Raw genomic sequence first — 72,089 nt, 5'->3', positions numbered from 1 at the left:
ACTCTCCAAATAAGCTCATGAGAGATGCCGGACATTTTTTAATAATTACAACATTTTACATTTGACCCGAAACATAGCGTAGTTGGCTTTGTGTTGGTTTATTTTTCTTAACCCATTGTACTTCCCTCGGACCCGCTTTTTCATAAACGTACTGTCTGTATCTGCCTTTCCATGCTTAAAACATTTTCCTGCCATATGTGGTTACAAGGCTTTGCAAAACGAGCTGAACAAGTGAACAGAGTATATCAAAATTTCCCTCAAAAAAAGGCAACTTTTTTGCATAGTCTATTTCCGAGCTGTGTGTGTAGGGTATGTTGTCGATAGGCACACTCTTGCCTATTCTACCGAAACTTCCGGTGAACCACCCTGCAGCATTCCATCTCCTTACTAGTGAAATGGGTGGGATTGGGGGGTGCGTTGGTGCACTTTGCAGAGAACTGCACCCCCTTGTTCCAATCCCTACTAAACTTTCCTGAAGTTTTTAAAGCATTTGTCGTGCCTTGGGACACAAAGTGACCGCAAGCATCTCCATTGGGAAGGTCACATTTATGTTCCAGAAAAGGAAGTACCCATATTTGCATGCACTGCGACAGTAGGTTACATTTGCTGGACTTAAAATGGGATATATTGAATATAGAGATATCGATTTATTAATGGAATCCAAAATCTGTTGATAATTATTTACTGTAATTAAATTACCCCTAATGTTGGGCAGATCTTGTCATTAGAAAACAAGCATATACAGTATATGAGAACCAATTTGCACCGGATATCATTGTATATACTTGTCATTAAAAAAGCCTGTAAGGCGAGGCCATATTAGCCCATGGAAGGGCCCCTAGGATTGCAGGTGTTTGGGATTCCCTCCGGGACATCAATCTTCCACCCCACTGGTGGGAAACAGAACTTATGCCATCCTTAAACGGTCAGTAGTCACTGACATCTTCTAGCAATCACGGTGCAGATTGCAAAGAGTCTTTACCCGTTGGAGCCCCTAAGGGCGGTTTCCAATTAGCGGATTGGCAGATTTTTTTGATTATATTTTTTATTCAGGAAACGTGTGTATTCGTGGCCGCAGCGGCAGATGAAATAAAATCCCTGAGAAGCCATGGCACACACCCTCTTTTCAGGGGCCAATGGAATAGCCCCAGGTAATACAATTTCCTGTAACTGGATACCTAAATATTATTATATTTGTTGTTTCTATAGCATTATATAATGTTATTTGTAGTCCAGTGTGTTACATTTGGCTTTGAAACATGAAATACAGAACAAGCTTATCAAGAGAGATTAGTGAAATGCGTGAGCAAACAGTTGTTTTTTCCTTCTTTCTAAGACATTAGTCCCATCATGCCTTGGTACAGTTTTGCTACTAGGGAATGCTAAAACTGTGGCAAGGCATGCTGGGATGTGTAGTTTCACAACAGCTGATGGGCCGCAGGTTGGACAGCCCTGATTTTTATAATCAGTCAAACTATGGCCCTCCAGCTGTTGTGAAACTAAAAGTACCATCATGCCTTGCCACAGTTTTGCTGTTAGAGAATGCTAAAACTATGGCAAGGCATGCCGGGATGTGTAGTTTCACAACAGCTGGAGGGCCATAGTTTGGACATGCCTGATCTAGGCCGATGCTCCTGGGCAAGGAGGAGATAACCCACTTCTATCGCTGCACTTCAGAATCCATCTAGTCAGCCGATGGGTTAACGGACGCGATACACTCAGGATGTGTTACTTTTACAGGCACGGCGTGGTATTTCCCAGGTCAGGTTTACACCTGGCGGGTCTCCAAATACTCAAGAGCAGACGCATTGCGAGGGGGAATTATTGCATTGCAGGGATCGAAATGTATTTTTGTTGGAATGGGTTAACCCTCAAAGGATCTCTGCACCGTTAAATCATTAAATAAACAGTCCCAACGTTTCAAGGTTACTGGAGGGACAATAAAGCTGAAGACGGTAATGAAATAATTTAATCTGTGCGCCTTTCAACGTTTATTTAGCAACAGGAACAAGCTGCATTGCTAGCGTCATCTGAGCCCTGTCAGCTATACACAACTACATGAACTGTGTATAGGAGCGAGAAAACAAAATCTGAACGACTTAGATCATAGGAGCTGGACTCAGAAGGTTCAGAGTCCGAATGTCGGCATGGACGTTATGTTGATATGTAACATGTCGACACCCTTTTAAAATGGGCTTTTTGAGCCTGAAACATGTTGGTGAGTGGAGAGGCACCCTAGCTGGTTGAGAACCTACCTTTTTCCATCTGGTACCACGTCTGTCCAGGTCTGGATTCAGGGAAGAGCTTTGTTAAAAGTGTATTTTTATATTGTATATTTCCTGATTCTTGGTATTTTTTTTCATGTTACCGGAAATAAACCATTTTTATGGATGGACTTTTGATGAATGTGTGTCCAACCTGGGAGAAACCTTAAAGAAACCGTTTCAGTTACTGTTTCAGAAGGGTTGCAGTAAATGGTGTATCTGGTTCCATAGTGAAAATGAAGAGGGAAAAGATCCAATACCCCGGAAAAGAAACCTTGATATGAAAATAGGGCCTTGTTAAGAGGTCAGTATTTGTGAAAAAGAGAAGGTGTGACAGAGGGGGTTATTCTGATTTACTCTGAATGGCACAATCACTCTCTAATGGACAAAACCATATGCACTGCAGATGGGGCTGATGCATCATGTGCAGAGAGAGAGTTATATTTGGGTGTTTTATTGTTTCTGTGCAGGGTAAATATTGGCTGCTTTATTTTTACACTGCAATATAGATATCAGTTTGAAGTACACCCCCCATCCAAATCTAACTCTCTCTGCATATGTTACATCAGCCCCACCTGCAGTGCATATGGTTTTGTCCATTAGAGAGTGATTGTGCCTTTCCGAGTGAATAAGAATAACCCCCAGAATTTTGAAGTGGTCAAAAGACAGAATGTGTATCCAATAAAGAAACCTTTAGAGGAAAATAGTGCCCATTTCTGAGGTCAGTATCCATAGGAAATGAAGGTGTTACGTTGGAGTTCGGAGCTGGAGAAAGATACAGTGTGTATTCGCCAAAGAAACCCCTGATGTTCACATAGAGCTTGGCCATAAGGCCAGTACGGCAATGTAGGGAGCTGTACTGGCATCTCTGGAGACACTTGTACATTCAACCGAAACTTAGAAAGTTGGGGGTTAAAATCCTTTGTGATTTTCAGACAGCACCGTGCGGTGTTCTCCAATATTGTGTTGAATGTTGATATGGTCATAATGTTGATCCTACTAACATTTGCATAAATTGACCTTTTCCAAGTCAACCTTTTCTTGTGACGACTTTTTGTCAATGCCAACTCTGTGAATGTCAACCAATTGATGGTCGATCTGTGGACTGGATACCTATCTTGACAAAATGAGACCTACAGGGTATGCATCAATCCATTGAAGGATGGGTTATTATTAAATATCTAGGTGGCCCACGAAGATTGCGAAAATTTTGCATGCGGAATAAAATACGATTCATTTTATAGCAAGGTTGGTGGTTTGTAGCGGGATGAAAGACGAACCTTAAACTCGTAAAATGTGACAATATCGTGTAGAGAAAGGTTTTCCCAGAGCCTCCTGATCCGTCAATGAAATAAAAATTGGGAAGTCTATTCCTTACAGAATGTAAGACCTTATCTGTTATTGCCTTCTGTTCTTGGTTTAGTCTATTGTTAGCTTCGTGTCTGTGTTGGCGTTCCTCTTCCACGTTGTAAGACTCCTTTGGCTGTTCTACCACAACAGGTTCTGGTAAATGGAAGTTCTGCTATGTTCCGTTCTGCTATGTTTTTAAAAAATGTGTTGCAATTCTTGCGATGCGAGATTGTAGGATTCCTGGGGTTGGTGTGGTCTTCGAAAATCTTCCCATAACGCGTCCCAAAATGTTTCCCACAACTCAGGTGCATTGGTAGGTGAACAGGTGCAGATGATCACAAAAAAGCCATCTCAACTGCGCTTTTCTAAGTTTGATTTTGAAACAAACAATACAAAGTGCAATATTAAATTAACAATTCCCCAGAAGCGGAGAACTTAATCTTTAAAATGGTTCCTCAGTTATCGATTTTGGTGAAGTACGAAGGGAGAAAAAGGGATTGTCACCAAAAATCACTTTCTACAAATATATATATATGATAATAATAGTTATTTTTATTTTTAAATGAACTGTACCAGTTTGTTTTAGCTTTAAGTGGAGCCAATATACCTGCTCCAATTGGGAAAATGAACAGTATAAACAATAAATTATTGTATATCTGCCCGGTTCCGCATGATTGACGTAGACCTATTACAGCATAAATATACTGTGCTTATTTGCATATATCAGCCAGCAGCAATATACTGCAAATATGTCTATTTAATAGACATCTCCAGTAACAACAAAAACAGCGCCCAGGTGCATAAAGCTGATTTTATGGCAATTGTAGTGATTACATGTCTGAGGCCAGGTGTTCCATTCCCTACGTGATAAATGAGCAGTCCTACACTACTGATATACAGTACAAAGTACTACAGACTACAAACAAAGTACCCCCCAAACAGCCAGGCCATTCTGGTCTGCTTCCTATTGATATTCAATAGTCCCCAATGGCGACTGTTATTGGGGATAGTTTTTTCGGTAAAAAACACATAGGAACTTAGTGAGGTGTGGATCATTAAGTTAACAGTTCAATGAGGTCAATCAGAAAAGGTTGATATGCACAAGGTCGATGCTGGTAAAGGGTCGACCCAATCAAAATGTCACACGGAAAAGGTCAACACATGAAAAGTTACTTGTACGCAATTAGAGTAGTGCCGCTGGGGGTGCAGGGAAACCATGTGATGCTCCCCCAGCAGCAGTACGCTGAATTACGCCCAGGACGCATCTCCCCCCAGCCGGGAGCCCAGGACGCGTCTCCCCCTCCACGGGTGCTGCTGTCCGCAGGGTGCTGGCGGTATCTCCCTCCGCCTGGACGCCACTCAAGCCCCGCCGCCCGCCCTTCAGCCCTCCATAAGTATAAAGGCACATATTAGCAGGGCGCCCGGCTACGCTACGCTGACAAGGTAGCCTAAGGTACGTTGTCAGCATAGCATAGCCAGGCACCCTGCTAATATATAAGTATCAAAATTTTGTGTAAAAAAAGATGATAACATTATACAGGTCGAGTCTCCCGTCCCCGTAGATCTCTTATCCGAAATATTCCAAAAACTGTGTTTTTTTTAGAATATTTCAGATTTTTTTTCCTGCCCCTTTTTTCATACTTACCAAGTCCCCCCCCCCCCCCCCCCCCGATGTCCACAGCAGCCTTCGAGTGTGCCGGTGATGTCACTGGCGCGTCCACGAACTTGCGCAATGCACTCCTGGGACCATTGAAGAGAATCCTGAAGGCCTCCGTGGAAGCTGGGGGCACTGTGGACGTCCTGGGACCATTGGGGTACCACCAGGTGACCAGGTAAGTATTAAAAAACAAAATTCCAAAAAACTTAAATATCCCTTATCCAAAATTCTCGTGGTCCCAAGCATATCGGATAAGGGATACTCGACCTGTATAACAAATGTGAGCAATGCTGTCATTTTTAGCCGATTTTTCGCACATCTCTTACAAAGATGTTGGCACTCAAAGGGTTAAATTAAACTGAACTGGGTGCAGTTACTAATGAAAAAACCTTTGAATTATAGTCTTTTGATCCATATTTGTAAAAAAAAATATATATTTTTTGTTTTGCTTTTGCAATATGCACATATCACTCGTAAAACTAAACATTTTGCGAAAATCCAAAAGAATGCGGAGAAAAATATAAATTCCTCAAATTAAAAAAAATAAATAAATAAATAAAAGTACGGTAACTAAAAAGAAAATATATGTGGGTGTGTGTGGGTGTAATTTATAACATGCTACAATACAATTAATACTTGATGTCCTGAATAGATTTATACCATTAGAATAATCAATTTTGGTTTGCTTTTACTTACAAATGTTGACAATTTATAAATGTATAGAACAAAACTATTATCTTTAATATAAAAAAGCACTTGCTATTTAAGCCTTCTTGCCAGATTTTGACATCATATCTAATTTGTTTTGTTAATGTAGAAATAAATCTTTAGTTTTTGTAAAAGAAATGGCATTTTTTAAAATTTATTGACTTTAAGTCAGTTCTGATGGTACAGACGGTAACATTTTTAAAATCCCAAGAGCACATTTTAGATATACATCTAACAGAAAGACAAAACACGCTTCCATACCAACAAGCCAACCAGTCATTTGTGGGGTCTGTACGAAACTATGAAATCCATTGGCAAAGGATACAGACATTTTGTAGGAATATTAATGTTAATTTTCCAAAAATGTGACATTTTTTAATGACATGAAAACATTATTGCTCTGTCCTACAATAGAATAATTATAGATATAAATCTGAATAATAGATTTTACTTTTCTGTTTGTTTTAACAGGACGTCTGGTTTGTTATCTGAAATGTTAGACATGCATCAACTAGATAACATTAGTGGTAGGTCTGCCGTAGTTACACTTTTTTATGAAAATCTGACATTTTTGTAAAGACAATTTTAGCTTTTCGTTAAATTCAAGCCAAGAAATGTTTACTTTTTCCCTGTTTTGACCAAGGCGGAACAGTCCAACTCATCACTCTATGGTGATCATTGATGCTAGCAAAAGACTGTATTTAGAGAGTGGATGGTTGGACGAACTAAGTGTAACCATTCAGTTAATAAAAAATAATAATTATGTAAACAACACGATGGACTTTTTCTACAGAGCATCAATTTTAAATTATTTGGTTAATTCAAAAAAGTCAAACATTTCTCATCATTTAAAGCCACTGGGATATTTTTTGGGGGTGCGTTAAACCATGTCGGCAAATCTTATAAGCAAGGGCGCTGTTGGTCCAGGAATCATTGTCCAGGTGCAGAAAAATTGCCCATTGCACACACATATTTTACATGCTTATGTTGCTGGAGGCCTCTCACAAATACTGATAACTTGATTGGCGTGACTATGAAGGGGTGGGATTGTTTTTGAAGATTAAGGCCTGTAATCAGGATAATTGAATAATAGAGTCCCTTTTTTCACATCTATGGTCTCTTCCCTAGGTGTCTATTTGACCTTCCAACACCACACCTATGACCAGAATCCTTTTCCCACCAGATTTGAAGCGGTCAACAGCAGTGTCGCACCACTGCTCTCTGCACTTACTTCGTCTGTCCTCCTTGTCCTTGTTTTATGCTGGGAAACATTGTGACGTGTGACATATCAACAATGACCATATTTTTCAGATGGAAACAGCTTGTACATCGACCTTTGTCTGTGTCCTTTACTGTAATCCTTAAAAAGTGGTGATTTTAATTTTTGACAATAAGAATATCTAAAAGTGTAGTCAACATCTTCTTTCAATCGCTTCCATCCAGCCTGACCACTTATCCCAGATTTCTGTCCATTTATATATTACATCAGGGCTTTGATGGTGGGTGTTCCAGTGTCATTAAAATGCAATAAATATAGATTTAGATAACTAATACACGGCTTGCAGTTCTTGTATGAACATTCATTTCCTCTATTGTAGGCCTAAAGATTAAGGCCTGGAAATATTCATTCAGTCAGAAAACCCCATAAAAATAGAGGAGATTAAATTATAACACACTTGCCTTGATCTATCTCATATGATGACCCCCTCGGCAATGAACGCTTTGTGCTGGAATCTAGAGTGGATGAAACCTAGACGTAAGAGTAGGTATTGTACTTGTCCTGATTATCATCTGTGGAGAGCCGCCAGCACATCCAGTGAGTTCAGAAATACAAAGGAGACCCGGCATCGCGGAAAGATATCGAGGATTAAGCATTAAGATGCAAGATCCATCACTACAGCTGTTAAAATTACATTTACTAATCTCACTCATGCTTGAGCAGTCCGGGAAGGAACACAAATCCCCAGGAGGAGAATGAAGCCTTTAACTGCCCCGTCATATGAGACAAAATAATACGCACCAGAAAATACCGTAAGAAAGCCAAGCAGCAGATGTTTTAGACTGTGTCCATGGTGGAGATGAGTGACCCAGACTGTAGAGTAGCTAGATTAGCTAATTAAACTCAGATTAGAATAATTGATAAAATGACAGACGTCCACTTTTATTTAGCTGAATGCATAGATAGGATTTACCAACTGAACAAATAATGGACATTACCAGGATGAGAACGGGGATTTAAGACAGAACGATGATCAGCCTTGGTCGGATGCATGCTGTCGATAGGATTCACCAACTGAGCAAATAATGGACAATACCAGGATGAGAACGGGGATTAAAGACAGAACGATGATCAGCCTTGGCCAGATGCATGCTGTTCATAGGATTCACCAACTGAGCAAATAATGGACACTACCAGGATGAGAATGGGGATTAAAGACAGAACGATGACCAGCACTTGGCTGGATGCATGCTGTCGATAGGATTTACCAACTGAGCAAACACTGGGCATTACCATATAAGAGAACGGGGATTAAAGACAGAACAATGACCAGCACTTGGCTGGATGCATGCTGTCGATAGGATTTACCAACTGAGCAAACACTGGGCATTACCATATAAGAGAACGGGGGTTAAAGACAGAACGATGACCAGCACTTGCTTGGATGCATGCTTTAGATAGGATTAACCAACTGAGCAAATACTAGACACTACCAGGAGGAGAACAGTGGACTAAAGATGGAACGATGACCAGCACTTGGCTGGATGCATGCTGTAGATAAGATTCACCAACTGAGCAAATACTGGACACTACCAGGACAAGAACAGCGGACTAAAGACGGAACGATGAACAGCACTTGGCTGGATGCATGCTGTAGATAGGATTCACCAACTGAGCAAATACTGGACACTACCAGGACAAGAACATGGGATTAAAGTCCAGGTTTTAAGGAATTAAGGATTTAACCATCTGTATTCAAGCCTGTATATCACTAAACCTGGAATGTTGGCTTGCCTTGATGTCCGAGTTTGGGAATCATTCAGCTGTCTACTCAAACAGTGGCAGACACTTCAGAGGATATTGCATGCCATAGGACCCTCAGGCAATGGACCGCACTGCAGAATTGGCAGGTATTCCAGTGGGCCAAACAGACAATGCACAGTAAGACCTTAACAGTAATTTCTGTTGCGGGCAATGCAACGAATGTGTCAGACTACTGTTGTATTTCTATCACGAATTTCAGTATCAAAAATCAAAAGTGTTAAAAATTGTGATTTTTGGAATTTCATTTTTTTTTTTAAAGAAAAACTTATTGTATAAAACATTCTATTTAAAAAAAGAAAAATTTACTGTGAAAAAGTACAAATATGTAAATCAACGTAACCTGCCTTAAAAAAAATAATTCCTAAACATTTTTGAAATTGGGTTTAATACCCAGTCCAAATTATTGTTTCCTGTTTAATCTATATTTTAAATTTATGAGTTTTTTTTTTTTTTTTACTGTGAGACCTATTTTGACAGACCGGCTGAACGGAAAAATAAGTTTGGAGTATCAAACTAAAGATCTTACCATGTAGATGTGATGGTTGTAGAGAAAAATTACATTGGGACAACGGTTTGGGCATTACGGAGCAGCAAAGTTCCCATGTAAGGTCTATGTGAGAAGCGTGGGCAAGCATTGTAAACCACTATAATCAAACTATCCACTTGATATGTTTACATTGTTAAGAGGATCATTGCCGTTAATAACATAAGGTGCTCAGTTGATTGTCAAACTTGTGTGTGCGTGTTCTCTGATAAGTCCTAAAGTAAGTAAATGCTTTTATTGCATAGTTACCCTTAGCAAAATATCTCCCCCAAAACCAAAAAATAAAATGCAAGAGCCTTACTGGAAGGCATGAGCGATCAATCGGTCACAACTAACTGAGACAAGAGAGAATGAAGAGTATTCGGAACGCAAATCTGATTCCACCAATATTTACAACCAAACCAAGAGATGTGGCCTACCCAGCCCTGAGCCATCGACCTTTTGGACAGCCAACCAAAATGGAGGCATCGATGGCAAACCTTAAAATCCCCGATTTGTCGATTTCTCTTTGTCAGATACCTCAGATGAAGACGCAGAATTGATTCCTCTCTCGATGCCAACTATTAAAAGACGTAAACCGCACCATTGCATCCTGATCTTTCTTTGCATTCTAACATTTGTGCTCTGTCCTTCTAATGTTCAGTTTGCAGAGTTTTACATTTCGATTGTAAAAATGCTTTGGATGTAAGATGTCGTTGCTAAAATGCGCGATTGTTCAAAAAACATCAGGAAAAGCAACAGCGCAATGTCATTCGTTCCCACTAGTATATTCTCTCTTTGTCATTTTCATGGGCTAAATAATTATTAGGCCCAGAATTATCAAGCTGCTCTTTTCAACCCAGCACACGCTGCTGTGTGCTGGGCTGCAGGGTGGCACTTAAAGTACTATTTTTTCAGTATTTTATTATAAAAGGTACATGGTCAAGCCTCCAGCGATAAGGCCACACCCCCAGAGAAATAGCTGGGCCTGTCCAGGCTCTCTACTGCCCTGCCTTACACCTTACCACATCTCAGAGTCAGATAAAGCAAAGAGACACTAATCAGTTCTAACTGACATTTTTGAAACACTCCCTGTGAAATTAAGAAGCTGATTGGTTGGTTCTTTATCGCTCTCTCTCCACTATCTTTCTACACGCTTTGATAAATCTATGCCGCGGCGGTCTGTACAAATGAATTTTCCTGGACACCTTGTCTATAATACATCCCACGCTGCGTATAGAGGCAACGCCCCCTCTCCGAGCCGTTGTAGCGTGACCACGAGCCCCGGAGGTTGGCAGGCGCGCTAGCTGAAAGAAAGCTCGAGTCACAGGTTAAAAAGTTTGTTCTAGTCTAAGAGTGTTCCTTATATAGCCCCACGTTAAGTAAATGTAGAGTTTTGAGTTACTACCCTTGGCAGACATGTTTTAAGGATTGCTTAAATAAGCAGTACTGAAACCAGATGTCATTTGGTAAGAATATTTGACCAAAAAATTTGCTGTCGGAGTGTTTTTTTTTTCTCTCTCTCTTTTCAGTTTATAAAAACATGAGAAATTATTTGGATTTATATCATATTAAACAGCTGTGAAACACTGCAAACATCTGTTTGTACCTATAGGGAGCTGACCCAGGGCTTCGTTCTCCCTTAATCACCCAGCAACCAGTCCGTCTCTCCTGCATATTTTATTGTTTTTCTTTGAATTTCTGCTGCACTTCAAAGCGTCTGCACTCTTGTAAGCTATTAGGGCTACAGAGCAAATAAGTCATTCGTTACAGAACCAGATTATTGGAATTTTTTTTCAGTACAGGAACATAAAAATACTATCAGTTCCCTGACACCCTGAGAAAAAGTTATTCTCCCCTGTCCAGTCCTTAGGCCATAACTTCATTTTGAGGGATTTTTTTTTTTTAAACCAAAAGAAAACTTGACAGGGGATGGTGCGTGAGACACAGGGGATGGTGCGTGAGACACAGGGGATGGTGCGTGAGACACAAAGGATGGTGCGTGAGACACAGGGGAATGGTGCGTGAGACACAAAGGATGGTGCGTGAGACACAGGGGATGGTGCGTGAGACACAGGGGATGGTGCGTGAGACACAGAGGATGGTGCGTGAGACACAGGGGATGGTGCGTGAGACACAGGGGATGGTGCGTGAGACACAGGGGATGGTGCGTGAGACACAGGGGATGGTGCGTGAGACACAGGGGATGGTGCGTGAGACATGGCCGACATACCGTGGGGCTTACGCTGCCTGAAATAGTTTGCAATGCACCAATAATACTTTGATAGGATGAAACCATTTGATTTACTGGACCGGATGGGGAAAATATATTCACACATCCGTCACCAGCTGAAAACTCTGGGTAACAGTCGGACCTTCGTACCATAGCCGGGAATTTTTGAAATATGGAATATCTTCTGTTCTGCAGCCAATAAGTGATGGGTAATAATCATAGGGTATGGGTCATAGGGTCAACACTATGCAGGTTGACACAATGGGAAAATCGACATGAGTTTTTCATGTCCCCTTGCATGGCTCGCTGCACTCCCTCCATGCTCCATTTGAAAGCATGTTTTCAAATGTGACAGTTAGTAATGACTGCACCTGTGCACCAGCTAGGTAACCTGGAAAACGTGGACCGTTGGTAGATCTCGAGGACCGGTTTGGCCACCCCTGCACTAGTGGATTGTAGGGTATGAAACAATCCAACGCCTGTTTTGGAAAAAAAAGTGAAAAACTCATGTCGACCGTTTGACTGTTTATCTTCTTATTGCTGAACTAATGGTCGTGTTGATATTCTGGCACTGTCGACCTTAGCCATGTTGACCCATTTCATGTGTCGATCTAAGCCCTGACGACCTTTACTGGCCGACCTTTATAGGAGTTGACCCAGCAACTGTATGCCCAATCAGAAATCTAGGTTTAAGAGCTAGGGAAGACCTAGGCTTAGGGTTGGGGAAAGGCTGGGATGGAGGGTTAAGGTGGCTATACACTAGTGCGCATTGGGCCCTTTTTATCCGATTATGATACTTTGTCAGGTGGCGGGGCTTCGCATCTTACCAAGTCAACCAGAATCAGGGCCCATATGCAAAAATACTGCAAACGGCATATGTGATCCTGCCACCTGAGCGGTCAATGGAGATTGTATGCGACTCCTCCCCTCTGAAAAGTGGATGGGGGCTTTATGGTTAGGCACTATAAAAGGGAGGTTTGGTGTTAGACTGTTGGGGGAGTGGTTAGGGTGCCGGCACGGAAGGGTGGGGTTCTTGGGATACTCTGCATTAGGATGCCAGTGTGTCTTGGCTGGCAGCATCCGGGAACAAATATACACTGCTCAAAAAAATGAAGGGAACACTAACAGAACGCATCCTAGATCTGAATGAATGAAATATTCTTATTCAATTCTTTGTTCTATAAATAGTTGAATGTGCTCACAACAAAATCACACAAAAATGATCAATGGAAAACAAATTTATTAACCTTTGGAGGTCTGGATTTGGAGTCACAATCAAAATTAAGGGCCTTATTTTGGTTCATTCTTTCTGACAAAATCCTTCTTAGATGGACAAAACCATGTGCACTGCAGGGGGGGCAGATGTAACATGTGCAGAGAGAATTAGATTTGGGTGAGTAATTTTGTTTCTGTGCAGGTAAAATACTGACTGATTTATTTTTACACTGCAATATAGATCTCACTTTGAAGTAAAACCCCACCCAAATCTAATTCTCTCTGCACATGTTACATCTGCCCCACCTGCAGTGCACATGGTTTTGCCCATCTAAGAAGGATTTTGTCAGAAAGAATGAACCAAAATAAGGCCCATAGTGTAAAAACACACTGCAGGCTGATCCGACTTTGATGTAATGTCCTTAAAATAAGTCAAAATGAGGCTCAGTAGTGTGTGTGTGACCTCCACGTGCCTGTATGACCTCCCTACAACGCCTGGGCATGCTCCTGATGAGGTGGCGGATGGTCTCCTGAGGAAACTCCTCCCAGACCTGGACTAAAGCATCCGGCAAATCCTGGACAGTCTGCGGTGCAACGTGGCATTGGTGGATGGAGCTAGACATGATGGGGGAAATTTACTAAAGGAAATTTGTAAAACATAGGTGTATTTGTATTTAGAAATACACTTATTTTTGACATTTACTATCCCGAAAATACGGCAATTCATATTCATATTGATAGCACATCAATACGAATACGAATTGCCATATTTTCGGGATAGTAAATGTCAAAAATAAGTGTATTTCTAAATACAAATACACCTATGTTTTACAAATTTCCTTTAGTAAATTTCCCCCGATGTCCCAGATGTGCTCACTTGGATTCAGGGCTGTGGAACGGGCAGGCCAGTCCATAGCATCAATGCCTTCGTCTTGCAGGAACTGCTGACACACTCCAGCCACATAAGTTCTAGCATTGTCTTGCATTAGGAGGAACCCAGGGCCAAATGCACCAGCATATGGTCTCACAAGGGGTCTGAGGATCTCATCTTGGTACCTAATGGCAGTCAGGCTACCTCTGGCGTGCACCTAAAGTGCAGCCCCCCCAAAGAAATGCCACCCCACACCATTACTGACCCACTGCCAAACCGGTCATGTTGGAGGATGTACAATTCTGGGCCCCACACTATAACAAGGACATCAAAGAATTAGAAAAAATCCAAAGAAGAGCAACAAAGCTTATTAGGGGAATGGAAAATTTAACCTATGAGGAGAGATTATCCAATTTGGGACTATTTACATTAGAAAAGAGACGTCTAAGGGGAGACATGCTCAACATGTACAAATATTTTAGGGGCCAATATAAGGAACTGTCAAACACCCTGTTTTCTACTAGAAAGGAAGCAAGGACGCGGGGGCATGAGTACAGATTAGAAGAAACAAGATTTCGTACAGTTAGAAGGAAACATTTCTTTACAGTAAGAGCATTCAAACTCTGGAACTCTCTCCCCGGAGAGGTGGTGTCGGCTCCCACAATAAATACGTTCAAAACAATGTTGGACAAACACTTATTGGCTAAAAACATCCAGGGGTATAAATAAGAAACATAATATGTAATACAAAAACATAATATACGCATAAATAGGTTGAACTTGATGGACGCAAGTCTTTATTTAGCCTCACCTACCATGTAACTATGTTGCAGGCAGCAGAACATTCTCCTTGGCGTGTCCAGACTCTGTCATGTCTTTTACATGCTCAGTGTGAACCTGCTTTTATCTGTGAAAAGCCAGTGGCGAATTTGCCAATCTTGGTGTTCTCTGGCAAATGCCAAACGTCCTCCATGGTGATGGGCTGTAAGCCCAACCCCACCTGTGGACGTCGGGCCCTCATGGAGTCCTGTTTCTGACCATTTGAGTAGACACATGCACATTTGTGGCCTGCTGGAGGTCATTTTGCAAGGCTCCGGCAGTGCTCTTCCGGTTCCTCCTTCCACAGAGGCGGAGGTAACGGTCCTGCTGCTGGGATGTTGGCCTCCTACGGCCTCCTCCACGTCTCCTGATGTACTGGCCTGTCTCCTGTTAGCGCCTCCATGCTCTGGACACTACGCTGACAGACACAGCAAACCTTCTTGCCACAGCTCGCATTGATGTGCCATTCTGGATGAGCTGCACTACCTGAACCACTTTAGTGGTAGCATGAGACGGAGTCTACAACCCACACGAGTGAAAGCACTGCCAGCTTCCAAAGGTGACCAAAACATCAGCCAGAAAGCATAGGAGCTGAGAAGTGGTCTGTGGTCACCACCTGCAGAACAACTCCTTTATTGGGGGTGTCTTGCTAATTGCCTATAATTCCACATGTTGTCTATTCCATTTGCACAACAGCATGAGAAATTGATTGTCAATCAGTGTTGCTTCCTAAGTGGACAGTTTGATTTCACAGCAGTGTGATTGACTTGGAGTTACATTGTGTTGTTTAAGTGTTCCCTTAATTTTTTTGAGCAGTGTATTTATTTGTAACATTGGTTACAATTGTAAAGTGCAACAAAATCTGCTGCGCTATATAAGAGACTATGGGGGAAATTTACTAAAGGAAATTTGTAAAAAAATAGGTGTATTTGTATCCAGAAATACACTTATTTTTGACATTTACTATCCCGAAAATATGGCAATTCGAAGTAGTATTGATGTGCTATCAATACGAATACGATTTGCCATATTTTCGGGATAGTAAATGTAAATAATAAGTGTATTTCTGGATACAAATACACCTATTTTTTTTACAAATTTCCTTTAGTAAATGTCCCTATATATATATATATATATATATATATATATATATATATATATATATATATATATATATATATACACATACACAAACACACACACACATATATATATACATACACACACACACATACATATATATATATTATATATATTATATATATACATATACACACACACACACATATATATATATATATATACATATATACACACACACACACACATATACACATTATATATATATATATATATATATATATATATATACACACACACACACACACACACACACACACACACACATATATACTGTGTATAGTGTATTTGTAAAAATCCAGCAGATCATTTTCTTAGATAAACGACCCATTCTTTCCCACAATTTCAATAACAAACTTTCCAAGGGCCAACAGATAGGGCGAAACACAAAACTACATTAAAAAATCATATTTCATACATAAGTCAACAAACGGTAACGTATACAGCAATGTGTGATTTATTGCACGGCTCCACATTACTTACGACTTATGGGAATGCATTCAATGAACCATACATAGAAATCTCTAGTCTTTAAATAAAACTATTTTTCAGTCCCTTTGAAGCGTATTACCTTGTACCGAGAACACTTTGTTATACGCAGAAGTGTGCAATGTACAAATCACCTCTCCAACAAGACGTCTCAGAACAAGACGCATTACCGCCACTCCGATACAATCTATATGCGTCCAGCAGATGATGTCAGTCATTACATCATGCACAGCCCTGCTTGTAGATTACTTTAAAGGTCCCAGAGAGAATACATGATGTTTCTCCTTCGGTGGCGGCTATGCCAGAGATCACAAACATGCAGCTGTGTTCTGGTTCTTTAGGTGAGACGATGGAAAGTCTCCCGAGAGCCAAGTGGTACCATGAATAAGAGTCTTCCGTTTATATGGGAGGACATTGCTCTAACACTAACCGCCCGTATGAGCCTCTAACATGAACTAATTGAGCAAGAATTAAGATGGTAACAAGAGTTTAAAAAAATATTGTGTGTTTTTACTTTGCTCCTTTTTTCGGAAGCAGTGGCGGATCCAGGGGGGGGGGGCAGCACAGTTCGGAATTCAAATAGGGGAGCCGCCACAACTCCAGTGAGTCAGTTTGTAATGGCAGTGGGTGTGCCACCCCTATTTGAATTTTGAACTGTGCTGCAGCCACTCACCCCTGGATTCGACCACTGTTCGGAAACAATAACGGGCAATGATAAGCAAACAGAAGACATCTCCACCTGAGACTATAAATGGCCAGTAATAGTGCCCTCCCAGGCAAGCCAAGGATAGGGAGGGAGTTCCACTGGCAGTAGGAATTGTGCACTCGCGTAAATACACCGATTTTATACAGATTTCCCGTTCCTAGTACAGGGATGGGGAGTAGCTATCTTTCTTAAAGTTTCTTTATCTGATGCTCACTCTAAATGTTGCCCCCATATATTAGGCAAGTTGGACCTAATTTCCCCTGAGCTCCCCCGGCAGAGCTCACTACAATTTGGCACTTGATGTGCCAATTTTTGCATGCGATTTATGCCATTTAAAATTCCCGGGGAGCTTCTGGGGCAGGAGAAAAAAAAAACTTTTGTAGTGACTAACAATCCTCGATATATGGGTTGACAGTGTGATATCTCAACAGTGTAACGCTTCGCTCGCCGTGCTTCAGGCACGATGCCTCCACACGCTCGGCACACTATGAAAAATAGAGAACGTTTGCTCAGTTGTTATATGAAGGCGCTTTGCAGCAACCAAGAAGGAGTCCCCGAGGTCCAGAGGCACCCGATGACAACTAGCGATGCCCAGACTCCCACAAAATCCTCCAAATCTGGTTCCGGTCATCGTGCAATGGGTCTATAGGGTCAAAAGGTTAACAGGAAAAAGTTAGAGACATGACAAGGTCAACTTGAGCCTTTAATGATATTTTTCAACTGGCTGGTTCTTACTTCCTCCAAGTCAGCATAGAGGGAGAATATCATAGTGTGCCGAGCATACGGAGGCACTGAGCGTACTGAGGCACCGAGCCTGAAGCACGGGGAGCGAAGCGTTACACTAGCAGAGCTCCAGGTCAACATTGACGCCTGTTCTACTGACTGTCTATCTAGACACTATTTAATAATCCGCACCCCTCCAAGTCACTCCCAGAGCAGTGGTCAGACCTACACTTATGGGGACAGGTCCAGCTTCTGAAGTGTTTCGGTATAGATGATAAACAATGTCTAGTTTGACAGCCACTAATGGTCGCAATTGACTAGGTCGACACCTAAGAATGGTCGACATATCCTAGGTCAACACTGACAGAAGGTCAACACACGCTTTAGGATGGCATGGGCATATCAACCTATGTCGACATTGACACCGTATAGGTGTACCGCGTATACCATAATCCTGGAGAGGTGCCGCCAATCCCAGGATTCTAATCCTGTTTTTTTTGTATCCCAAATCCGGAGATTCTGCCGATCCTGATCCTGGGATTGACCTCCCTAGCTGTTTCTAACATAATTCATAACATTTGTGTTGTTGAAATCGGGAAATTTTGGGGCGTGGGCTACCGATTAGGGGTGTGGTCATGCCACACCCCCAGCCCCTCTGTCTCTGGTAATGCGTCTATTGTTCACACTCACAGCTGCTCAGAGCAGTGGGTAGCAGGGGGGGCTCCCAACTGCCCCACCACCATCGGCCCAGGGCCTATCCCAAAAACTCAGGACGGTCCCGCAATAATCTGGACAGTTGGGAGGTATTCTTAATTGATTGTTACTCTGCCTTAACCCAACTCTAGTGGCATGCAGCGTTATTTCCTACCTGTGGATATTACGTCTTACACGTCGGATAGCCCGAGGTCTGGGATCTACAATACAAGATGAATGAAATAGTCCCAAGGCGCAAAGCCTGAATCCTGCTGCCTCACAAAGGAAAATGAGGATCACCAAAGTCCTCCAGTTGGGGATATGTTGCAAAAGAAACCAAATGTGAAAAGGGCGCTGGATTCCGGTTTCTCCACTCAGAGTACCCTCAGAAGTAGTCTGTGGGAGTTATGTAGGCAACAAAGAAGAAAGCAAAAAGACGTATATCATTAGGAAGTCAAATTGCTATATTGTTAATGTGATGGGGAAACGTATACAGTGAATAGGTTCCCAGGTAGATTGCTCGTACCGTTACTCACTCGAAAGTGATATGTGTACCAACATATAAAGGTATCTTTAGTTGGGTCACCTCCGTGTAGATATATGACAGAAAGCCAAAAAAAAAAAAAGATGCGTACCGTACTTACATGTACGTACGTAGTGTTCCTCCTATAAAGGTATCTTTATGGTCCAATTTGTAATGGGCCAGACACTTTAGATATTTTCTCCAATCCAACCCGGTATACAAAGAAAGAGGGGAATAAGGATTGGTCTCAGTAGGAGTTTTTATTAAAGTGAAGGATAAGTGCAAATTAAATAGCCTGTATCACAATGTTGAAAAAAGGAGGGAGCGATGTATGGCCACCCACCGCTGACCAGGTAGTCCATTTCTGTTGTTGAAATTGGGAAATTTTGGGGCGTGGACTACCGATTAGGGATGTGGTCATGCCACACCCCCAGCCCCTCTGTCTCTGGGAATATGTCTATTGTTCACAATCACAGCTGCTCAGAGCAGTGGGTAGCAGGGGGGGCTGCCCCACCACCCTCGGCCCAGGGCCTATCCCAAAAACTCGGGACGGTCCCGCAATAATCTGGACAGTTGGGAGGTATTCTTAATTGATTGTTACTCTGCCTTAACCCAACTCTAGTGGCATGCAGCGTTATTTCCTACCTGTGGATATTACGTCTTACACGTCGGATAGCCCGAGGTCCGGGATCTGCACAAGCTGCTCTGAAACACTTCATATATACAGAACAGAAACATTCAGACTTTGCTAATTCATTCTAAAAACCATATGGCCCCGCGTAATAACACTTAATGAAACCATAACTCTCCTGCGACTGCTCTTATAGTCTCTGCAGCCTTAAGTTTGAGTTGGTTTAGACCGCTAAGCAAAAGCAACCCAGGAGGTGGTAATGGTATCAGAGCTGCTGCGGTCAGAAAGCCCACAGGGCATTCCCGCATTCCTGGCCCTGTCCAAACTCCGCAGGTCCCTCTAATAGCCAAGAAGAAGAAGAAGAAAAAAAAAGTAGTTCGGTAAAAACACGTTTATTTATTTAGAGGAATTGTTTGTTTTACTGCCATGGAAAATGGTATAAAGTGCGCGGGAGGTTTATTTTCACATGGTGTAAGATAGCGCGGGGAGAAGTCAGTCTAATCCTGCTCAATGTAAGGTTCTGCAGAATGGGCAACGCTGAGAATTTATTATTTACTTTTTGGGGTCTGGTTTTGTTATGTTAGCTGGGAATTACAGCTGCCCCGGGAAAGCTGGTATATATAACAACAACAAAAAAAGCCAATTTTTCTCTTAATTAATTTGAAAAATATATCATTTTTGGATTTAAAAACGTTACATCCTTTGAAACACAATGTCGGGGTACTGCCATGCCTAATACCAGAAAATACAAGAAGGTTTATGTTTGAACAATTAAGGGGGGGGGGGGGTAAGGGGGGCTCTCATTGCGTTTTTGCCGAGCCCAGGGAGGATAAGAAGTGCTTAGACTGCCCCTCCTACTATGACATCATTAACCATCTGCACTAGGTCAGGTGGTTAATGATGTCACCAGCATTAGGTAATGTTGGCTCACAACTCTCTAATTTTCCACTGCAATAAACTCGTTACACCTTGTTCTACTAACAAACCACAGTCACATCAGAGACGTGTCATTCGCTAATCCGTATTTAAAGAGAATCGTGTTTTTCCGCAGATATTTAAAAAGAAAAATTTCAAATCACAAAATTGTGACACATTGTTTTGCAATTTTTCTATGCATGATGCCTCACCTTGGGGAAAGCACAGCCTCATAGTCAGATACATATTAGATACACAGTACCAGGGGGTGTATCTAACCCATCATTGTACGTTACTGATTGTATCAGCCATTATTATACAGTCCATCATGGGTCTGATTCAGACATGATCGCTCGGATGTGAATACGCAGCATGAGGGATTAACAAATGAGCATGCATGCGCAAGGTCCACAGTGCGCATGCGCGTCTGTGCGATCACAGCCGGCGCTGGCCGTTCGCAGGTCGAGTGACTGACACTTGGCATTTGGTGGCGGCACGTCAGCATTTTCTGGGATAGCCCCATAAAGTGCAGACATTGCCTGGTCGTGGGGAGGCAAGGACGCTGATGTCATCAGTGGGGTGGGATCGTAGGGTCGACCACATGAAGGTTGACAATAATTACCGTATCGGTGCACCGCTGCGCTCGCCATGCTTTGGAAACCATTTTATTCTCCCCCTACACCCTAGTGGATGGTAGGGCATGAAATACCGCCTGTCGGCGCATGTCGGCTCAAAAAAAACTGAAAAAACCATGTCGACCTAGGTCCAGGTTGACCTTTTGAGGGTGTCGACCTAAGACCTCAGTGGTCGACCTAGTGACCGTATACCATCAGCAGCAGCCTCATTCTCCTTATTATTCCATGGTGATGGTGCACAGGGGCAGGGAATACTGTGGTAGGGTGGTGATCAGTTCTGAATCAGGTCCCCAAATACTGTATATAGGGCTGGAAGAGATGAAGTAGGAAGTACACCCCAATACCTTGTGCCTAAAAGGCTTTATTGTGGCACCCACCATCGCAAGGCAGAACCCTAGCAACATATTGTCCACATGGTCAAAAGGTTGACACAAACAAAAGTTCAAAAAGGTCAACGCATAAAACGGTTTACTTTTTTTTTTTTTTTTTACACTTTACCATCCATGTAGGCCAGACATTCCCAACCACGGACCTCAAGGCACACTAACAGTGCAGGTTTTAGGGCTATCCATGCATGAGCACAGGTGGCTTCATTAGTACTTCAGCTATTTTGATTCAACCACCTGTGCTAAAGCCTGTATATCGCTCAAAGCAGCCCTGTCACTGTGCCTTGAGGACAGAGGTTGTTGGGAATGCCTATGATTGGGAATGGTAAAGTGGTACAGTCCAAGTGCTCAGGTGTCGACATTGACACCAGTGCTCTAAGTGGAAATTTAGAAGTGGGGGTATGCAAAAAATAAGGATGTAATTATTCACGCGCCGAAGGCGCGCGCGCTCGGGGCAAGGGGGCGTGGCTACTTTTAAAAGGGGCGTGGTCCTGGGTAAAGTGGGCGTGGTCATGTCCCCAGGCACCCTGACCCCGGCCCAGCACCCGATGCAGCTCATCTCACATGGTGGCTTGGCAGGCTGCTGGCATATAAATAAGTATATTTAATAAATAAATAAATGGTTGTCTCTTTGCTGCAGGGATAGGGAGACAGGGGTTGGCTGGGGTTCACAGATCTACGCCGGTGCTGTGTACCCTCCAGGGAACGCTAGTGTGGGACCCAGCTACACAGGATGGCCGGCAAGTACTGGGTCCCACGGCTGCTGGGCTCTGTAGTGCTGGACTCGGCAGTGCTCCACTCTGTAGCGCTGGACTCTGTAGTGCCCCACTCTGTAACACTGGGCTCTGTGAGGGGCTGTACTTACAGCCCCTCACAGAGCCCAGTGTTACAGAGTGGGGCACTACAGAGCCCAGCCCTACAGAGTCCTACAGCCCCTCACAGAGCCCAGTGTTACAGAGTGGGGCACTACAGAGCCCAGCCCTACAGAATCCAGCGCTACAAAGTGGAGCACTACAGAGCCCAGCACTGCCGAGTCCAGCACTACAGAGAGAGCCAGCCATGTGTGCAGGCGCTCTCTCTCTCTGCTTGACAGGCGCTGCTGCACTGCGCCTCCCCGCTCCCGACGCCCGCTGTGTGTAGAGGTCAGCGGGGGTCACAGCCTCCTGTGCACACGGCAGGTCGGGCGATGCTGCACTGCGCCTCCCGTCTGACTCACCCGGCTGGAGGTCGGCGGGGGTCACGGTGACGCGCGGCCTTCTTCCTCTTCGCTCCCGTGCCGTCACTCACCGCTCTCTCTTCTCCGGCTGGCTGCGGGGTTCCAATCAAGGTGGCTGGACCCATGCTTCTCCTCTTCACCTTCCTGCCGCACGCTGCCCTCTTCCCCTCACGTGAGTCCTAAGCTTCCTCCTTCTTTTGCCTCCCCCAATCGTTGGCAGCTCTGGGCTGTCAATTAATGCTCGCCCCTGCCTCCGGCCCCATTAACCCGGTCAGGGCTGGGCCTGCTGTGCTATGCATATAGTAATAGCAGTGTGCAGACGCTAGTCTGCACACTCCTATTACTTTAAAAAAAAAAAAAATGACTGACAGTGGAGAAGTGGCGGTATGGTATACCGTTGTATACCGCCCCACTTCGACCACTGATTGACACACAAAACCCCCTTAACCTTTTGCAGTCCAAATTTTTTTTTGCAATTCAAAACCGTCTGTTTTATAGTTTCAATTAATTGTAATATATTTTAATAAAAAAATGGCCTACATTGAATGTTGAACGATGTTAATGGTCTTATTTTAAAGTGGCTCACCACTGGATCTGCTACTAGCGCTAGGGCTGTTGAGCCTGACTAGACGATAGACTTGAAAGCATTTTTCAGGTCACCATTTTCCTGTCAACCTTTTGTCGCTGTTGACCTTGTGCATGCCGACTTTTTGGTGTCGACACAATTTTCAATAACCAAATGAAATGCTTTGTCACCAAATGTGTAGAGAACTGTCGGCACTTTGGGGCCATTTCAAACCTGATCGCTGGTCTGCAGGTGTTTGGAGACCAACAAACAGGTTAACACCCCCCCCCCTGCTTTTCAAACCCCTGTGCAGGGGTACACATCCATTCAATAGCGCCCACACAGAGGACAAAGCCGAATATGCTGCGCTATATAAGAGACTGTAAATAATAAATAATAATATGGTTCAGACCCTGCAGTGTGGTATCAGTGACATAATGAAGAGTGGGTGCAAATAGCACAAGTGATTATAAACTTCTAGGTTATGGGGTTGTGTGAGCTTTGCATAGTTCAGTTAGGTAGTGAAACAGTTAACAGGCTAGACATGTAGGTAATTTAAGTAAGGGGAGTGTCAGGGAGGGGTTAATCGGACATTTTGTGAGATGCACTAGAATATTCCATCTCTTTCTCTGGAATTTTGCCCACCCTCCCTCCCCAAGTCACCTTTTTGTCCCCACCCGTTTTTTCTTTGTCTTTGCCGGTTGGGGTTTGTCAACCTATATTTGTGGCGGGAAAGAACGGCAGTAACAGTGGCTATTGCACTGCTGTTTTAGGGTGTGCTCTTTTCCCAATACATTGTACAAAGTGGCTTTCCTACCGGGGGTCATTGGTGTTTGGCTGTCTGGCCGGCTCTATTATGGTGTATTGGGGAGAGAGTTGGAAACCCGGCATTTGTTGGCGTTGCCAATAAATTAAAGAATACCATGTCATTGACATGAGTGTCGGCGTTAAGTTGTAGTGTCACTGTGGGTCTGGCCATTCTTTCTTATTGCCACCATATTTAGTTTAAAGATTTAAATAAATTCTGGTTGACCAATTTTAAAAGCCACTTCAGTTGTCCGTGTGGTTATTTCTAGTTATAATAGCTAATTAGTGATAAGATTATTATGCAATGATGTCACACAACACACATCTACCAATAGAAAGTTTATTACAAATGTGTGACTCCCCCCTAATCAATACCTAGCCCAGGACCTCAGAGTCTTGGCCGGTATTGGAAAATAGAGCAAAATATGGTGTGGGGGTTCCTTTATTTTCCAATAATCAGAAGTGGGTGGAAACCTAAGATAGCGTTCCTCCGCCATATTGTTCACCAACCCCAAACAGGTCACCCCAGGGCTTGGTTCCACCTGCACAAATGGGAACTACCCATTGATGAAAGAAGTGGCAGTGGGGCCGGATTAATGGTTAGCAAATTAAAGAGTTAAATAATACTACAGTACTCACTACAGTACTGCCATCTTAGTTAATTTACCCGTTAGTAAGTCATGACCTAATGGTGGTGTTTGAACGTGAGTAAAACGTTCTATTACATAAACAGGGAGTGTGAACATTCAGGACCGTAATGTTCCCATGTTAAAAAAAAAATAAAGTGAAATCATTGATCTCGCACACAATGCGCGGCCCCATTAAGCCGTCTGTACATTTACTTTTGCGGTCGTGCCAAATCCGTCCAAGCTGTATGATTCCATACTTCATTACCCATTTATGTTTTACTACTTGCTTTGGGTATTATCCTTTCCCAGATCTTCATAAGGACCCTTTCATATTTGTGCAACCTTTGATCTCTCCTTAATTACCTTCGCTTTTTTCCTCCTTATTGTCAAATCTGTTCCATGCCCTAAAGGGGAAAAACTCAAAACTCTTTTTTTTTCTTCTTTAGATAAAGGGCTGTAAGGATCCCGGTGTCCATCACAGTGTTCAGGAACCCAGTGGAGTAAGGAATCTTTCCAATTTTGGATCTGAGAAGGTCACAGAGACATGCAGACCTGACTCTCCCACAACCTTTAACCTCCTCTTAGTGTCTGCCAACGCTGCGGCACTTTCCTGCGCTGTGAAATTTTAATAAACTAAAAAAGACCTCTGTTACAAAACTCCATGATATTCCCTGTGATGTCATCTCTTGCAGGCTGCTTGCAGTGACTGAGTGCCTTATTCTGACCAACCTGCAGGTGGCCTCAAGGTGAACGCCGATATGTTCTGTACCTCATGGTGTGACAGAGTTCCGCCGCACATAGCGATGCTATGATCATTTTCTTATAGTGTAACAAGTATTTTATTTAGGATTAGGAGCTTTTATTACATAGGAACCAGATCATAGGTAATGGGCAACGTGTTGTCCATGGGTTCGTTCTAGCACCTTGCATCTGTCAGGTCCCTTGCAGTTCTTCATTCCCACCCGGGGTGCCGCTCTCTGTTCTGTTTCTTCTAGCACACTCTGGTCTAGACCTCAGAGCTGAGATATAGTGCAAAATGTGCTAGAAGCACCAGAGCAGAGCGCGCTAGAAGCCCAAGAGCAGAGCGCGCTAGAAGCACCAGAGCAGAGCGCGCTAGAAGCACCAGAGCAAAAAGCAGCACCGCAGGCTGGAAAGAGGAACAGCATGGGATATGATAGGTAATAAGCACCAGAGCAGAGAGTGCTAGAAGCACCAGAGCAGAGAGTGCTAGAAGCACCAGAGCAGAGAGCGCTAGAAGCACCAGAGCAAAAAGCAGCACCACAGGCTGGAAAGAGGAACAGCATGGGATATGATAGATAATAAGCACCAGAGCAGAGAGCGCTAGAAGCACCAGAGCAGAGAGCGCTAGAAGCACCAGAGCAGAGCGCGCTAGAAGCACCAGAGCAGAGCGCGCTAGAAGCACCAGAGCAGAGCGCGCTAGAAGCACCAGAGCAGAGCGCGCTAGAGGCACCTGAACAGAGAGCGCTAGAGGCACCTGAACAGAGCGCGCTAGAGGCACCAGAGCAGAGCGCGCTAGAAGCACCAGAGCAGAGTGCGCTAGAAGCACCAGAGCAGAGTGCGCTAGAAGCACCAGAACAGAGTGCGCTAGAAGCACCAGAGCAGAGTGCGCTAGAAGCACCAGAGCAGAGTGCGCTAGAAGCACCAGAGCAGAGTGCGCTAGAAGCACCAGAACAGAGTGCGCTAGAAGCAACAGAGCAGAGTGCGCTAGAAGCACCAGAGCAGAGTGCGCTATAAGCACCAGAGCAGAGTGCGCTAGAAGCACCAGAACAGAGTGCGCTAGAAGCAACAGAGCAGAGTGCGCTAGAAGCACCAGAGCAGAGTGCGCTAGAAGCACCAGAGCAGAGTGCGCTAGAAGCACCAGAACAGAGTGCGCTAGAAGCACCAGAGCAGAGTGCGCTAGAAGCACCAGAACAGAGTGCGCTAGAAGCACCAGAGCAGAGTGCGCTAGAAGCACCAGAGCAGAGTGCGCTAGAAGCACCAGAGCAGAGTGCGCTAGAAGCACCAGAACAGAGTGCGCTAGAAGCAACAGAGCAGAGTGCGCTAGAAGCACCAGAGCAGAGTGCGCTATAAGCACCAGAGCAGAGTGCGCTAGAAGCACCAGAACAGAGTGCGCTAGAAGCAACAGAGCAGTGTGCGCTAGAAGCACCAGAGCAGAAAGCAGCACCCCAGGCTGGGAATGGGAACAGCATGCGATTTGATAGGTGCAGGACATACGAGTTTTTCCTGTTTTTTGGGTGTCTGTCGACATGGACACCATATAAGTACATCACGTCTTCTCACATGGCTTCAGGCACACTTATAATCTGACTCTGTGCCCACTTGGCTGATAAAGTAATAAAGTATAAACCAGGTCTGTCAAAGAAAAAAAAATACAAACATAAAAAACTCATGTCGACCTTTTCAGTGATGAACATGTCAAAACTCGTGTTGACCTTTTGCTTATGTCGACCTTCTTTTAATGTCGACCTAGGGTACGTCCACCATTTATAGGTGTCAACCATTTGTGGTTGACCTAGACATTGTCCAGCCAGGGACCGGATACCGTATCCTATAACTGAAGCAGCCTCCGGTAGACAGTAACACTGCTTTCATGGCGTTCATCTCGCGCGCCGGAGAGCACAGGAGCAGCAGCGGACGCAGGAAGTGTCTGATTATGCAGTTTCCCAATGTGCCAGCCAAAACAGAACAGCTCATGAAGCCTGGGTTATGTGAGAGAGAGAGCGAAAGAGGGTGAATTCTTGTGATCATAAATGGGTAATTAATCACAAATTCTGTTTACGGGCTGCTGGCTTGTACATTTCCTCTTCACTGAGAACTTGGATACAGAACAAATCAGATGCCAGGAGAAAATGGATTGTTCCTGGATGCCGCTAGTACAGCCGTACGCGGATGGGATTATCGATTGCAGACTGAGGCATGCTGTGCTGCTCGTGTTATGTTATAGGGGATAAGGAACAGCAGATTTAAGGAGTGAATGAGAGACTTTTACTGATCAAACCACTAGAGACAAATTCTTCATTCAGACCTGATCACACAGCTTTAAATTTGCAGACTGGGCGATTATCGATCAATATACTGCGCATGGGTAAGGCCTGTAGTACGCATGCCCGAGGCCGTCCTTAGATAAGATCCTGCTACTTTTTTCGATCACTAGCCAATCACAAGGTGATCGACAGGAAGCCGGTGTTTGTGGGCGGTAACCGGGAGTTTTCTGGGAGTGTCAAAGAAGACTTGTCCAGGCATTTAAAGGGAAAGTCATGTGATGCCAGCTCTGGCCTCGATCAGCCGGTCTCTATCACAGCCGCAGAGTAATAAACTCCACACAGGCATATGGATTCATCCGCACTCACACCACTTATCTAAGAAATGAAGACTCAGACAACTGAGTTGGGCTTAAAGGGGACGGCGTATTTATTTGAGCAGGGCGGCCTATTTGAATCTGTCTACAAATTTACTTCCCTGCTCTAACTAAGGTGGCGGTACATAAAAATCACATTACATTTGCTAATAAAAATAACAAACTAATGAAAATAATAAAATTTGAATCTAAGGGCCTATTGCCCTGTTGCCGAGCACCGGCCAACTGCCAGCGTCCTTGGCAACAGAAAAAATATGCGGACTCCCAAGGGGCCATCTGCCCCTAAGGTCAGGAGTTGACCATCTGACCTCGCATACAACACTAATGCTGGGTAGACACCAGGGCGATGTGCATCGTGAGCAGGTCATCAGTGTTTCTTCTGACCCGCTCACGATGACGCGGGGGCACGACCCGCTCATGATGTGCACCGTGAGCAGGTCCGATCCAATGGCGACCCGCACCCGGGAGTATGGTCGTTCTTCAGATCCTACCTGCAGCAGGCAGGATCTGAAGAATGACCGACCGCATCGGACCGCCTGTCAGGAGGCACTGTGTGCATTGTGGGCCGGGTTGTGCAGGAGACAGGCAGCAGAGCTCGGCTGTCAGGAGGCAGAGCTCAGCTGCCGGGGGTGTCGCTGTCTGCTGGAGTGCTTCTAGCACAGTGTGGTCTGCATATCAACACTGATATGCACACCAGACCTGTGCTAGAAACACCACAGCAGACAGCGACACCCCAGGCAGGGAACAGGAACTGCATGGGTTTTCAAAGACAGTGGGTGCTAAAATGAACACTATCCCACATACTGAAATGTATACCTCTACATATATCTCCCACATACTGAAATGTACACCTCTACATACATGTTCCACATCATTACACCTCTACATATATGTCCCATGACATTTACACCTCTACATACATGTACCACAGAAGAGGAACTACAATTGGTGAGGACCCCTGAAGACTAATTGTCCCCTGTCACCCCCTGCCTCTCCGCATCACCCCCTTGCCTCTCCCCGCCACCTCATGACATAGGCCCTTATTCTGATCGGTGCGGCCCGATCAGAATATGCGGCCACGACCGTGCAGGCGAATCCCCGCCTTCCATACGGATCGCCACCTGCCGTCCGTACGCGGATATGTGGCGATCCGCATGAAATTGGACGGGGATACGCCTCCTCCATGGTGGGAGCAGCCCCTGCATTCGATGGTCGCCGAACATCGAATGCAGGGCCGCACGCTCCACCAGGTCCCGCAACACAAGACCACACGGACACTTGTCCGTGTGAAATCTTGTATGGGGGCGGGCAGCTGACATCCGGCGATGTCAGATGCCCGCCCCGTACCCACGCGTCACGGCCTCATTACCATGCATACGCCCCGCGTTTGCATGGGAACGCCCATGAAACGCGGGGCGTATGCATAGGGTAATGAGGATAAGTAGCCCCTCACGCCCCTCTACGCCCCCTGTGCGGCGTATAGAGAATCCTTGCGGCGAAATCGCCTGCACATGCGCAGAGTGACCTCTGCACATGCGCAGAAGATAAACATCGGCGGCCGGTACGCAAGCGGGAATATCCGCATCGATCAGAATAAGGGCCATAGTGTGGACTTGGGTTAGGTTGGAGGAGGGAGGCTCAAATTATATAATCAGTACATCTCTATATGTATGTACCACATCATTACATCTCTATATACATGTGCCACATCATTACATCTCTATATACATGTGCCACATCATTACATCTCTATATACATGTGCCACATCATTACATCTCTATATACACATGTACCACATCATTACATCTCTACATACATGTACCACATCATTACATCTCTACATACATGTACCACATCCTTACATCTCTATATGTATGTACCACATCATTACATCTCTATATACATGTGCCACATCATTACATCTCTATATACATGTGCCACATCATTACATCTCTACATACATGTACCACATCATTACATCTCTACATACATGTACCACATCATTACATCTCTATATACATGTACCACATCATTACATCTCTATATACATGTACCACATCATTACATCTCTATATGTATGTACCACATCATTACATCTCTATATGTATGTACCACATCATTACATCTCTATATGTATGTACCACATAATTACATCTCTTTATACATGTACCACATCATTACATCTCTATATGTATGTACCACATCATTACATCTCTATATACATGTAACACATCATTACATCTCTATATGTATGTACCACATCATTACATCTCTTTATACATGTAACACATCATTACATCTCTATATACATGTACCACATCATTACATCTCTACATACATGTACCACATCATTACATCTCTACATCTCTACATACATGTACCACATCCTTACATCTCTACATCTCTACATACATGTACCACATCCTTACATCTCTATAGGTATGTACCACATCATTACATCTCTATATACATGTGCCACATCATTACATCTCTACATACATGTACCACATCATTACATCTCTACATACATGTGCCACATCATTACATCTCTATATACATGTACCACATCATTACATCTCTATATACATGTACCACATCATTACATCTCTATATACATGTACCACATCATTACATCTCTATATACATGTACCACATCATTACATCTCTACATACATGTACCACATCATTACATCTCTACATCTCTACATACATGTACCACATCCTTACATCTCTATATGTATGTACCACATCATTACATCTCTATATACATGTGCCACATCATTACATCTCTACATACATGTACCACATCATTACATCTCTACATACATGTGCCACATCATTACATCTCTATATACATGTACCACATCATTACATCTCTATATACATGTACCACATCATTACATCTCTATATACATGTACCACATCATTACATCTCTATATACATGTACCACATCATTACATCTCTATATACATGTGCCACATCATTACATCTCTATATACACATGTACCACATCATTACATCTCTACATCTCTATATACATGTACCACATCATTACATCTCTATATACATGTACCACATCATTACATCTCTATATGTATGTACCACATCATTACATCTCTATATGTATGTACCACATCATTACATCTCTATATGTATGTACCACATAATTACATCTCTTTATACATGTACCACATCATTACATCTCTATATGTATGTACCACATCATTACATCTCTATATACATGTAACACATCATTACATCTCTATATGTATGTACCACATCATTACATCTCTTTATACATGTACCACATCATTACATCTCTATATACATGTACCACATCATTACATCTCTACATCTCTACATACATGTACCACATCCTTACATCTCTATATGTATGTACCACATCATTACATCTCTATATACATGTGCCACATCATTACATCTCTACATACATGTACCACATCATTACATCTCTACATACATGTACCACATCATTACATCTCTATATACATGTGCCACATCATTACATCTCTATATACATGTACCACATCATTACATCTCTATATACATGAAGCACATCATTACATCTCTATATACATGTACCACATCATTACATCTCTATATACATGTACCACATCATTACATCTCTATATACATGTACCACATCATTACATCTCTATATGTATGTACCACATCATTACATCTCTATATGTATGTACCACATAATTACATCTCTATATGTATGTACCACATAATTACATCTCTATATGTATGTACCACATAATTACATCTCTTAATACATGTACCACATCATTACATCTCTATATGTATGTACCACATCATTACATCTCTATATACATGTGCCACATCATTACATCTCTATATACATGTGCCACATCATTACATCTCTATATACATGTGCCACATCATTACATCTCTATATACATGTGCCACATCATTACATCTCTATATACATGTGCCACATCATTACATCTCTATATACACATGTACCACATCATTACATCTCTACATACATGTACCACATCATTACATCTCTACATCTCTACATACATGTACCACATCCTTACATCTCTATATGTATGTACCACATCATTACATCTCTATATACATGTGCCACATCATTACATCTCTACATACATGTACCACATCATTACATCTCTACATACATGTACCACATCATTACATATCTATATAAATGTGCCACATCATTACATTTCTATATACATGTACCACATCATTACATCTCTACATACATGTACCACATCATTACATCTCTATATACATGTGCCACATCATTACATCTCTATATACATGTGCCACATCATTACATCTCTATATACATGTGCCACATCATTACATCTCTATATACATGTACCACATAATTACATCTCTTTATACATGTACCACATCATTACATCTCTATATGTATGTACCACATCATTACATCTCTATATACATGTGCCACATCATTACATCTCTATATACATGTGCCACATCATTACATCTCTATATATATGTGCCACATCATTACATCTCTATATACATGTGCCACATCATTACATCTCTATATACATGTAACACATCATTACATCTCTATATGTATGTACCACATCATTACATCTCTTTATACATGTACCACATCATTACATCTCTATATACATGTACCACATCATTACATCTCTACATACATGTACCACATCATTACATCTCTACATCTCTACATACATGTACCACATCCTTACATCTCTATATGTATGTACCACATCATTACATCTCTATATACATGTGCCACATCATTACATCTCTATATACATGTAACACATCATTACATCTCTATATGTATGTACCACATCATTACATCTCTTTATACATGTAGCACATCATTACATCTCTATATACATGTACCACATCATTACATCTCTACATACATGTACCACATCATTACATCTCTACATCTCTACATACATGTACCACATCCTTACATCTCTATATGTATGTACCACATCATTACATCTCTATATACATGTGCCACATCATTACATCTCTATATACATGTACCACATCATTACATCTCTATATACATGTACCACATCATTACATCTCTATATGTATGTACCACATAATTACATCTCTTTATACATGTGCCACATCATTACATCTCTATATGTATGTACCACATCATTACATCTCTATATACACATGTACCACATCATTACATCTCTATATACACATGTACCACATCATTACATCTCTACATACATGTACCACATCATTACATCTCTACATACATGTACCACATCATTACATCTCTACATACATGTACCACATCATTACATCTCTATATGTATGTACCACATCATTACATCTCTATATGTATGTACCACATCATTACATCTCTATATGTATGTACCACATAATTACATCTCTTTATACATGTACCACATCATTACATCTCTATATGTATGTACCACATTATTACATCTCTATATACATGTAACACATCATTACATCTCTATATGTATGTACCACATCATTACATCTCTTTATACATGTACCACATCATTACATCTCTATATACATGTACCACATCATTACATCTCTACATACATGTACCACATCATTACATCTCTACATACATGTACCACATCCTTACATCTCTATATGTATGTACCACATCATTACATCTCTACATACATGTACCACATCATTACATCTTTATATGTATGTACCACATTATTACATCTCTATATACATGTAACACATCATTACATCTCTATATGTATGTACCACATCATTACATCTCTTTATACATGTACCACATCATTACATCTCTATATACATGTACCACATCATTACATCTCTACATACATGTACCACATCATTACATCTCTACATACATGTACCACATCCTTACATCTCTATATGTATGTACCACATCATTACATCTCTACATAAATGTACCACATCATTACATCTCTACATACATGTACCACATCCTTACATCTCTATATGTATGTACCACATCATTACATCTCTATATACATGTGCCACATCATTACATCTCTACATACATGTACCACATCATTACATCTCTACATACATGTACCACATTACATCTCTATATACATGTGCCACATCATTACATCTCTATATACATGTACCACATCATTACATCTCTATATACATGTACCACATCATTACATCTCTATATACATGTACCACATCATTACATCTCTATATACACGTACCACATCATTACATCTCTATATGTATGTACCACATCATTACATCTCTATATGTATGTACCACATAATTACATCTCTTTATACATGTACCACATCATTACATATCTATATGTATGTACCACATCATTACATCTCTATATACATGTGCCACATCATTACATCTCTATATACATGTGCCACATCATTACATCTCTATATACATGTACCACATCATTACATCTCTATATACATGTACCACATCATTACATCTCTATATACATGTACCACATCATTACATCTCTATATACACGTACCACATCATTACATCTCTATATGTATGTACCACATCATTACATCTCTATATGTATGTACCACATAATTACATCTCTTTATACATGTACCACATCATTACATATCTATATGTATGTACCACATCATTACATCTCTATATACATGTGCCACATCATTACATCTCTATATACATGTGCCACATCATTACATCTCTATATACATGTACCACATCATTACATCTCTATATACATGTGCCACATCATTACATCTCTATATACATGTACCACATCATTACATCTCTATATACATGTACCACATCATTACATCTCTATATACATGTACCACATCATTACATCTCTATATACATGTACCACATCATTACATCTCTATATACACGTACCACATCATTACATCTCTATATGTATGTACCACATCATTACATCTCTATATGTATGTACCACATAATTACATCTCTTTATACATGTACCACATCATTACATATCTATATGTATGTACCACATCATTACATCTCTATATACATGTACCACATCATTACATCTCTATATACACGTACCACATCATTACATCTCTATATGTATGTACCACATCATTACATCTCTATATGTATGTACCACATAATTACATCTCTTTATACATGTACCACATCATTACATATCTATATGTATGTACCACATCATTACATCTCTATATACATGTGCCACATCATTACATCTCTATATACATGTGCCACATCATTACATCTCTATATACATGTGCCACATCATTACATCTCTATATACATGTGCCACATCATTACATCTCTATATACATGTACCACATAATTACATCTCTTTATACATGTACCACATCATTACATCTCTATATGTATGTACCACATCATTACATCTCTATATACATGTGCCACATCATTACATCTCTATATACATGTGCCACATCATTACATCTCTATATACATGTGCCACATCATTACATCTCTATATACATGTGCCACATCATTACATCTCTATATGCACATGTACCACATCATTACATCTCTACATACATGTACCACATCATTACATCTCTACATACATGTACCACATCCTTACATCTCTATATGTATGTACCACATCATTACATCTCTATATACATGTGCCACATCATTACATCTCTACATACATGTACCACATCATTACATCTCTACATACATGTACCACATCATTACATCTCTATATACATGTGCCACATCATTACATCTCTATATACATGTACCACATAATTACATCTCTATATACATGTACCACATCATTACATCTCTATATACATGTACCACAGCATTACATCTCTATATGTATGTACCACATCATTACATCTCTATAAGTATGTACCACATAATTACATCTCTTTATACATGTACCACATCATTACATCTCTATATGTATGTACCACATCATTACATCTCTATATACATGTACCACATCATTACATCTCTATATGTATGTACCACATCATTACATCTCTATATGTATGTACCACATCATTACATCTCTTTATACATGTACCACATCATTACATCTCTATATACATGTACCACATCATTACATCTCTACATACATGTACCACATCATTACATCTCTACATACATGTACCACATCCTTACATCTCTATATGTATGTACCACATCATTACATCTCTACATAAATGTACCACATCATTACATCTCTACATACATGTACCACATCCTTACATCTCTATATGTATGTACCACATCATTACATCTCTATATACATGTGCCACATCATTACATCTCTACATACATGTACCACATCATTACATCTCTACATACATGTACCACATTACATCTCTATATACATGTGCCACATCATTACATCTCTATATACATGTACCACATCATTACATCTCTATATACATGTACCACATCATTACATCTCTATATACATGTACCACATCATTACATCTCTATATACACGTACCACATCATTACATCTCTATATGTATGTACCACATCATTACATCTCTATATGTATGTACCACATAATTACATCTCTTTATACATGTACCACATCATTACATATCTATATGTATGTACCACATCATTACATCTCTATATACATGTGCCACATCATTACATCTCTATATACATGTGCCACATCATTACATCTCTATATACATGTACCACATCATTACATCTCTATATACATGTACCACATCATTACATCTCTATATACATGTACCACATCATTACATCTCTATATACACGTACCACATCATTACATCTCTATATGTATGTACCACATCATTACATCTCTATATGTATGTACCACATAATTACATCTCTTTATACATGTACCACATCATTACATATCTATATGTATGTACCACATCATTACATCTCTATATACATGTGCCACATCATTACATCTCTATATACATGTGCCACATCATTACATCTCTATATACATGTACCACATCATTACATCTCTATATACATGTGCCACATCATTACATCTCTATATACATGTACCACATCATTACATCTCTATATACATGTACCACATCATTACATCTCTATATACATGTACCACATCATTACATCTCTATATACATGTACCACATCATTACATCTCTATATACACGTACCACATCATTACATCTCTATATGTATGTACCACATCATTACATCTCTATATGTATGTACCACATAATTACATCTCTTTATACATGTACCACATCATTACATATCTATATGTATGTACCACATCATTACATCTCTATATACATGTACCACATCATTACATCTCTATATACACGTACCACATCATTACATCTCTATATGTATGTACCACATCATTACATCTCTATATGTATGTACCACATAATTACATCTCTTTATACATGTACCACATCATTACATATCTATATGTATGTACCACATCATTACATCTCTATATACATGTGCCACATCATTACATCTCTATATACATGTGCCACATCATTACATCTCTATATACATGTGCCACATCATTACATCTCTATATACATGTGCCACATCATTACATCTCTATATACATGTACCACATAATTACATCTCTTTATACATGTACCACATCATTACATCTCTATATGTATGTACCACATCATTACATCTCTATATACATGTGCCACATCATTACATCTCTATATACATGTGCCACATCATTACATCTCTATATACATGTGCCACATCATTACATCTCTATATACATGTGCCACATCATTACATCTCTATATGCACATGTACCACATCATTACATCTCTACATACATGTACCACATCATTACATCTCTACATACATGTACCACATCCTTACATCTCTATATGTATGTACCACATCATTACATCTCTATATACATGTGCCACATCATTACATCTCTACATACATGTACCACATCATTACATCTCTACATACATGTACCACATCATTACATCTCTATATACATGTGCCACATCATTACATCTCTATATACATGTACCACATAATTACATCTCTATATACATGTACCACATCATTACATCTCTATATACATGTACCACATCATTACATCTCTATATGTATGTACCACATCATTACATCTCTATATGTATGTACCACATCATTACATCTCTATATGTATGTACCACATCATTACATCTCTATATGTATGTACCACATCATTACATCTCTACATACATGTACCACATCATTACATCTCTATATGTATGTACCACATCATTACATCTCTTTATACATGTACCACATCATTGCATCTCTTTATACATGTACCACATCATTACATCTCTATATGCATGTACCACATCATTACATCTCTACATACATGTACCACATCATTTCATCTCTACATACATGTACCACATCATTACATCTCTATATGTATGTACCACATCATTACATTCTATATATATGTACCACATTATTACATCTCTACATACATGTACCACATCATTACATCTCTATATACATGTACCACATCATTACATCTCTATATGTATGTACCACATCATTACATTCTATATGTATGTACTACATCATTACATCTCTACATACATGTACCACATCCTTACATCTCTATATGTATGTACCACATCATTACATCTCTATATACATGTGCCACATCATTACATCTCTATATACATGTAACACATCATTACATCTCTATATGTATGTACCACATCATTACATCTCTTTATACATGTAACACATCATTACATCTCTATATACATGTACCACATCATTACATCTCTACATACATGTACCACATCATTACATCTCTACATCTCTACATACATGTACCACATCCTTACATCTCTACATCTCTACATACATGTACCACATCCTTACATCTCTATAGGTATGTACCACATCATTACATCTCTATATACATGTGCCACATCATTACATCTCTACATACATGTACCACATCATTACATCTCTACATACATGTGCCACATCATTACATCTCTATATACATGTACCACATCATTACATCTCTATATACATGTACCACATCATTACATCTCTATATACATGTACCACATCATTACATCTCTATATACATGTACCACATCATTACATCTCTATATACATGTACCACATCATTACATCTCTATATACATGTACCACATCATTACATCTCTACATACATGTACCACATCATTACATCTCTACATACATGTACCACATCCTTACATCTCTACATCTCTACATACATGTACCACATCCTTACATCTCTATATGTATGTACCACATCATTACATCTCTATATACATGTGCCACATCATTACATCTCTACATACATGTACCACATCATTACATCTCTACATACATGTGCCACATCATTACATCTCTATATACATGTACCACATCATTACATCTCTATATACATGTACCACATCATTACATCTCTATATACATGTACCACATCATTACATCTCTATATACATGTACCACATCATTACATCTCTATATACATGTGCCACATCATTACATCTCTATATACACATGTACCACATCATTACATCTCTACATCTCTATATACATGTACCACATCATTACATCTCTATATACATGTACCACATCATTACATCTCTATATGTATGTACCACATCATTACATCTCTATATGTATGTACCACATCATTACATCTCTATATGTATGTACCACATCATTACATCTCTATATGTATGTACCACATCATTACATCTCTATATGTATGTACCACATAATTACATCTCTTTATACATGTACCACATCATTACATCTCTATATGTATGTACCACATCATTACATCTCTATATACATGTAACACATCATTACATCTCTATATGTATGTACCACATCATTACATCTCTTTATACATGTACCACATCATTACATCTCTATATACATGTACCACATCATTACATCTCTACATCTCTACATACATGTACCACATCCTTACATCTCTATATGTATGTACCACATCATTACATCTCTATATACATGTGCCACATCATTACATCTCTACATACATGTACCACATCATTACATCTCTACATACATGTACCACATCATTACATCTCTATATACATGTGCCACATCATTACATCTCTATATACATGTACCACATCATTACATCTCTATATACATGTACCACATCATTACATCTCTATATACATGTACCACATCATTACATCTCTATATACATGTACCACATCATTACATCTCTATATACATGTACCACATCATTACATCTCTATATGTATGTACCACATCATTACATCTCTATATGTATGTACCACATAATTACATCTCTATATGTATGTACCACATAATTACATCTCTATATGTATGTACCACATAATTACATCTCTTAATACATGTACCACATCATTACATCTCTATATGTATGTACCACATCATTACATCTCTATATACATGTGCCACATCATTACATCTCTATATAAATGTGCCACATCATTACATCTCTATATACATGTGCCACATCATTACATCTCTATATACATGTGCCACATCATTACATCTCTATATACATGTGCCACATCATTACATCTCTATATACACATGTACCACATCATTACATCTCTACATACATGTACCACATCATTACATCTCTACATCTCTACATACATGTACCACATCCTTACATCTCTATATGTATGTACCACATCATTACATCTCTATATACATGTGCCACATCATTACATCTCTACATACATGTACCACATCATTACATCTCTACATACATGTACCACATCATTACATATCTATATAAATGTGCCACATCATTACATTTCTATATACATGTACCACATCATTACATCTCTACATACATGTACCACATCATTACATCTCTACATCTCTACATACATGTACCACATCCTTACATCTCTATATGTATGTACCACATCATTACATCTCTATATGTATGTACCACATCATTACATCTCTATATACATGTGCCACATCATTACATCTCTATATACATGTGCCACATCATTACATCTCTATATACATGTGCCACATCATTACATCTCTATATACATGTGCCACATCATTACATCTCTATATACATGTGCCACATCATTACATCTCTATATACATGTACCACATCATTACATCTCTATATGTATGTACCACATAATTACATCTCTTTATACATGTACCACATCATTACATCTCTATATGTATGTACCACATCATTACATCTCTATATACATGTGCCACATCATTACATCTCTATATACATGTGCCACATCATTACATCTCTATATATATGTGCCACATCATTACATCTCTATATACATGTGCCACATCATTACATCTCTATATACATGTAACACATCATTACATCTCTATATGTATGTACCACATCATTACATCTCTTTATACATGTACCACATCATTACATCTCTATATACATGTACCACATCATTACATCTCTACATACATGTACCACATCATTACATCTCTACATCTCTACATACATGTACCACATCCTTACATCTCTATATGTATGTACCACATCATTACATCTCTATATACATGTGCCACATCATTACATCTCTATATACATGTAACACATCATTACATCTCTATATGTATGTACCACATCATTACATCTCTTTTTACATGTAGCACATCATTACATCTCTATATACATGTACCACATCATTACATCTCTACATACATGTACCACATCATTACATCTCTACATCTCTACATACATGTACCACATCCTTACATCTCTATATGTATGTACCACATCATTACATCTCTATATACATGTGCCACATCATTACATCTCTATATACATGTACCACATCATTACATCTCTATATACATGTACCACATCATTACATCTCTATATGTATGTACCACATAATTACATCTCTTTATACATGTGCCACATCATTACATCTCTATATGTATGTACCACATCATTACATCTCTATATACACATGTACCACATCATTACATCTCTATATACACATGTACCACATCATTACATCTCTACATACATGTACCACATCATTACATCTCTACATACATGTACCACATCATTACATCTCTACATACATGTACCACATCATTACATCTCTATATGTATGTACCACATCATTACATCTCTATATGTATGTACCACATCATTACATCTCTATATGTATGTACCACATAATTACATCTCTTTATACATGTACCACATCATTACATCTCTATATGTATGTACCACATTATTACATCTCTATATACATGTAACACATCATTACATTTCTATATGTATGTACCACATCATTACATCTCTTTATACATGTACCACATCATTACATCTCTATATACATGTACCACATCATTACATCTCTACATACATGTACCACATCATTACATCTCTACATACATGTACCACATCCTTACATCTCTATATGTATGTACCACATCATTACATCTCTACATACATGTACCACATCATTACATCTTTATATGTATGTACCACATTATTACATCTCTATATACATGTAACACATCATTACATCTCTATATGTATGTACCACATCATTACATCTCTTTATACATGTACCACATCATTACATCTCTATATACATGTACCACATCATTACATCTCTACATACATGTACCACATCATTACATCTCTACATACATGTACCACATCCTTACATCTCTATATGTATGTACCACATCATTACATCTCTACATAAATGTACCACATCATTACATCTCTACATACATGTACCACATCCTTACATCTCTATATGTATGTACCACATCATTACATCTCTATATACATGTGCCACATCATTACATCTCTACATACATGTACCACATCATTACATCTCTACATACATGTACCACATCATTACATCTCTATATACATGTGCCACATCATTACATCTCTATATACATGTACCACATCATTACATCTCTATATACATGTACCACATCATTACATCTCTATATACATGTACCACATCATTACATCTCTATATACACGTACCACATCATTACATCTCTATATGTATGTACCACATCATTACATCTCTATATGTATGTACCACATAATTACATCTCTTTATACATGTACCACATCATTACATATCTATATGTATGTACCACATCATTACATTTCTATATACATGTGCCACATCATTACATCTCTATATACATGTGCCACATCATTACATCTCTATATACATGTACCACATCATTACATCTCTATATACATGTACCACATCATTACATCTCTATATACATGTACCACATCATTACATCTCTATATACACGTACCACATCATTACATCTCTATATGTATGTACCACATCATTACATCTCTATATGTATGTACCACATAATTACATCTCTTTATACATGTACCACATCATTACATATCTATATGTATGTACCACATCATTACATCTCTATATACATGTGCCACATCATTACATCTCTATATACATGTGCCACATCATTACATCTCTATATACATGTGCCACATCATTACATCTCTATATACATGTGCCACATCATTACATCTCTATATACATGTGCCACATCATTACATCTCTATATGCACATGTACCACATCATTACATCTCTACATACATGTACCACATCCTTACATCTCTACATACATGTACCACATCCTTACATCTCTATATGTATGTACCACATCATTACATCTCTATATACATGTGCCACATCATTACATCTCTACATACATGTGCCACATCATTACATCTCTATATACATGTGCCACATCATTACATCTCTATATACATGTGCCACATCATTACATCTCTATATACACATGTACCACATCATTACATCTCTATATACACATGTACCACATCATTACATCTCTACATACATGTACCAGATCATTACATCTCTATATACATGTGCCACATCATTACATCTCTATATACATGTGCCACATCATTACATCTCTACATACATGTGCCACATCATTACATCTCTATATACATGTGCCACATCATTACATTTCTATATACATGTACCACATCATTACATCTCTACATACATGTACCACATCATTACATCTCTACATCTCTACATACATGTACCACATCCTTACATCTCTATATGTATGTACCACATCATTACATCTCTATATGTATGTACCACATCATTACATCTCTATATACATGTGCCACATCATTACATCTCTATATACATGTGCCACATCATTACATCTCTATATACATGTGCCACATCATTACATCTCTATATACATGTGCCACATCATTACATCTCTATATACATGTGCCACATCATTACATCTCTATATGTATGTACCACATCATTACATCTCTATATACATGTGCCACATCATTACATCTCTACATACATGTACCACATCATTACATCTCTACATACATGTACCACATCATTACATCTCTATATACATGTGCCACATCATTACATCTCTATATACATGTACCACATCATTACATCTCTATATACATGTACCACATCATTACATCTCTATATACATGTACCACATCATTACATCTCTATATACATGTACCACATCATTACATCTCTATATACACGTACCACATCATTACATCTCTATATGTATGTACCACATCATTACATCTCTATATGTATGTACCACATCATTACATCTCTTTATACATGTACCACATCATTACATATCTATATGTATGTACCACATCATTACATCTCTATATACATGTGCCACATCATTACATCTCTATATACATGTGCCACATCATTACATCTCTATATACATGTGCCACATCATTACATCTCTATATACATGTGCCACATCATTACATCTCTATATGCACATGTACCACATCATTACATCTCTACATACATGTACCACATCATTACATCTCTACATACATGTACCACATCATTACATCTCTACATACATGTACCACATCATTACATCTCTATATGTATGTACCACATCATTACATCTCTATATGTATGTACCACATCATTACATCTCTATATGTATGTACCACATCATTACATCTCTACATACATGTACCACATCATTACATCTCTATATGTATGTACCACATCATTACATCTCTTTATACATGTACCACATCATTGCATCTCTTTATACATGTACCACATCATTACATCTCTATATGCATGTACCACATCATTACATCTCTACATACATGTACCACATCATTTCATCTCTACATACATGTACCACATCATTACATCTCTATATGTATGTACCACATCATTACATTCTATATATATGTACCACATTATTACATCTCTACATACATGTACCACATCATTACATCTCTATATACATGTACCACATCATTACATCTCTATATGTATGTACCACATCATTACATTCTATATGTATGTACTACATCATTACATCTCTACATACATGTACCACATAATTACATTCTATATGTATGTACCACATCATTACATCTCTACATACATGTACCACATCATTACATCTCTACATACATGTACCACATCATTACATCTCTATATGTATGTACCACATCATTACATCTCTATATATATGTACCACATCATGACATCTCTATATGTATGTACCACATCATAACATCTCTACATACATGTACCACATCATTACATATATACATACATGTACCACATCATTACATCTCTATATGTATGTACCACATCATTACATCTCTACATACATGTACCACATCATTACATCTCTATATGTATGTACCACAGCATTACATCTATACATACATGTACCACATCATTACATCTCTTTATACATGTACCACATCATTACATCTCTATATGCATGTACCGCATCATTACATCTCTACATACATGTACCACATCATTACATCTCTACATACATGTACCACATCATTACATCTCTATATGTACTACATCATTACATCTCTATATATATGTACCACATCATTACATCTCTATATGTATGTACCACATCATTACATCTCTACATACATGTACCACATCATTACATCTCTATATGTATGCACCACATCATTACATCTATACATACATGTACCACATCATTACATCTCTATATGTATGTACCACATCATTACATCTCTACATACATGTACCACATCATTACATCTCTTTATACATGTACCACATCATTACATCTCTATATGCATGTACCACATCATTACATCTCTACATACATGTACCACATCATTTCATCTCTACATACATGTACCACATCATTACATCTCTATATGTATGTACCACATCATTACATCTCTACATACATGTACCACATCATTACATCTCTACATACATGTACCACATCATTACATCTCTATATACATGTGCCACATCATTACATCTCTATATACATGTACCACATCATTACATCTCTATATACATGTACCACATCATTACATCTCTATATACATGTACCACATCATTACATCTCTACATACATGTACCACATCATTACATCTCTACATACATGTACCACATCATTACATCTCTATATGTATGTACCACATCATTACATCTCTATATATATGTACCACATCATGACATCTCTATATGTATGTACCACATCATAACATCTCTACATACATGTACCACATCATTACATATATACATACATGTACCACATCATTACATCTCTATATGTATGTACCACAGCATTACATCTATACATACATGTACCACAGCATTACATCTATACATACATGTACCACATCATTACATCTCTATATGCATGTACCGCATCATTACATCTCTACATACATGTACCACATCATTACATCTCTACATACATGTACCACATCATTACATCTCTATATGTATGTACTACATCATTACATCTCTATATATATGTACCACATCATTACATCTCTATATGTATGTACCACATCATTACATCTCTACATACATGTACCACATCATTACATCTCTATATGTATGCACCACATCATTACATCTATACATACATGTACCACATCATTACATCTCTATATGTATGTACCACATCATTACATCTCTACATACATGTACCACATCATTACATCTCTTTATACATGTACCACATCATTACATCTCTATATGCATGTACCACATCATTACATCTCTACATACATGTACCACATCATTTCATCTCTACATACATGTACCACATCATTACATCTCTATATGTATGTACCACATCATTACATTCTATATATATGTACCACATTATTACATCTCTACATACATGTACCACATCATTACATTCTATATGTATGTACCACATCATTACATCTCTATATATATGTACCACATCATTACATCTCTATATGTATGTACCACATCATTACATCTCTATATATATGTACCACATCATTACATCTCTATATATACACACATGCCCTCCATCGTTTAACCCATTATTGAGCTTTTTAGAGAAAATCACATGAAAACGGATGTCTCTTTGCCAAATTATACTACTTAAACCCCATCCAATCAAGCTTTGGGTGTCCCCAGGGCACTTAGAACAGGGGGACCCCAATGGAAGTTGGGGGAGGTTTACATTCATGTGCATATCCCCCAACATGACCAGAAGGGACAAATGTTCTCTATCTAGACTTCCTATTTAATATAAGAATAGCATTACCTGTAATGAACTATTTAATTTTGAATAAAGGAATTTCAACACATGTGATGGCAATCATAACTTATGTCCTGGCAGAGAGGATTCTGAAATAGGTTTTGTTGGGATGTATGGATTGTGTACATTACATTTAAACCAATTGTGTATATTACATGTAAATTAGTAGTCTAATAATGCCCAGACATCCAGATGGGGAGGAGGAAAATCTGGGATCCCTGTGTCACTTACAGCTCTCTCCCTCCTTCTCTCTCTCCTCTGGGAAGCATCATGGGTAGCTCAAGAAACCAGATACTCACATTCTGACAGACTGGTTCTGCTGCTGCATAAGGGGGAGAGCTGGTGATGTCAGTGCCCTCCAGCCAGGGGAGGCCCTCTGTTAAAAGGCACCAGGGGTGCAGTATGCCCTGTGCCCCCCCTCCCCCTCCATACACACACACACACACACACCTTAATCTAGCTAAGAGCCTAATTCAAACCTGATTGCACAGCTGCTAAATTTCCAGCCGTTTACCACCACCAGGTGCCTACGTCCTGTCATTCTACTTGCAAACAGCTAACTAAGGAAAAAAGTAGCAGAATTTCTTCGCTAGCATGTATCACACAATGCAGCCCATATGCATGGGCAGTGTATCAAGAATCAGCATCTGTGCAAAATCACACAGCAGTGATCTGGTCAGAATTGAGCCCATAAATCAAGGCAATTGTTATTTTTATATAATGGATTCAGTTTTTTGCGCAGCGATGTTCCATCAATGTTATAGAGCATAGGTACACTTGGCGATAAATGTGACTATGGGCCAGATGCCAGATGGCCAGCTTCAAAAGTGATCAAATGTAGAGAGATAAACAGCCAGCCAATCAGCTCCTACCTGACATGTCACAGACTGTATTTGAAAAATGTCAGGCAGGAGCCGATTGGCTGGTTGTTTGTCACTCGGTCCCCAGCTTGGTCCAAGGTCACAGACCACTGAAGCGTCCATGCGAATCAGGGTCACTAATAATAATTGCAATACAGCCGGGGCCTCTAACTAACGAGCATCTCCCCCGAGGACAGCCAGCAACTGTGCATATTGGATTTCCTTATATAAACCTTAGTTACAAGATGTTGTTGGCGCACAGGGAGATTATTACCATTACCTATCACTAAGCTTTAAACAGACATGCCTGACTCTCCAGCCATAGATCCCAGGTTCAGCCAAGATAACTCCAAGCAATTACATAAGCCATTTGGTGTAATCCGTCAATGCGGGACGAACCCCTGGATCAGTTGCTTCATTTTTCCTTTGAGTAAGTGCAGCAATAAAAACTGAAACGAGCTGGGTGTCCTGTTCTTGTTCAGCGTGCCTGGGGTGATTCTAATAAAGTTTGAAATACAAACATCTAGCGATGATTCAACATGGCAATTAACGATAGTCTAACGTGAGACAGCGCAGAGACGGCTTTTCACGCGCTCTGGAAATTTGGATGCAGTGCAGTTATGTATGAAGAGAAAACAAGATATTGGACAGAGAATATATACACACACACACACACACACACACACATATATACATACGCACATACATAATCAAAGATACACAAGTGTTTGGAATTAGTGCCTTAAATAGAGTTTTGGTAGCCTGTGCCAGAAAGTGCATTGGAGAGAGCATGTGCCAGATGGGGAGTGGTCTCGTGGGGAAGGGGTGTGGCCACACAATACACCCAATTCAAATTATACTGCCCAGTAGCCCCCATTATTCACATTATACAACACAGCAATGCCCATTATACATTATGCCTACACAGGAATGCACCTTGCACATTACAACACACAGTAATTGCATGCACCTTACACATAACACCACACAGCAATGTACCCTACACATTATGCCCACACAGCAATGCCACTTACACATTATACTCATACAGCAATGCACCTTACACATTACAACACACAGCAATGCCCATTATACATTATGCCCACAAAGCATGCATCTTACACATTACATCACACAGCAATGCACCTTACACATTGTGCCTAGGCATTATTATTATTATTTACAGTGTCTTATATAGCGCAGCAGATTCCGTTACAGTGTCTTATATAGCGCAGCAGATTCCGTTACAGCGTCTTCTATAGCGCAGCAGATTCCGTTACAGCGTCTTATATAGCGCAGCAGATTCCGTTACAGTGTCTTATATAGCGCAGCAGATTCCGTTACAGTGTCTTATATAGCGCAGCAGATTCCCCGTTACAGCGTCTTATATAGCGCAGCAGATTCCGTTACAGCGTCTTATATAGCGCAGCAGATTCCGTTACAGCGTCTTATATAGCGCAGCAGATTCAGTTACAGCGTCTTATATAGCGCAGCAGATTCCGTTACAGTGTCTTATATAGCGCAGCAGATTCCGTTACAGTGTCTTATATAGCGCAGCAGATTCCGTTACAGTGTCTTATATAGCGCAGCAGATTCCGTTACAGTGTCTTATATAGCGCAGCATATTCCGTTACAGTGTCTTATATAGCGCATCAGATTCCGTTACAGTGTCTTATATAGCGCATCAGATTCCGTTACAGTGTCTTATATAGCGCAGCATATTTCGTTACAGTGTCTTATATAGCGCAGAAGATTCCGTTACAGTGTCTTATATAGCGCAGCAGATTCCGTTACAGTGTCTTATATAGAGCAGCAGATTCCGTTACAGTGTCTTATATAGCGCAGCAGATTCCGTTACAGTGTCTTATATAGAGCAGCAGATTCCGTTACAGCGTCTTATAGAGCGCAGCAGATTCCGATACAGCGTCTTATATAGCGCAGCAGATTCCGTTACAGCGTCTTATATAGCGCAGCAGATTCCGTTACAGCGTCTTATATAGCGCAGCAGATTCTGTTACAGCGTCTTATATAGCGCAGCAGATTCCGTTACAGTGTCTTATATAGCGCAGCAGATTCAGTTACAGTTTCTTATATAGCGCAGCAGATTCCGTTGAGCTTTACAATAGTAGACAGCAGTGGCAAACGCAGGATTTTCAGAAGGGGGTTTCCAGAGGGGCGTAGCCAGGTCAGTTAAAGTATTATAGATTGACCAAATGTATATAAATAATAATAATAATAATATATAGTGGAGTGGGCTTACTATTCATAATTTTCTGGTGGGAGGACAGCTTGCTAGAATGCAGATATCTCCAGTTCCCGAAAATAGATTTCTTAGATTTTAATGGAATTAAAAACTAGAGAATCCCACCTACCCAAATGGTATTGGGAACTAGGGAATCAGAGTTCAGGAGGCAGAGCATTCTACCAACGAGTATATAAAACTACATACCAGGTGTGTGAAGCTGGAGCAGTAACCAGCTGCTGGAAGGCTGATATATCTGGTTCTGGGAACAGCAGAGACAAGCTACAAGTGTCCATCAAAGGGGGAGAGTCCCAGCTTTTGGAATATACCCTCAGAAAAACTCTCCGTCAGACAAAACCTGAAATATCTGACTGGGAGGAGCAATTAACAGGCTTGGATGGGGACCACTGCTTTGAAGTCAGATATCTCTGGTTCCCAAGGGCCGATTTTTAAAATTCTTGTACCGATGGAAAGAGGGGACACTCAGCCTAGGGCCCTTAGACTCCTGGGGGGGGTTTCTGGGTACTCAGAAACCCCCCCCCTGCGTGCGCTACTGGACAGTGATAAAACAAACTGGATAACAACAGACAGACTTGGAGGTAGGAGGGCCCTGCTGCAAGCTTACACTCTATAGGGATATAGGAGGGAAACACAAGGACAGGTACCAGTAATAGCATAGCAGTCCCACCAAGTTATAAGTCCAGAAGGGTAGCTATATAATACATAAGTGCCTCAGAGGGTTATGCATGTAGAACTTAAACATTATAGGCTTGCCTGAAGAGGTGAGTTTTCAGGGAACACTTGAAAGTTTGGTGGCTAGTGGAGAGTCTTATTGTGCGTGGAAGGGCATTCCATAGGGTGGGAGCAGCCCAATGAAAGTCCTGTAATAGTGAATGGGAGCTAGTGATCCGTGCAGAAGAGAGACACAGATCTAGTGCAGAGCGAATGGCCAAGATGGAAGATATTTTGTGAGAAGTAAAGAGATATAAGCTGGTGCAGCATGGTTAATAGCTTTAAATGCGAGTAGAAGTGTTTTATATTGAATACGGTAAGATACAGGCAACCAATGGAGGGACTGGCAGAGCGGATCAGCAGACGTTGAGCGTCTTGCAAGGAAGATCAGCCTAGCAGCAGCATTTAAAATGGATTGCAGTGGTGAGAGTCTGTTCTTGGGAAGACCAGTTAGGAGACTATTGCAATAATCAATGCGGGATATAATGAGTGCATGGATAAGAGATTTAGTAGTGTCTTGTGTGAGATATGGTCGTATTTTAGATATGTTTTTTAGATGCATGTAACATGATTTGGAGACAGACTGAATGTGGGGAAGAAAGAACAGTTTAGAGTCGAGGATGACCCCTAAGCAACGAGCTTGTGAGGTAGGGTAGATTGTCGAGTTGTCAACAGCGATGGAGATGTCAGGATGGTAACTGTTCTTAGTTGGCAGGAATATAAGTAATTCCGCTTTGGGAAATATTAAGACTTCCGAGATGGCAGAGAGACATTCAGAGACTCTGCCCAAAATATTTCACCATACAGCAATGCTCCTTATACATTAAACCCATATAAAATGCCCCTTACATGTTAGGCCCACATGGTAATAGTGCCCCTTCCACATTATGCCCACACAGAAATGTCCCTTAAAAATGATACCACATAGCAAAGCCCCTTACACATTACACTCACATAACAATGTCACTTACACGTTATGCCCATATGTTAGTAGTGCCCATTGCATATTCACATTATGCCTATATTTTAGTAGTGCCCCTTGCATATTCACATTATGCCACACAGAAATGCCCCTTACACATTACGCCCACATGGTAGCAGTGCCCGTTACACATTACACCTATACAACAATGCCCCTTACACACAACACCTGAACATCAAAAACTGTGGGAATGGGCTGGGAGAGATGTCAGGACATCTCTCCCAGTCCCGGGAGACACTGTGGGAGAAAGTGGAGAGGAGAGAGGGTGGAGCACACAGAGCTGCCCACTGTAATGATTGTGGCCATAAGCCCAGCAGAGAAGGAGCTGGATGCACCACTATATACCTTAAATCGGTCAACGCTGCAGCTGGCGGTAGCAAATAGTACAGAGGGGACCGCAAGTGGATGCGGTCAGTTCTCTGCTCACAAGGCATATGCGCTGTGTGCTGAGCGCCATCCTCACCACCAAGTTACATCCCTGTTTGGATATAACAAAGGCCTATAGGCATAGCATCTAGCACTGCTAAATGGGTTAAATTGCTAAAAGTAGCGGAACAGCAGCTCTCCGCAGTATGGGAACATTTTCTCTGGAGTTTTGGGTCATGGTGAGACCATTCCCAGATTTCATCGTACCCAAATATCCTGGGTTTAAACATTTGTCACCAGTCTGTATTTTTTAGTGTTGACCAAATGTACGATGAAAGTTATTTTCTTCTACAATTAAGATTCTACTTAATGGTCTGCCAGGTCAGCGTCAAGTAACAGGTCATTGAAATATATTTCAAACGTTGCCAACTATTAGTCATTCGTACAATTAATCCCATGGCTGCGCTACCTGCGCTCAGTCCATTGACGTAATCGCCAGCTATATATAATACAGAATGATAAAAATGTGCTTTGCCCTGCTGGTGGAGACTGGCACGAAGGCTCTGGTCTGCCACTTGCTGGCCAAGTATAGTGCTGCAGCTTAGCTTCGAATGGGGTTTATTTGGGAATGAGCTTCTGAATCCAAGTTCCAATTTTACCAGCCAGGTGTCCTGTCTACTTCAGCCACTCAGAAGGACATATTGTGTCCAGTAACAATGATGGTTATGGAAGAATTTGGGTGTTGTCCATCCGTGACTGCAAACTGTCAATGTTTTCCTTCCAATGACGCTGGCTTAGGCATTTGATTTCAGGATTTCATTGGCTGTCACTATCGCTTTATTCCTTATGACGTGTGTTACTTCAATGCTGAGCGATGTAATACCCCAAGAAAAATGTGATAGATTAGCATACCTCCCTACAGTCCCGATTAACGCGGGAACGTCCCGCATCCCTCCCGTGGCCGGCAGTGTCCCTGTTGGGAGTGAGTTGCTGTCATTCTGTGTCAGCTGCTGAGCAGCGGTGAATAAACTCTGGACCATGCCCCCACAGCGGCAAAATGGGGGCGTGGCATCGTGGGAAGACACGTGTATAGGCCACGCCCCCTAACTTTCGGGTACGCACCTATGTCCCTCTTCAGGGACCATCAAAGTTGGGAGGTATGGATTAGGTAGATAGATAGAAAAGTCTAAGGGGGGTATTCAATCGCCGGCGACCATCTCCCCATGTGGGAGATGGTTGCCGGGCCCTATTCAATGCTGTCTTCCCCGACAGCATTGAGCAGGATTTCTCGGCAGAACGAGTCTGACCTCACAAGCTGTCGGGCTCGTTCTGCCGAGAACGGCCGGGAAGTGACAAGCTGCCGGCTGCAGCTCGCCTCTTCCCGGACACGCCCCCTTCTCGTTACCCGGGAGGTGGGACATTGAATCCCACCTGCATGTTCTCGGTCGAGCTGATCGAGAACGGGACAAGCTCGACCACCATGACCTAAACATTGAATACCCCCCTAACTACTCCTCACCTTTGTGTGGTGAAGTACCGGCACTGACCACTAAAGACCATTCGACGCACCATTCCTTTGTGTGCTAAAAGATGTCATAAGAGAAAGTGAAAGCAGTTTTTGCAGGGACACTGATCGGTATCAAAATTACTGGAATTGGAGAGAGGGAGCTGTGAAGACAGAGATTGGAGGTAGGAGCAGGTAGGGAATGGGGGTGGGTTGGAGAGTTTGTGGGCTAAAAACTGTCACAGCTCAAAGTGAAAGTAAAAACGTTAACAGCTCAAAGCAAAAGTACATTGCAGAAGCCGTCATTTTGACAGGCTTTAAACTAGTAAATATATAAGTGGCTGGAAGTACAGAAAGGAAATTGTAAAAGTTAAAAGTTGCAGGAGGTCTGTGCCAACAAGCCTAGGCCCAATTCATGGGTAACCTAACTAGGAGGATCCCTGTACTTGTCGTGGGCTATCGGAAATGTGGGCAGGAAGTATCCTGTTTCTTCTTAGATAAATGATACAAATATATAGATATAGGCCAGGAATTCTGTCCAAGTATGTTTGTGTCAGTTCCTTCGGGAAGCACCGCCTGCGGTTTGTGACGTGTGCCAAGCACCGGCGCTGCCGGAATAAATCAGGTACTCGCAGACAGAAACTCTGGCCCAAGGGGATGCGAAATGGGCAGCACAGACCTCAGAACTTTTCGTCCAAAACGCCAACAGGGCGTGGGCCCAACGTGACATGCGCCAACATCAACACAGCAATTAGTACACACTCACACACAGTGAGCCCCTTCAGCCTGACACAGAACTGACCTGCCTTTGACATCCTGCCTGATACGCGTACCGTACATAGATCAGCTCTGTGGTACAGCCGCCCAGACATGTCACATTCCAGCTCCCATTTCAATAAATAAGAGACCAAATTGATGTAATTCCACCAGCAATTCTGAAATGCATTTACATATTAGGAGAATCAAGGGTAGCAATCTGCGGGGCCCTGGTCCGATAGTTCAAACAGCAGGACAGAAAAGAGAATTGCTTCAGTCGTACTAGCGCATTGGCACCGGATGTATTCACCAGATTCCGAGACTGTTTGCGACCTCGTTTAACCCCCTTCTCTATAATTTCATTTAAATTAGGCATTTGGAATAAATTGGACTACACGGAACTTTATATTATAGTGGATATTGTGGACAAAAGTAACATTTATGAGAAGGAAGCTGAGAGCCACTGATTCCACTGGGGACCTGTTACATCACCAAGAAGCAGTGACGTCACTGAAACCTTGTGCCACAGAGATGTCACCGCTTCCTAATGAACTGATTGGCTGAGTGCAGGTGTGGATTAGCGATATCACAACAGCATTGACACAGAATCAGCCCAAAGGGTAATAATAATGACCCCATTACCTTCTTTCCTCCACACTTCAAACAACAAAGGAGCCCATTTGCAAATAAACACTGTGGACCTGGGTGCATTGCAGGGCACTGCAATGGCCACTCTGGGCATGAAGATTGCAAGTATCAAGGTACGCCTGAAAATATACAATATTACACCTCCCAACTGCATTTTAGACAGTTGGTGTATAGCAACAGCTACAGGTAAAGTTTTGCTTGTGAACTGCACTGGAGGGTCAGTAGGTGGCGATGTGTCAAATGTCACTGCTGTGTAGTCTCTCTATGGTAGTGTGTGCGCTTTCATACATTCTTCCTTCTATGTTCTGACAATTGTAATTGTTGGTGTGGCTTATGTAGGCCAGCTGGACCACACATATCTGGAGTCTGTGGAATACAGTAAAAAAAAAAAAAAAAGGACAAAAGGGGGCATTACATTATAGAAAATACAAATATATTGTTGTCAATGAATAATAAACCAAACAAAAAAATAACTTTACGGACACACAAAGAAGAAATGTGAACAGCTCCAGCAAAGAGTTCCTAAATCAGTATATAAAATCCCCAGCCACTGACAGTTAATGTTATGTTTCCGGATCTTTAAAACCTTTAACCAAAAAAAAAACAAAACAGTAAAACGGCCCAGAAATAGGTCCGATCCCAGGTGCAGGGGTCATTGTTGGAATACCTGTGTGAATTTTTCCATTCCCATAATGTAACAAGAGACCATCGATTCTGAAGTTACCCTATTTGCCTTTATTTTTAGCCTCAGAAGAAGCAACCTCTTGTCTGTTTGGATAGTACGAGGATACTCATGTCCCCGCGTTTGTCACACCACAGGAAAGGTTTTGTGACTCGCCGAGGCTCAGCGCAAGATCAAAGCCTGGAACCACTCACTTTACAGGAGGGCAAGTCCCAAAGAATCAAAGACACAAAGGAAACGTTTAGAAGATAAGCATCGGTCTGAGATATGACATTTCATTCAGATCCGGTGCAAGAGTTCATAAGACAAACATACAAAGAGATTGGCTTTAAGGCTTTGCCGGTCAGCAGATCTGACTGTGGAGCACCAACCGCTTCTATGGAAAAGATCTTTGCTTGAAGATACTGCCGGATAATAGAACAGCCTGGGATGGGTTGGATGAAATCCCTGACCTCATTAGGAAAAGTCTTTAGGGAGCAAATTCGGGGGCCTGATTCAGTCATGTGAGAAATACTGTCATTTCTGCAGATGGACAAAACCGTGCTGCACTGCAGGTGGGGCAGATGTAACAGGTGCAGAGAGTTAGATTTGGGTGGGGTTTGTTCAAACTGATATCTAAATTGCAGTGTAAGAATAAAGCAGCCAGTATTTACCCTGCACAGAAACCAAATAGCTCCCCCAAAATCGAACTCTCTCTGCACGTGTTACATCTGCCCCACCTGCAGCGCAGCATGCTTTTAGCCCTCTGCAAAAATTGCAGCATTGCTCAGTCACAGGTCTGAGTAAGGCCCTCAATGATAAGTAACCTTGTACATTATAGAATGAGACTAGCGCAGATTCCAAGTGCTGATATTTTTGGAGTTAGCGAGCTCCGCAACACTATGAATAGTAGTAAGGTCTGGCCATAGATCCTCGATGTCTAGGATTTATTACATAGGTAATAACGTAACGAGACATCAAAACGAAGGCAACGACTCTAAAAGGGAAACAACACGATCCTTGTAAGCGGTGTTTCATTTCCTCTTAAGCATATGGAGAAAGTGTACGGAGCAGCAATCGCGGAGAGCTGGCCAGGTAGGAACTTCCTCTTTGGGACTTTATAGGTAACAAGGACGGCCGGGTGATCGCCACAGATTGCAGGGAAGGAACATTGCGTCAGTCCGCATAAGACGCAAAGTTATGTAGGTAAGGAGGAGTGTCATGAAATGCATCCCAACAACATCATTATGTTTATAGCACATATACAGGATATATTGGACTATCACCATTAAAAATACTGATGGGCGACGGAAAACAAAAATCACTCAACGCTATCATTTCTGAAGATAACTTTGCTTGGGAGGCTGAGGCGATGTTAATATGCCAGCCCCAAGTAATAAAGGCCTGGGGATGCGGCCAAAAAAAAAGAGTACCCGAGTCAGGATGCTTTAGGCCCAAAAAGACTGTCAACCACATTCGGAATGTGCCGAGAAGCCAGAAGATGCCAGACGAGAGATGGCGGACACAACCATGCGAGAGGTACAATCGGATCCTACTTACCATCTATTATTGCTGGACACATACAAACTCCAGGGAGCTGGAGAAGGAGGAGGAAACTGACACAAGCACATGGAAAACGTGTAATCTCCACACAACTAGGAACTTGCTGGGAATTCAGCAGGAGACTTCAGTGCTGTGAGGCAAAAACACTAACCACAATGCAAACAGTGTTGCCTGATTGATAAACCATTGGCTCTTTTGGATTTGGACATAGATTTGTATCCGTCACTTAATGGAGGTTATTCAGAACGGATTGTTGCAGCGAGATTAGATTGTCCGGACAGAGCAAAATCCCGCCATGTGCGAATTGCTTAGCACAGCTTTCGGGGGAAAAAAGCTGGATCGGCGATTAGCTGAAAATCTGTTGGCAAGCCTCACACTTTCTCAGTGTGTGCAGTCTGTGCATAGCCCAGGACTTACTCAACAGCTGCAATAGTTGGATCAGGGGCGGAGCTGAGGTCACATGATCAGGGGCGGAGCTGAGGTCACATGATTTCCTGTGTTTTCCCTGACACTCCCAGAAACCTAGCTGGTTACCACCCACAAATGCCAGCTTCCTGTCAATCAACTTGCACAGGCCAGCTATCAAAAAACGAGCAGTATTTTTTATTGCAGGTCGGCCATACCAATGCGCAGCCTATCAATAATCGCTTAGCCTGCAAATTCACAGCCGTGCGATCCGGTCTAACTAACCCCAATGTATAAGCATCTTAAAAACATTTTTTTAAAAGTCCTATTGGCTAATTTTTACCAAGAAGGCCATCATCAAAATAGTTAATTATTCATATAAGCAATACATTTAATGAGAACCAAAAGCTCAACAGATGAGAGGTCAACACAGCCTAGGTTGGTAGGTATAAAAGGTCCATAGCTTCAAAAAGTCAACACAGCAGAAGCTGATACTTAGGGGGGGTATTCAATCAATGACGCTACTTCTGCCGGCAGAAATACTGGCACTTGCCTATTCAATGCTACCGTTTCTGACATCATAGAAGGCTTTCATATTCAGCTTTGTTGTACTGTATATGAAACCCTTTTTTTTTGGGGGGGGGGGGTGTATATATTTTCTCAACGTGTGCCCTATGTTCTATTCATGTGGACATCTATTGGGAACAACGACGTGTGAGTAGCCACCATACCTCAACAAAACCCAGAGAGGAGACGTTGATGCGCAATTCAGGGGGCGAGAACAGATTCTGGCGTCATCAAGCCCCTCCCCCATTCTGGCCAAACTCCGCCATTTGCGGGTCTACAAAGAGGGGGCGGGGCTACAATGAAGTGCCAAGATTGCCGGTATTTGTCTTGGCGGTCGAAGGGGGGTGTGGGGTTCCAGGATGAGGGAGACTTGGCCACCTTTCCAGGAGGTTGGGAGGGCCACCTGATTTTCAGGAGCCTCCTGGCCATTCCGGTAGGCTAGGCAAGTATGATATATATCCATATATGCCAGCCAAGCCACGCAGACGCTGAAAAGGAAATGTGCTCTGTGGCAGCAGTGGTGTGCAATGCCGTCTGGGACAGCACTGCCATACAACACATGCTCGTGAGGCCAGGGATAAGCGCCTAAGTACATACAGGGCGAGGCCGGCCCATCGCTACTGGAAACAGCATGAGTGCAATCTGTGTGTATTTACAGAGCATATCCCGTAGCTCAATGCTGCTCTTAGAAGTGGTTAAGAGATGATAAAAACAGAGAAAAAGTAAATTGTTTGAAAGGAGCAGATGTCCTCCATGTACCTCCTACTGGAAAGTTCTCATTTAACTTTATGAAATCAGCGATCATTATACAGCTTCCAGTACAAATATATTAAATGTAATGCAAAACGAAGGGAAGCTGTAAGCCACTGTGGTCTGGTGAGTGTTCCCACAAAGTTCTACCGCTAAAAAAAAAATCTGTGTTTACTTTTATGCTTTACTTAACCAATTCCTTTTATGACATCAATCAGCGAAGAGCAGGCACAGAGAGCAGGCCGGGAAAGGCAGCTTTCATTTGTCCTCATAATGCTACATTTTGCCTGTGGCCACGTCTCTGCTCATTGATTAGCACTGCGACCTCATGTTCTCATTTCCTGAAGTGATGCCACATCCTTCTGTGACCAAAACCTAACGCTGCACCCCCCCAACGCCTATCCGTCCCTCCTTACTGTTGGTATGTAAGACTCGGGAAACCAGAGCGCTGGATTTCCTATCCGGTTTTTCGCCTGGCCCAGAATAAGGATTGGGTGTCTACTTGGAAACTGTGGCGTATTTTGAAATTATGAATGTATGTTTTAAGTTCCATTACGGTTACATGTATAAGGGGGAGTGTGTCTTTGTAACTCTACTGCACATATACAATGCAACTGCAAAGTGCCGCTTATCGGGAGCTGGATTAAAGAGTCTACAGCTTAAAATGAGTTCCCAATTGATAGAAGCTGCAACCAGTATAACCAGGAGCTGCCATAACCATGCATCGCCCCTGTCTGGCTCCCTGAATGAGAAAGTTGCGTTGAGTTGTTAACGTAGACCGGTTGCTCCTCTCACTGCACTATGCTTCAGCTAGTTATCATCGGTGGTGGTGAAAGCCTTGGAGCAGGGCCATAACTAGGGGGGGGGGGGGGGCTGGGGGGTCACGCGCACCGGGCACTGGAGGGGGGGCGCTATGAGGTCCGGGGACAGCCAGCGGAGGTCCGGTGACAGGCAGCGGGGTTCCAGGGACTGGTGCAGCCGCTGTAACGGCAGCTTACTCTGACTCCATCCGTCTCCTACTAGCGTGGCGACGGGAAGAGCTGATGACTTTGAAAAGACTTGCCGAACGCTGATTGGCTGAATTCAGACAATCAGCGTCCGGCAAGACTTTTCAAAGTCATCAGCGCTTCCCGCCGCCAGGCAAATAGTGCTAGTAGGAGACGGACGGAGTGAAAGCTGCCGCTACAGCAGCTACACCAGTCCCCGGAACCCCGCTGCCTGTCCCCGGACCCCCGCTGGTTGCACACAGGTATGTATGTTGTTATTGAAGGGGAGGGGGTGACAAACTGGGCAAGATTGTTCAATATATATGGTGGTCCAAAAATCTCCATATATAATTAAATCTACATACATAAGGAAAATGACAAACGTAGGCTGTCATCTTACCATGACTCCACCTCCACCCTTTCACTAACTGGAGGTGTCCCCCAAGGCTCTGTTCTTGGTCCTCTCCTTTTCTCTCCATACATAATCTTTACATGAGCTTATTCGCCCTTCCAATGTCACCTCAATGCTGAGGATACTCAAATCTACCTCTCCTCACCTGGGGCGATATGTAATAGGGTGCGATTTTTGGACTAGTCCAAAAATCGCACCATATCGCACAAAATCGCACCTTTCCAAATCGCATTTTTTGCCGCAAATTCGCATATGTAATGAGATGCGAATTTGCGGCAAAAAAGTGCGATATGGTGCGATTTCGGGCGCTTTTTTAGTCCTGAAAATGTGCGATTTTCCGTCATGAAAATCGGCACATTTTCAGTACTGTGCGCTGTGTTGTAAAAAAAAAAAAGAAAAAAAACGGCGTGCGGTCCCCCTCCTAAGCATTACCAGCCCCGGGCTCAAAAAGCCGGTGCTGGTATCATAAAATCAAAGGAACAATCAAGTTGGAGTTCCCTGGATTTTATAAAACCAGCACCAGGCTCAAGGTCCGGCGCTGGTTCCCAAAATACGGGGGACAAAATGACTAGGGGTCCCCCGTATTTTAAGAACCAGCACCAGACCCAACCAGTCAGCAGGGTAATGCCACAGCCGGGGGAAACTTATTATATAAGCTCCTGCGGCCAAAGCATTAACCCCCTGGCTGGTCAGCATGGGCAGGGGTCCTGGGGAAGTGGGGACCCCCCCAAATGAAGGGGTCCCCCCCCTCCAGGACTTACCAGCCCATGCTGATAGTCCGGGGCTGTCCCCGATGCCCCTGGGCGGTGGGCATCGGGCTGATGACTTGTGTAAAAAAAAGAATTAAAACTATTGTTTTACACTGGCGAACTATGAGTCCCAGCAAGCCTACCCCGCATGCTGGGACTTGGGGAACCACAAGTCCCAGCATGCGGGGCATTAAAGGGCCCGCTGGCACTTGTAGTTCTGCAGTGAAAAAAATAGTTAACAAAATCACACTGACACACTGTAAAATAAAAGTTTAATACACACAAAACACACACACTGATACTTACCTACCTTGAGCCCGTAGGTCGGTCCCTGGATCCTGGGTCCGTCCTCCGGGGCTCCAGGGCAGAAGAGTCCGGTTCCGGGGCCTTGGTCCTGGTTCCGGGGCTGGTCCTGGGGTTCCGGGGCTCCTGGGCTGCAGAATCCGGGATCCGTGGTACTCCCCAGGGGTACCTAAGGAGGCAAATCCAACTCACCTGCTCCCCGGCGGCGACCTCCGGTGACAGCGCTGCTCCACACTGGTACCCGGCTTGCAGGACTTTGACCGGCGCTGAGATGTTTCATCCTCGCCGTCTCTGCACAGAATGATTTCTTGGCCAATCAGGAGCCGAGAAAATCTAACTAGAGACGCCGAGGAGGAAACATCTCTGCTCTAGATGCGCTGAGATGTTACTTCCTCGGCGTCTGTATTCAGAATGATTTCTGGCCAATCAGGAGCCGACTTTCTCGGCTCCTGATTGGCCAAGAAATCATTCTGTGCAGAGACGGCGAGGAGGAAACATCTCAGCGCTGGTCAAAGTCCTGCAAGCCGGGTACCAGTGTGGAGCAGCGCTGTCACCGGAGGTCGCCGCCGGGGAGCATCCTATTACATGTGCGATTTTTAGAAAAAATGCGATTTTGGTCAATTTTGACAAAAAATCGCAAAAGTCTAAAAATCGCACCCTATTACATATCGGCCCTGATCTCTCCCCCGGTCTTCTCACTTGCGTCTCCAACTGCCTCTCTGCCATCTCTACATGGATGTCCCAGCATTTAAACTTAACTGAGATGATCATCTTCACAACCTCCTGCATAACGTCACCTTCCACACTCCATTATCTATTGACGGCGCTATTGTCTCTTGCAGTCCTCCAGTGCACGGTTTTGAAGTAATACTTGTCTCCTCTCGATTCTTCACACCAAACATTCAGCACCTCTCACAATCCTGCTGTTTCCACCCCAAAGATGTCTCCAGGATCCCCAAGATCCTCATCCACTCTCTGGTCATCTCCAGACTGGACTACTGTAATCTAATCCTATGCAGCATCCCTGATGATCGTCTCTCTCTACTGCAATTTAGCCACCATTCTGCTGCCTGGCTCATCTTCCTCTCCAAAGGCACTACAGCCACCTCTCCTCTCCTGCAGGCCCTACACTTGCTCCCCTTCATAACGCAGTTCGAAGCCCTCACCCACTCCTCTCCCACTTACATATCTGACCTTATCTCCCTTTACATTCCTGCCCATCCTCTTTGCCGATTCATATTTCCTATCATTTCCTGGTACACCATGACTTTCTACCGGTGAAAGTCCATTGTGTGGGCTCAGATCGAGGGACCTCAGGGTAGACTCCAGAACATAGAAACTGTGGAAGCCCCCACTGCTGCATGCAGACACCACAAAGAGGTGGTGCCCAGTCTTGTCCTCTTCATTCTATCAAGAGCGCTATGATTGTGTCTTGGTGTGTTTAGGTCAGTGGTGCAAGTAAGATTTTTTTCTTGGTGGTACTGATAGCCTCCACCAAAAATGGGCGTGGCCATGTGTCATGAGGGGGCGTGGTCACACAAAGCTAGAGGAGTGACTAAATGACAATAGTAGCATGGCATCAGGAGACAAGGAATGAGAAACAGGGAATGACTGAGGGTGGGTTGGCTCTTGCTTTGGGGAGAGCAGGACAGCTTGTGCTTACAATTGTGGAGAATGCTCTTCATGCTGTCAGCACCGCTGATGCCTGTCAGTGTGACAGGCTAAATCAGCAGTAGCCGATAGCTGCATCCATCACCAATCATAACGCTGGGTGGGCGGGCTGCGGATGCATTATATTTAGACTTAAAATAAAAATAGAATTGACAGTGGGTCAGGGAGTAAGTGGTACTGCGTACCTGCAACATATTTCTTACAGGTACTCCGTACCACGCCGTACCCCCTTACTTGCAACACTGGTTTAGGTACATTTGCCATCACCCACAACTCGCCAACCGCAACAATTTTATTCTCAACTGATTTTTACTTTGTTCATACAATACAGTTCCAAATTGCATGTATCCCAGGGCTGGGGCAGCAGAGAGCCTGACCGGGCCCAAGCACTTTTATGGGGGCATGGCTTAATCACAGGAGGCATGGCCATGCACCCTTAGAATAAGATACTGGAAAAAAAATATCCCTTTCAGCCACACTGCAGCGTGTTCTGGGTTAAGGAGAAGAACTGCTGCTTCCAGGCGATGGGCCCTTCCATCTGACCTGGGCCCCAATGCGTTGTTTCAAGAGGAACGAATAGTCAGCCTGGACTGATTTTTCCAGTGGACGCTTCACCCGACGAATTCAAGGTGGGCACTGTGACGTCAGCCACACGCCAACAAGCAGGCATGGGCACATGTTCTCAGGGATACGCCCAGCATTTCTATGGGTGCGCTTATAAAATGCTGGCCGTTTCCCTGCCTCCGCCCCATGCACACCCCCTTCCCGCCCCTTATTGAGCAAAATGTTCCGGCGAGTGTAAAACTCATTGAAGGCATTCGATCCGGGGGTTTGGCATATGCGCAAACCCCAAACATCAGCCGGGGTAGCAGATTCGGCCTGCACCAAGCTGGTCTGAAATCGCCCCCATTAGTCTGAAACAGGAGATATAACGGTTAAGTAATCTGCTACTGTAACATAATGAGGAATATGCCAGGAAGAAGTCATATTTTGTTCATGGAAAGCTCAGGGGTGAGAAGAGGCAGATTGGTACAATGCTATCTTGGGGAGGTAATATTCCGCGCAGATGCGTTGAATATGCGATCCGTCATAAACAGACCCCTAAAAAGAGAATCTGGCAACATGGCATACAAGAAATATGAAGAACACCCTTCCAGCCTCCCCTGGAACTTGTAGTCCCCCAACAACCCCCCCCCCCCCCCCCCCCCCGAATTTGGAGTGAATCACCCCATAGACCACTGGGTGTATGTCAGTGAAATCACTCTAGCTGAGATGGATTTTTAGGATCCATTGTTGACCAGTGACTCAGAGCCTATATGATAAATGCTCAGCAGATACTCAAGAATTTGAACTGTTCAAAAATGTTTGTTTTGAGACACAGATTCAGTAACGTGTGACACTAACAGCCGAAGCGGCAGATTTATGGAAATATTTGTGTAGAAAACAGTGGGAGGTAAAAAGCAGAAAACTTGCTAGAATTTATGAGCTTCCAGCTTATATGTGTCCAGTCTCAGCCGTTTCGCCATTGGTATTTGGCAATAATGCACATATAAACATCATGTGTATGCACAGCTATATATAGACATACATACACACTTACACAAACACACGTCCATTATTGGGAATAGCAGAAAATGACTCAGTTGATTTTAAAATGGAGGAGACATGTGGAATTGTACGTGTCCAGCATCATTATTTTAGAATAATGGTCATCGCCAAAGTCTGGTGAAACGTTCGTTTGCAGCCAATAACACCACCGCTACAATCTATTAAATAGTAGCTGGATAGAGTGGTCCAGAACCAAATCAAATCATAGTGATACAGATGCGCCAGAGATACATTTCTGGCAGCTGGCACATGTGGACGTGCGAGCGTCTCACGCGCATCCATTGCAGAGAGTGGGGTGCGAAAGAGTCTTAGATGCACGCGTGTCACATTCGCTGGCAGGCTGAGGCCTGGCTAGATGAGCCCGGCTCTATCTGTAGGTAAAACTAGTGCTACTGGCTGCCAATCATAAAGCATGTAGACCAGTGTGTGCTTGTAGACACTAGCCTTGAGCCAGTGGTGTAAGTTTGTCCTAGCTGTCCAGAGGCAAGATATATATTGGTGTTTGGATTCACTGCACAATCGCCGGGTTCCGGAGGGCTTGAGCATTCACTGCCAACCCTCTCTCTCCCCCTATTCAACGCTGCAGGGGCTCGCTGCCCCTGACAGCGATTTTGAACACCCCCCCAGCGAATGCCGCAGGGATCGAGGGGGATGGCGGAAGGAAGGGAGATGGAAACCTCCCTGCCTGCACCTGACACTGTGGGGGAGAAGGAGGGCTCCCGGGGAGCTGGCAGGGGATGCGGTGGAGGGAGCTGCTGCGCTGGTCCCGCTCCATGCATATGTAATGTGCGGGACCAGTGTGCAGTGAATATGTAATGAGCGGCTTCCCACCCTCTGCTGGTGTAATGTGTAAAAGACAAAAAATATATATATTCATGTTCTGTAAGCAAAACGGTGAATCGGGAGCATTGAATACTGCCCAAAGAGGTGTATCTTGTTAGACAAAAGGAGGATAAGAAGGTAATCAGATGTGCAAAAGCACAGGCTAAGGAGAAAATGGCCCAGTCAGCGGGTGAAGGGGGGAACACTTTTTTTAACATATACTGTATAAGTGAAAGGGAAAACAAAAGTGGAATAATAAGACTAAAGACAAAGGAGGGTATTCATTGTAGGGTCACGACTGTCAAGCTGGCCCGACAGCCATGACCCTGCCCCATTTTCAGCCGGCTTGACAGGGATTTTGCGGGCGGAATTCAATGTCGTGTCTGCCGAGCGCCGAGAAGGGGACGTGGCTGCGAGAAGTATCAGGAATGTGCTTGACTGCTTGTGAAGTCGGGCATGTTCTGCCGAGATCCCTGTTCAATGCTGTCAGGGAAGACAGCATTGAATAGGGCCCCGCCGCCATTTCCCCCCATCGGGAATGGCGGCGGGAGATTGAATATCCCCAGAGAGTGGAAGTCTTCTTCAAGGAGACAATGTAATAGCATATCTGCTCAGTATTCACTGTTGAAAGAGAGGGGAAGGGGCCGCAGTTAAGTTGCAAGTATATTCAGAAAAATTAGGGAGAAACAATCACATTTACAGAGGAGAACTCACAAAACTAAAAGTGGATAAATCCTTGGACATCCAAGGATACTAAAATATCTTAAAGTGGAGCTGGTACAGCCATTACAGAATTATTCAACCAGTCAATAGCTACTGGAGTGATCCCAGAGGACAGGAAAAATAGCAAATGTAGTCCCACTGCACAAATGTGGAAGCAAAGAAGAGGTAAGCAACTACTGACCAGTGAGCCTTACATCAGTAGTATGGGAATTGATGGAAACACTTTTAAAACAAAGAGTTGTAGAATATCTCAAAACCAGCAACTTACAGGATCCTAAACAGCATGGGTTTACAGGGGGGGGGGGGTGATGTCAAACAAATCTTATTGACTTTTTTGACTGGGTGATTAAAGTAATAGATCAAGCCATGGCAAATATCCTGGCGTACGATTGCTGGAGCGGAGGAGCAACAGGAGGAGAGGGGGGAGCTCACACTGTGGGGAGGGGGGGGGGGTGTTGCCCGGAGAGATGATGCGCCAGTGGTGCACACCTTCATATTGGTGGTATGCCCAGAAAATTTTCCGGGACAGCACGCTTCAGCAGGGCAATTTCCGGGCATACCACTGAAGTGGTTAAATCAACTTAAAAGCTTGGATTGTGGCAGTACGGATGGTTAGCATTACTGCCTTACAGCACTGAGGTCATGGGTTCGATTCCCACCATGGCCCTAACTGAGAAGTTTCCATATTCTCCCCGTACTTGCGTGGGTTTCCTCCGGTTTCCTTCAACAATTCAAAAATATACAGGTTATTTAATTGGCTTCCAACAAAATTAACCCTAGAATGTCTGTGTGTGTGTGTACATGTGGTAGGGAATATAGATTGTAAGCTCCACTGGGGCAGGGACTGATGTGAATGTTCAAATATGCTCTGTAAAGCACTGCGGAATATGTGTGTGCGCTATATAAGAAACTGGTAATAAAGAATATATAAATAAGATGGTTGAATGGATAAGATCTTGGTTGCAGGACAGAAAACAGAGTTGTAGTAAATGAAGTGCAGTCACAGGAGGTAAAGGTTACAAGTGGAGTACCCCAGGGATCTGTACTTGGACCAGTGCTTTTGAGTCTCTTTATTGGAGACGTTGCAAATTGAGGGTAAAATGTGCCTTTTTGCAGATGACACAAAAGGTATGCAACAGGGTAGACACACCAGGAGGGGTAAAACAAACAATTGATTATCTAGGTAGATTAGAGGAATGGTCAAGAGTATGGCAACTATAGCTTAATGTCAGAAAATGCAAAATCATGCACTTGAGTCGCAAAAATCCAAAGATTAAATATAGTATAAATGGCACTATAATGGGAACTACTGAGGAAGAGAGGGATCTATGGAGTCAGCATAGGCGTGTGCAGCACATTTTATTAGGGGGTGCACCGTCAAAGGGGTGTGCCCAGCACCACATCTTGGGCATGTAAAACACCGCCCATTGGGTGTGTCTAACAGCACCAATCAGGCGTGTCTACCATAATCTATTGGTACTCGCTACAATATAAAACGGCTCTCAGTATAATACATGCAAATAAAGTAAAAAACATATATGGATGATATGTAGTGATAGGACAATGGTCTGGTACAAGTAACGGTACTCTTTACCTAGAAGGGCGCCCATCGCGGGCATCGCATGTACCAAAAAATCGCATGCGATGTGACCAACGCAATTACCGTGATTTCCCATAGGGAACAATGTAAAATGTCCCAATTGACCCGATTTTCCATAGGGAACAATGTTAAAAGGCCCACAGAGGCCAAATAGCCACCATGAAGTGTGAAATGGCCCCCCCAATTGTTAACGCCACCGCACGATCAACATCAACCCGAAGCGTGGCGAGCGCAGCGAGCCCGCGAGGGGCAGCGGTACGCGTCCTCTGACCTTTTCATACCCCCACTATCCACGTCGGCGTGGAGTTGAGTATAGAAAGTGTGGCGAGCGCAGCGAGCCACCGAGCCCGAAGCGTGGCGAGCGCAGCGAGCCCCGCGAGGGGACGCGGACATCTGTGAAGCCCGCGAGGGGACGCGTATACCTATGAAGGTGTCCGCGTCCCCTCGCCACGCTTCGGGCTCGGTGGCTCGCTGCGCTCGCCACACTTTCTATTCTCAACTCCACGCCGACGTGGATAGTGGGGGTATGAAAAGGTCGTAGGACGCGTACCGCTGCGCTCACCACGCTTCGGGTTGACGTTGATCGTGGGGTGGCGTTAACAATTGGGGGGCCATTTCACACTTCAGGGTGCTTATTTGGCCTCTGTGGGCCATTTAACATTGTTCCCTATGGAAAATCGGGTCAATTGGGACATTTAACATTGTTCCCTATGGGAAATCGCGGTAATCACGTCGGTCGCATCGCATGCGATTTTTTAGTCGCATGCGATGCGACCGACGCTATTTTTTTTTACCTTACGATGCCCAATTTCAAAATCGTGGGCGCCCTTCTAGGTAAAGAGTACCGTAACGGTAAAGAGTACCCAAGTAACAATGCAAAACACACATAAATGATTGATGGGCTCTTCTTTCAATGGAATACAGTTCTAAAAAGCAAAAGTCTTTGGGTAAAAGGTATTGTTGGTAGGGAGGTGTTCATAAGGGTGGACACAGCATTATGGGGTGCCTGTGCACCCATAAGACTCAATGTGCGCACACCTATGGTAGTCAGCCACAGAAGTGATATTGATGGCTTTCAAATAACTGATTCATGTGAGGAGAGGTGCCCCCTTGGGAGCAGGAGCCCGGTGGCAGATTACTTCATTGCCTCCCAAAGATACACCTCTGCCTGATGCAACTATCTTTATTTCCCATATAGTCGCCCTAAATTGCCTTGTACCGTAAGTGATTGCTTACTTGTCTATGCTCATTTACAGTATGTGTTCTGTTAGGCGCTGCAGAACCTTTGTGGCGCCGTGTAAACTAAACAATAATAATATTAGGCTGCATTTTATTTTCCTTGTTCAGTCAGGCAGATTTTTATATTATGTTTTTTTTTGCTTCTACTAATTGTATTTCTGTAAGGAGGGTGGGGGGTATGGGGTGGGGGCTGCCTATCCATTACGAGATGGAGCGCCTTACAGAGTAACCTCTCTCGCTTCCACATTAAGGTGCAGCTACCACTTCCACATGGAAACAGCAAACACGTACACTTCCAGGCATGTAAATCTTCCAGCAATTACCAGGCCAGGTTCCATCCCTCCTGAGATAAAATGTTCACTTGCATCACTGAATAAATATGCACCCCCCCCCCCCACACTCCCAATAAATCTCTTCCTACATGCCTAAATAATGACAAATGGATTTACATTGCTGTTTCTAGTAACAAAGGTGCTTCAGACATTTAAAGGTACCAGTAAGTACCGCAGGAGATTAAGGGATTATTCATGTTTCTTGAACTCCTTTTAAAGATTTCAGGACATTAAAGCATCATTTAATGCTCAAGGAAGGGGGAGGTGGTGGGGGGTGCGATCCCCACCCTAAAACTAAACATGCCAAGCGCTGAGATGATTCCAAGTTCCAAAACTCGGTTCCCTCTTGTTCTCACAGAAAATCCTGCTTGCAAGTGAGGAAGTTGGGACATTGTAGATCTGACTGTGGCCCGCCACAGCTATGACTATTTACATGCGTGTCCTCCTGTTGTAAATTGTTTCACTTTTTTTGGTCCACCAGCAGCTATAAAAAGTTATAATTCACTGTGGGGTCTAAGGGAGGATGATTGCAGTCGGCAAACAGAGAGGAAGTAACAAGAATGGTCCGGGGAATAGATTGGGGGAAGAGAACAGGTCCTGAGGTGGAAACTTCCAGGAAGAGCTAAATACCATGGCGTGACCATACAAGGCAGTGGCGGATCCAAGGGTGGGGTTGCAGGGCAGTTCAAAATTCAAATAGAGGAGCCACACCAACTGCCATTCCAAACTGACTCATTGGCAGTTGGTGTTTCTCACCTATTTGAATTTTGAACTGAGCAGCAGCCCCTTCTCTGGAACCTCCACTGATACAAGGCCTCCGTACAACAGTGTGGCATAACACTCCGACAGTGGTTAGCCCAATGTCGGAATCCCAACTGCCGGGACTCAGACAGGGGGGCTAGCATAACGAAGCCCCTTGTGGGCTTTCTACACTGCAGGTACAGTGGCTCGCTGTGCACGCCATCTATTCTATTCTCCCTCATGGGGGTCATGAACCCCCACAAGGGAGAATAGTCCCTGTCTGTTGGGATCCCAACTGTCAGGGTTTTCACAGTCAGAATCCCAACTGTTGGTCAGTCATCCGGCACCCCAAGAAGGCCCATCTGCTTCAGGTAATTCATAATGAAAGTTTAGACCATAAGTCAGTGGCGCTTCTAGAGAGGAGGGGGCCGTGTGCATTCTCAGTCTAGTCCCCCTCCTCTCTAGCCGGCAGTCTGTCCACTCACTGGAGGACCCTGGAGCTGTCCGACAGTCTACTGCGGTTGTGGGAAATGCAGGGAAAATGGGTGCAGGGTGTGAGGTGGGGGAACCCCTGGTCCGCACACAATGCACCCATTATAACTACACCAGTGGATGGCGTATTTGTGGTGAAAGCGGATTGGCCAGCAAGGCTACTGCAACTGTTAAAACCATCTATGTCATAAAACAGGCATGGTTCCGGAGTATTAGGAGGCTGGTACCTTGAGGCATTTTCACCTCTGCCCAGCACCTGTCACAGTTCTCAGCCTGTTTACATCAGTCAAGAATTGGTCAGAGCAGTTAGACCAGGGCTGGGCAACACCGGCCCTCCAGATGTTAGTGAACTACACATCCCAGCATGCCTTGCATCAGTTTCAGCATGGCCACATAGCAAAACTAATGCAAAGCATCCTGGGATGTGTAGTTCACTAACATCTGGAGGGCCGGTGTTGCCCAGCCCTGAGTTAGACCTCTCCATTATGTCTACATAGTATCAAGTCCCCGGTAGGTGT

This window comes from Crinia signifera, chromosome 12 (assembly GCF_055691185.1).
Source record: "Crinia signifera chromosome 12, ASM5569118v1, whole genome shotgun sequence".
In the NCBI taxonomy this organism is placed as follows: domain Eukaryota; kingdom Metazoa; phylum Chordata; class Amphibia; order Anura; family Myobatrachidae; genus Crinia; species Crinia signifera.
The sequence above is the reverse complement of the archived record's forward strand: the minus strand, read 5'-3'. Positions refer to the sequence as shown.